The sequence below is a fragment of the Miscanthus floridulus genome, chromosome 9, assembly GCF_019320115.1.
Source record: "Miscanthus floridulus cultivar M001 chromosome 9, ASM1932011v1, whole genome shotgun sequence".
Classification (NCBI taxonomy): Eukaryota; Viridiplantae; Streptophyta; class Magnoliopsida; order Poales; family Poaceae; genus Miscanthus; species Miscanthus floridulus.
This window is the reverse complement of record NC_089588.1, coordinates 138552921-138625009: the sequence shown is the minus strand read 5'-3', so window position 1 is coordinate 138625009 and position 72089 is coordinate 138552921. Positions and strand designations below refer to the sequence as shown.

The following is a 72089-nucleotide window of genomic DNA, read 5'->3' as shown; positions in this document are numbered from 1 at the left end:
CCTCTAAAAATGTTTTTTGAAGTAATGTTAACTTTTACAACATCAAAGAGTTAAATTACAAAAATATTTTTCTTACTTTACCGAATGAAGGTCCTTTGACATCGTAAATATTTTATTTTTTCCTAAAACTTGAATAAATTTAGAATGGTTTGATTTTGGACAGCTAAAACTTCTTAAATTTGAGAACAGAGAGACTACTTCCCTACCCTCTATAGGATCAAGGAGGCCGACTGGAGGTGGCTCAATAGTCATTTCTAAAAGTAATTGTGAAACCTTGCTGATAAGGATGCATAATTTAAACAAATGGCCAAGCAATGACTTGACCCCCTAAGATCTTTGTTCACAAGCAAGTTAATCCTAGGTCAAGATTTGCATCCTAAGGTAACAAGCAAGCAAGATATATTTACGGAAGTAAATGCTTGAATCTAAAGAGCTTACATAGACAAACAACAAGGGAGACAGATGATATATCCCGTGGTTCGGTGACTTGTTGGTGACCTACTCCATGTTGAGGAGAATCTAAGAATCACCTCTCCTCCACAAGCTCAACCACCCTGGCCCCTCAAGGTCGGCCCCGATGTGAGTGCTTGTCTATGAGCCGGATTGATTACAAGGTACTCCACAAGCCTCCGATTTCACTAAAGTTGCTCTTTGCCCATTACAAATCAATCTCTAGAGTAGACCTGAGCATTGAGATCCACTACTAATTTTTGACCCTATCGCATCGCTTCTTCTTGCATCAAACACAAATCTAATGTAATAGGTGTCTGCTATTGCATCAATTTTGCAAATCTGATTCAATAGGTGGTTGTTATTGCATCGGGAAGAAACTTGTTGTGATAGTAATTCATGTCAATGCAATAGGTATGATCTATCACACAGATTTCATACAAGAGATGCAATAGGTTGAAATTATTGCATTGAAAATTTTTTGTTGTATTAGTATTGATTATAATATGTAGGTGGTATTGCACCGGTTTATAATATGGGTGCAATTAGAAAGTACTATTGCAACGTATTGATAGTGCTAAACTCTGATGTAATATGTGACTGTTGTTCCATTGATTTAGTAGTGATTCCATGCGATACATGGTCACTTTTGCATCGAAAGTTTTACGTTACAAGAGGCTAAAACATATAGTTGGACCACAAGTGCCTCGAGGACCCAAGAAAAGGAAGCACAAGGCAGGTATCAAAATGGAATATTTTTTTGTGACAAATAACTCATAGCATCGATCAATGTTCGTGGCAAATAGTTAAATCACAACATAATAGCATAGTTGCAATAGCCTATCACAACAAAGTTGCATTCAGGTTTGCCGCACAGAAAGATCTACGGGTAAAACAACACATATAACAATTGTTATTTGACTAATAAATCATTGATGAAAAAAGTTTGTAGCAAAATATAAATTATTGCACCATATAGTACCGTACACATATTAAATCCATTATCAATAACTGTGACAAGACTTTAAAATAGTATGTATAATCATAATTGTAGAAGTATGTTACTAATAGTACAAGAATTACGTATAAAACTGTGTACCTAGTAGTGTAACAAAAAGTCCAGCAGCGACGGCTCCTCCCGCCGCTGTTGCTTCTCCTGCTCTTCCTCCGGGCTCATCTGCTTCTCCGTGAAAGATACATCACCGTTGCAAAAAAATCATGATTCAAACAACAGTTATAGATGGGCTACATTCATCTGCCACTATCTAGTAGCAACAAAGAAAACCAAACCAAACCAAACCAAATTTATCATAGGCCTTGTTTAGATTGCAAGTTTTTGTAACCCAAATTTTTCTAACCACCGGGGGTTAGAAAGTTTTCATCCCAAATCTTTGCCACTCAGAATTCCAACTCTTTGCATTGCAATAAATAAGCTTGGTCAAAGACAGAACTGCCCCTATTTATTCAAAGATTTGTATGTCCCATGCATGCTACTGCATCCTATACATTTGCTACTGCATCCTATACATTGCATGCATATGACACAAAACAGTTCGCAAGCACTAACAGACCCATAGATTATTACAGTCCGCAAGCAACATTATTACAACTTCTCAGCAAATAAAGCTAAAATACAAGTCCTCCACAAGCAACATTATTACAAGTTCTCAGCAATTACAAATGAAATACAAGTCCTCACAACCTATTGTACAGGTGCACCGCAATATAATCACAAAACTCATTCATCTGTGCACGATCTTCGCTGTCAGGGGCATCAACAGTTTCAGGCTGATCAAACGAGGCCTCTGGCGGCACATAGGAAACATTTTCATCTACCAGCCCAAAGTCAACATCGTTGAGGCCACTCAATCTTATGAAGTTATGCAAAGCCACACAAGCAACTATAATCTTTGTTTGCGTTCTAGCAGGATAGCAAGGGATTTGCAACAATATGCGCCACTTCATTTTCAAAACTCCAAATGCCCTTTCAATGACATTTCTAAGCGATGAATGGGCATAATTGAATATCTCTTTTTTTACCTCGTGGTTCTGCTGTGTGGAGTGTCGTTGTCGCCATCTTCGTCTTCGTCACTGCTAATGTACTGTGGCCCATTGCGGCCACCAGGAACATATGTGCTCTCCCCTGTGACTGCTACGCCTTGGAACATCTTGTCCATTTCTGGGAGGTACTCAGGAAGCCCATCCTTCATCTTCTGGCACTCCTTGTCCTGGAATGTAGCAAAGAGGTTATCAGAAAGCGTACGAAGATAACTTAGGAGTTGTGGACACCTAAGAATAAGGTGTACCTCGCTGTTCTCCTCCCACCATTCATCGGTAGCATCGACAGAACCATCAGCAGAATGGCCCAATCCTGTGCTCTTGTGCTGAAGCTTCTGTATGGCTGACCATTCCGTCTTCAGTTCTCGGACCTTACTGCCAAAGGTTACGTTGTCATGAACCAACTTTGTCGCTTTAAAGTACTCCTCTGTGATATTTTTCCAACCCCACTTGCTCATCTGACCCCTATTGCAGTAGCCGAGGTCAATCTGCTCACAGCACAGCTTACAGAAGACCTTAGTGTGGAAAGGACTCCACTTTGCCCTGTCAAGCCGGCTCTGAAATAATGCATAACCTAATTGCCTTAATAACCAGAGGCAACCATATGGAAACTGATACTGAAATTATCATGATAAGCATAACATACATATGCATTCAAAGTTGTATTACTAAGTATGTTGTAACATTTTGTAATATGCATTGCATGTGACAAGTAAAAAAACTAGCCATGACAATTTGACAACCGCAGGAACAGGCCATGAGGAACAGGGCATGCATGGCACCAGAACATTGATAATTTGAGAAAAACTAGACATTTGAGGAAAACTACACATGCATGCCAGCAGCACCATGACAATCGTGTTCTGGGAATCGATCTGTACCGGGACTTGAGGAGGAGGCAAGTCGTCGTCGGCAGGCGGTTCCTGGCGGCGGCGTGCACCGTGGCCCCTGGAACCGCTAGCGCCGCCAGATGCGGAGCCACGTTGACGAGGAGGGACGGCACCGGCACCACCGCTACCAGAGGCCCCGCGAGGCGGGCGAAGGCCCAGTGAACCCCTGCCACTGCGTGAAGGCACGCGCACAGCAGGGGGGGGGGCAAAACCGCCGCTGCCGCCGTCTTGAGCCTCGGACTGCAGGATTCCCTGGTAGGCGTGCATGTCCGCCCAGGACTGCATGGCGTTGAGGTCGAGCGAATCCAGCCTCAGCTGGCTAGGGGTGGGGTTGCTCGAAGACGGGAAGCCAGGAGGCAGCGCGCCGGCGGAGGTGTGCGCACCGGAGGCGGAGAACGACGGCGGCTGGGACACGAAGTCCCTGGTGTGGCCGTCGTCGCCGAAGCCGGAGTTCAAGGCGCCGTCGCCGTAGCCGGAGTTCAAGCCGCCAACGCCGTAGCCGGAGTTGAAGCCGCCGCCTAAGCCGGAGGCGTAGCCGTCATCGTTGAACTGGTGGCCGTTGTTGTCGTCCCCGTTGAACCCCTCCATAGCGCACGACGGGTAGAAGGACGCCGGATCTCGACGAGGATGGGGTGGATCTCGCTCAGGACGGCATGGATCTGGCATAGGAGAGAGCGGCGGCGGCGGTGCTATATGGCGTCTGCTGCGGCTAGGGTTTCGAAGGCGAGAGGAGCTGGTGCTGGTGAAAGGATAAGGGAGAGGGAGATGGTGTGTATTGTGGTGAAGGACGGCAGATCTGGACGAACGGCGGGGGAGGAGAGAACGGCGGCGGCGGAGGGAGACAGCAGCGGCGCGGGGAGAGCGAGCTGGGGGAGAGCTGGGGGAGACAGCGGCCGAATGGATAGGGTTGGGGGGTGAGCGGCGCGGGGTTCAGGGGTATAGGGCGTCCAGTGTGCGCCCCGAGACAATTTTGGCTGGGCCCAAAATTTTTCCACCCCACAACTTTTGTAGCCCAAAATTTTTTCAGCCAGCCCGTTTAGATTCCGAATTCAAGATGTTAGAAAAACTTCAATTTGGGCCTCATCTAAACAAGGCCATAGTGGTCATTTAGATTTCTCATTTCAAAAAAGTGCTAATTTTTTCAAGGATGGCATTAGAAAACATAGTAAATAATTTCAACATTAAGAAACCTCAGTATTTAATAGGCCAAACAGACTGTTCACACCAATCATTTATAATAATCATTAGAAAATTTACACTATCACAAATTTACGAATGGCAGACAGACAGAGAATGCTTGAGCTTAGGTTTTATGGTGTGCAATGACTAGCCTATTGGAAAATAGATACATAACTGAAACCAATGACTAGTGCAGTGCATACTAACTAGCTGATATTTTGCTGAGCATGTTGAAAATACACAATTCTACTAGAACATTAGTGTAATGACCCAGAGTCCAAACAGCTTAGATCCACTATTGACGTTGAGCGAACCATACATACCACCAACCCACTTTTGTCCTCGCTTAGAGTAAAAGGATTAACCCAGGGATGGTGGGATGGACTCTAGATAACTTATATGTTGGTCTAACCGGTCCTAAACAACCAAGGTGGGACTAAACCACCCACAATCTCATTAACATGCACATGAGCCACTACAGACCAAATTTCAAACTGGGCCGGATGTCACAATTAGGCGTTGACTATTTGGATAAATTTATATGTACTAAAATATTTAGCCAAATTTGTAACAATAATTTTCTTGTTTCGGAAAGGACTCCTGCACAATCAAAAATAAATTATAGCACGAAATATCAAATCTATGAGATAAAGACCAATCTTAACATGTACGAGTTTGATTAAGCACTGCATCAGGCAACACCTACCTAGCAGAGGTAAACATGCAGAGGCAAAATTAACAACCACTTCACTCGAATCTGTATGGGAAAAAAGGTGGAGGCATGGTCACAATTCACAAGTACATCACCTATGCATTATGTGCTGGTCCTAGCTTAGCTCGAATAGTAGATCCCTGTAGTGATAACAGCATTCCTTTTTGTTCAGCAAATTTCCTGAAATGAAAGGACAAAACGTTGGTCAATTGACTAGTGATAACAACATGTTTTCTTCAATGTGTTATTAAAGTTACACCATTTCTTTCAAGCAGATTTCATGACCCAGTCTTCACAATCATCTCAGCTAACAGATCAGAACAAAGAGCCCATGTACTAGGAAGTAAAATAAAATTTCATCCAGATCCCCGATGTTGTCAGCTCATATATTAGAGCCATCTTTTTTTCCTAAGACGACGTTCTATAGCAAATAGAATAAAATTCACATCTGAAATTGAAAGAAAGACATATATGCAACAGATGAGCTCCACTAGAGCAGTGAGCTCCGCGCCACGGACCAGCTTTACACCAGTGACCTCCACACGCTAACGAGTCTCTATTCTTCCAAACAACAAGGAGATGTTGCACTGAAAGTGCATGTTGCAAACGTATGTTTTAAATGTTTCCATGTTGCAAGTGTTCCATTTGGATGTTACAAAAATAGATCCGGATGTTGCATATGTTTCAATGTCTATACACGTATGTTGTAAGTGTCTGTTCCAAATGTTTCATATGTTTTCTGACGTATGTTGTGTCTTATCTGGATGTTGCATATGTTTTCACACGTATGTTGCAAGTGTTTCATCTGTATGTTGCATATGTTTGCAATGACTTTCAAGTGTTTTCAGGTGTTTTGCAAGTGTTTCGGCTGTATGTTATAAGTGTTTCAGTTGTTTTGGCCATATGTTGCAAGTGTTTCATCTGTATATTGCAAAAGTAGATTTGTGTTGCACATGTTGCAATGGGATCCACCTGCTGTAGCCGCCTGTTGCAGCCGCTGGGGCGACGCCGAGCCGACGCAGATGGTCCCCGCGTGCATGCGCGTGGGAGGCGGAGGGGGCGCGAGCAGTCCCCGTGCACGGGTGTGAGGCGTGGGTAGGGCGAGTCATCTTGTCGGGCACAGGCCCCTACGTGAGCACACGAATCAGGGTGCAGCGCGGGAAACAGAGCATGGGAATCCAAGCGGTCGGGGCGCAACACGGTGAGTAACACACAGCTTTTTATGGCGTTACGTTGCCTAGAGCACCCGTCCTAGATGCATTTAGAAACAATGGCATGGTGCTGGGAAAAATTAAGAGCCAGGAGGAATATTAGAAAGAAAGAAAAGAAGTGGTCACATGAAGATGTGCACGTCTGCTTTCCCTTCTCTAAATAAAGAGCCTTTATCTACGGATTTACTACTGAAAGAAATAAAGCACCTTTGCAGCATCAGCTTGGGGATCAGACGAAAGCACAACCTCTGGTGTCAACAACTTCTGGGGTATCGCCTTCCTTGCAACAGCGTTATCTCACCATTCGTCATACCAGCTCCCCTCTTCCAACCAGCTGCATCCACCATGCAACCTGTGGTGCTCACACGATCTCGGCACCCCAAAGCCCACCTCATCGACAGTCTATCCGTGTGACTCTACACCTATATATATATATATATATATATATATATATATATATATATATATATATATATATATATATATATATATATATATATATATATATAGTGCCATCTGGTCGGGCGCCTCATCAGCCACCACCGTCGAGCACGCTGAGCCTCCGCTGTCCAGTTTGAGACCACACTATGGCAAGTGAGCACCACCAGTTCGAGATTGCGGCCACCGGGCTCGACAGCAGCTCTCCTGGTCCTCACTTCAAGATCTGTTCTGACTTGGACGACTCCTCATGGTCTCCCTGCATACAAGGCTACAACTGGCGATGCGTCTACTGCACTGATCCCGCTGCTGGTACAGTGTCCTTCACCCCTTGTCTTCCTTACAGCAGCACGCGCGAACCCACCATGAACGCATCGCTCAAGCTCAGCCTGCTCGACCGAGGAGGCCGGCAGGTGCCGTCCAGGACCCGAGCGATCTCGTTCCAGAACTGCCAGATCCAGCAGATGTGGCAGTGGGAGTGTCCCGGCTTCATCACCCAGGAACGATCTGCAGCGGCAGGAGTACCTTAACAAGGACGGCCGGTTCACCGTCCGGTGCGACATCGCCGTCAAGCCCTTCGCGGCCAAGGGCGGCGTCTTCGTCACCGTGCCCCCGTCCGACCTTCACCGGCATCTCGGCGACCTGCTGGCGCGTAAGGACGGCGCGGACGTCACGCTCCAGCTGGTCGCGGGAGGCGAGACGTTCTCCGCGCACCGGTGCGTGCTCGCGGCGCGGTCACCGGTGTTCAGAGCGCAGCTGTTTGGCGAGATGATGGAGACCAAGAGCACGGGCGTCGTCATACCGATTGAGGACATGGAAGCTCAGGTGTTCAGCTCCCTGCTGGCCTTCATTTACACCGACTCGCTGCCGGAGACCGACGACGACAACGCCGAGCAAGACGGTGATGATGACGAAGCGGTGGTGCTGTATCAGCATCTGCTTGCCGCCGCTGACAGGTACGGTCTCGAGAGGATGAAGCTGGTTTGCCAGGAGAAGCTGTGCAAGCACATACGTGCAGACTCCGTGGCGGCGATGTTGGTTTTAGCTGACCGACACCATTGCCCTGGGTTGAAGGAGGCGTGCTTTCATTTCCTCACATCTAGTCTCAATCTTGAGTCCTTCACTGAGACGGATGGCTTTGAGGTGCTCAACGCTAGCTGTCCTGCTGTTCTCAAGGAGCTACTAGCCAAGCTTGCTACCGTTTTGATCTTTTGAGTTTTGATGAGTAGAGTAACCGTGGACAATGGTTTCCAGTTCATACAAGGGAGCTCATTTCACATGCCTAATTAGATTATTTTTAATTGGGTCACCTATTTCAGTAGGCAAGCCTCTCCTAAAAAGATGATTGTCGGGGATCTAATACCGGGGTACTCAATGAGGTGGGACTAATGACCATCGAACGTTGACGCTTCCAGTCAAACAAGAACACTACTACGCTTCTTGCCCGAACGACGGAAGATTGGTTCCGTCTCGCCCGATGGCTAAGGGTTGGCTCTGCCTCGTCCGACGTCCGAGGGCGGGCTCCGCCTCGCCCGACCCCCGAGGGCTGGCCTCCGCCTCGCCCGACGGCTAAGGGCTGGCTCCGCCTCGCCCGACAGCCGAGGGCTAGCCTCCGCCTCGCCCGACGGCTAAGGGCTGGCTCTGCCTCGCCCGACGGCTAGGAGCTGACTCCGCCTCACCCGACGTCCGAGGGTGGGCTCCGCCTCGCCCGACGTCCGAGGGGGACCTCCGCCTCTCTCGACGGCTAGGGGTTGGCTCAGCCTCGACCGACGTCTGAGGGTGGGCTCCGCCTCGCCCGACGTCCGAGGGCGGGCTCCGCCTTGCCCGACGATCGCACCATGCTCCTTCATGATGACAAGCACAATGTACGACAGGACATTCGAGTCAAACGCAGTGCCGAGGACCATGCCCTGCATGCCTGTAGGAAGGTACCATCAGGATACGATGGGACGGACGCTTTAAGCCCTTTGCGATGTAACAGTGCCCCAATAGTATTGTAGGCGCCGACTTTTGTCCCACAGTGTAGTAGGCGCCGTCTTTAGTCCTCCGGCCTGGATACTAACACAGGCATACGACAGCCACTACGGTCCAAGACAGAAATCACATCATCTACAGTGACTGACGTATGGTCACTTCCCCTATTACTCCCCGAGGTGTCACAGCTCGGCTCTCCGGCACGCCGCACCGTCCGCCGGCGTAGGATGGGATGCACCCACTTGCTAAATGAGGCCAGGGCATGGCCTACGAGGATCAGCGAACACGCCACCTCTGACACGGCCTACCATGTTAAGCAGGGCAGGCACAAGGAAAAAGGAAGACCCGACTCCCTCAAAGGACCTTCTATACCTTCAGCATTTTCCTCTTTCTCCCATCTGTAACCCCTGCTCCCCCCTTGGTCTATAAAAGAGAGGGAAGGGCTCCCCACTAAAGGGACGGACGCTTGACGGATCACTTCAACACACACAACACATCACTCATACAGCCAAGCAGCGACCGAGCTCTTGGCGTCCTTTCGACCATTCCATTAGAGACTTGGGACCTCTCCCTCTCTTGACCATTTGTACCCCCTACTATGAACCTTTTTCGGTACTAATAACACGAGCAGCAGCAGACTGGACGTAGGAACATTCGGCCCGAACCAGTAAAAACCTTGTGTCCTTTAGTGCACCATCCGGGCCTAACATGCAACAATTATAAATTTACTAGCCGGTGTTTGTTCGAAACACCGACAGTTGGCGCACCAGGTAGGAGCCTTTGCGCGTTGCAAATCTGGCCTCGGATGGCTAACCACGCAATCAGCTGGATCCCGGGCGCGCACGTGCGTTTCGGTGACCAAGACTTCATCGTCACGAAGGGAGGAGAGTTGGCGCTGGCCCACGCCACCGTCCAGTCTCTCCCCTCCGTCAACTTCAACTACTGGAGGCTTGAGCGCCAGCCTAGCATCTCCCTTGGACCATAGTCGTCTAGGGAGGACCCGTGCCACCTCACCCTCTCCAGAACACTCCGCACGGAGTGCCCCGATGGTGCTTCCGTTCGGTCTCCGCAACGCCGCGGCGACCGTTAGCCACCTTGTGGCACAGCGCACGATCCTGTCCCCCGCAAACAATGAGTTCGTAGGGATGATCGAAAGTGTTATGGAATCCCTCCACGGCCTCCTCGCGGAGGGGCCAGGGTCGGACTTTGGCTTTGACTCCGGTAGGGGGAGCCATCATCCCTCCCGGGAATGTTTGATGGCAGAAACCTCCGAGGGACACGTCGAAAGCGTCTCCACAGAGGAGACTACCCCGGCAGGCAACCTCGGCGGCACAACCGAGAGGGGGACAGCGGCCCCACCTCACGTAGGCATGGAGCAGCTGAGAGCCCGAAAGCGGGAAATAGATGAAGCCGGACAACAGCTTGTTCGGGAGTACGTGGAGGTCGATGAGGAGATCAGTCGCCACGGAGATGGTGGGCACGCACGTGCCGTGGCCCGCGACGTAAACCGAAGGATCATCGCCGATGGTGAAACCCTTCCTTACTTCGTTCGGGCAAGCCAGAACATTGCTGCCGCAACGGCCCTACTTCATGGCCTTCCAGAGGTCGCGACGCCCGAGGATCATTGGGTCCACCACGAAATTCGCACGCTACTTGAGCGTGCGGCAGCGCAGTAGCCGAAGAGCTCGTTGTCTCGGTGACACGAGCCCGACGCTAGCCAGCGTACGCCCTCGGTGCGCCCCGCCAGGGACGCATTGGTCCACCAAGCGCCACAAGGCGGCGGGCAGCGCATTGCAATCCCGGTACATCAACATCTCGACCACAACCGCGACGCTCGCAGCACCCTCGACGCCTGCAGATGTACCTATAGCGACCCGAGGGAAGGAGCACGCCACGACTATCATCCTCGACGCGGTGGATGCTACAACAGCGGCGAGGACCGGAGCCCGAGCCTCGGCCTCCCAGGGCCTCAGGCCTTCAGCCGGCACATCCTCAACGCTGCGTTCCCGCCAAGGCATCGACCACCTACTAATATCCCTAAGTACTCCGAGGAGACAAACCCCGGGCTTTGGCTTGAAGACTATTGGCTTGCCAGTCAAGCTGGTGGTGTGGATAATGACGACTTCATTATCCGCAACCTTTCACTGTTCTTGGCCGATTCGGCTCGGGCATGGTTGGAACACCTGCCGTCCAACGCAATCCAGAGTTGGGCGGATCTAAAGGGGATCTTTGTGGGAAACTTCTAGGGCATGTACAAATGCCCTAGGAACCCATGGGACCTCAAGAAATGCCGCCAGAAGGCTGGTGAGACCATCCATGGGTACATCCGACACTTCTCCTGGCAGTGCAACGAGCTCCCTAACGTCGCCGACGCCGACATGATAGGAGCCTTCCTGTCCGAGACGACCTGCGAGTCCTTGGTTCATAAGCTGGGACGCAAGGGCCCGCGGACCACCAAGGAGCTCCTAGACATCACCACCAGCCACGCCTCAAGAGAAGTGGTGGTTGGAGCGATCTTCGATCGCCTCGAGGACAAGGCAAGGCAGGACGAGGGTGCCAGCGAAGGCACCTCCAATCGTTCCGCTAAAAGAAAAAATAAGAAGCAACGGCGCGAGGACCCGCTCGTGGCTGCTACTAACCGCAAGGGTGGTCGGAACCCCGCGGAGGGCACTCTGAACCACTTTGAAAAAATGTTTGAGGGGCCATGCCCAAATCACACCTTTCCCATAAAAGCATCCGCTCAAGGACTGTAGCCTCATGCGGAAGTTCTTGTCCAGAGGCTCCAACAAAGGGGAGTAGGGGAAGGAACCTGCCCCCGCTACAGACGATGCCGAGGAGAAGGATGACGGCTTTCCAATGCTAGACAGTTGCCTCATGATCTTCAGGGGATCAACGGCCTATGACTCCAAACATCGTCAGAAGGTCGCACGCCGCCAAGTCTACACGGCCCAACTGGCCACACCTCCCTTTCTCCGGTGGTCGGAGTCCGCCATAACCTTTGATCGGACCGACCATCCGGATGCCATCCCGCACCCAGGAAGGTATCCGCTTGTGGTTGACCCGATCGTCGGCCCAAAGCACCTCACCAAAGTCCTGATGGACGGAGGCAGCGGACTCAACATCATGTACGTCAAGACGTTTGATGTGATGGGCGTTGACCGAATGCACCTCAGCCCAATCCGAGCGCATTTCCACGGCGTCGTGCCCAGGAAGCAGGCCATGCCACTCGGACAGATCGATCTGCTCGTTACCTTTGGGGATCAGTTCAATTATAGGACTGAGACCCTCACCTTCGAGGTGGTTGGGTTCCTCGGAACCTTCCACGCCATCCTAGGATGTCCATACTACGTGAAGTTCATGGCCATCCCCAACTACACGTACCTCAAGCTGAAGATGTCGGGCCCCCACAGGGTCATCACCGTCAGCACCTCCTTCCAGCGTGCCTATGAGTGCGAGGTTGAGTGTTGTGGCCACGCCATGGCAATTGTCGCCTCCGGGGAACTCGCCGCCCTCAAGGAGGAGGTCCCCGAAGCAGCGCCCGATGCAAAAAAGTCGACCGGGTCGTTCGAATCGGCAGAGGGCTCTAGGGAGGTCCTCATAGATCCCAGCAGCTCCAAGGGTAAAACGGTACGCATTGTTACCACGCTCTCCTTCGAATAGGAAAGCACGCTCGTCGACTTCCTCCGCGACAACAAAGACATCTTTGCATGGAAACCCTCGGATATGCCAAATATTCTGAGGGAGGTCACTGAGCATACCTTGAAAATGCATCTAGGCTCCAAGCCGGTGAAGCAACGCCTACACTACTTTGACAAGGAAAAGTGCAGAGCCATCGGTGAGGAGATAGCAAAACTGTCGGACATCGGATTCATCAGGGAAGTACACCACCTAGAGTGGTTAGCCAATCCCATCCTTGTACGAAAGAAGAGCGGGAAATGGAGGATGTGTGTTGACTATACGGGTCTCAACAAGGCTTGCCCAAAGGATCCGTTTCCTTTGTCATGCATAGACCAAATAGTTGACTCTACCTCAGGGTGCGAAACCCTCTGCTTCCTTGATGTGTACTCCGGCTACCATCAAATCATGATGAAAAAGTCCAACCAACTCACGACGTCTTTCATCACCCCCTTTCGGATCGTTCTGCTACGTTTCGATGCCGTTCGGTCTGAAGAACGCTGGGGCAACATACCAGTGATGTATGCCCAGATGCTTCGAGGACCTCATCGGGTAGACCGTTGAGGCCAACGTCGACGACATCGTAGTTAAGTCCAAACGGGCTGACCACCTCATTGCCGATCTTGAGCAAACCTTTGCAAAACTCTAGGCGAATGGCATCAAACTCAATCCCGAGAAATATGTTTTCGGGGTCCCGAGGGGTATGCTGCTCGGCTTCATCATCTCCGAGCATGGCATCGAAGCCAACCCAGAGAAAATCTCAGCCATCACAAGGATGGGCCCGATTTAGAACATAAAGGGGGTTCAGCGAATCACAGGGTGCCTTGCCACCCTCAGCCAATTCATCTCGCACCTCGGCGAACGAGGACTCCCCCTTTATCGACTCCTGAAGAAAGCCGACCGCTTCGAGTGGACATCCGAGGCCCAGGAGGCGCTTGACATGGTCAAACTACTTCTAGCAAGGCCCGCCATCCTAGTTCCTCCAAGCTACGGAGAATCCCTCCTGCTATACATAGCAGCCACCACGCTAGTGGTCAACGCCGCCCTGGTGGTAGAGTGGGAGGAAGAGGGGCATGCCCTCAAGGTCTAGCGCCCTATGTACTTCATCAGCAAGGTACTATCCGACTCCAAAACCCGCTACTCCCAAATCCAGAAGCTCCTTTACACTGTCCTCATCACCAAGAGGAAGCTGGGCCACTACTTTGAGTCACATCCCGTGACGGTTGTGACGTCGTTCCCCCTCGGCGAGGTCGTCTAGAGCTAGGACGCCACGGGAAGAACTGCAAAGTGGGCACTCGAGCTGATGGATCAAGGCATCACATATGCCTCTCGAACGGTGATCAAATCCTAGGTATTGGCTGACTTCATTGCCGAATGGACCGAGGTCTAGACACCACCAACGGTCATCGATCAAGAGTACTGGACGATGTACTTCGACGGATCCTTGATGAAAAAGGGCGTCGGCACGGGGCTGGTCTTCGTATCACCCCTCGGGGTCCGCATGAGGTACATGGCTCGGCTCCATTTCCCCTCATCAAATAATGTGGCCGAATATGAAGCACTCGTCAACGACCAACGCATCGCCATCGAGTTGGGCATCCGACGCCTCAACATTTGGGGTGACTCTCAGCTGGTCGTTAACCAAGTCATGAAGGAGTCAAGCTACCATGACGCCAAGATGGCTGCGTACTGCCAAGAAGTCCGACAACTGGAAGACAAGTTCGATAGCCTTGAACTCAATCACATCCCAAGGCGCCCCAATGAGGCGGCCGACACACTTGTGAAGGCGGTGTTTGGACGAGAACCGGTGCCAATGGGTGTCTTCGCCAGCGACTAACACAAACCCTCAGTGCGCTATGAAGGATCAGAGCGGGCCAATGATGGCCCATCTGATCTAGCCCCGGGGGCTGACCAACCGATGGCTCCACCTGGCCCTAGTGTCATGGAGCTTGAAGAGGATCCAGCGATAGAGCCCGACCCTCTGGACGACTGGAGAACACTCTACCTCGACTACCTCCTCCACGACACACTGCTAATGGACAAGATGGATGCTCGACGGCTCGCACATCATGCCAAATCATTCGTTCTTGTGGAGGGTGAACTCTACAAGCGGAGCCACACCGGGATCCTGCAGCTCTGTATCCCCATCGAACAGGGAAAACTTCTGCTGAGCAACATCCATGGTGGGGTCTGTGGCCTCCATGCTACGCCAAGAACCTTGGTTGGGAACACATTCCGATAGGGCTTCTACTAGCCCACTGTAGTAGCCGACGCCGAGCAAATCGAACGCACCTACGAAGGGTGTCAGTACTACGCTCAACAGACTCACCTCCTAGCCCAGGCACTCTAGATGATCCCCATCACATGGCCCTTCGCGGTCTGGGGGCTTGACCTGGTTGGCCTCTCAAAAAGGCACCCGGGGCTACACCCACTTGCTTGTCACCGTGGACAAGTTCACAAAATGGATTGAAGCTCGGCCGATCTCCACGATCAAGTCTAAGCAAGCTATGATGTTCTTCCTCGACATCATCCATCGCTTTGGAGTACCGAACTCCATCATCACAGATAACGACACGCAGTTCACCAGCAAGAAATTCATTTGATTCTATGATGAACAACACATCCGAGTTGATTGTGCTACCGTCACGCACCCCCGAACGAATGGACAGGTCAAGTGCACAAATGGCATGCTCCTACAGGGCCTCAAGCCTAGGATCTTCAACCGGTTGAACAAGTTCGACGCACGCTGGGTCACCGAGCTCCCTGCGGTGCTCTGGAGCCTGAGGACAACTCCCAGACGGGCCACCGGCTACAACACCTTTCTTCATGGTCTATGGTTCCGAGGCCATCCTCCCAACAAACCTCGACTATGGAGCGCCAAGAATCAGAGCATACGATGAACAGGGAGCCAAGGCATCCCACGATGATGCCATGGACCAACTAGACGAAGCTAGCGACATCGCCCTCCTCCGTTCGACCAAATACCAGCAGGCACTGCGTTGGTACCATAGCCGATGGGTGCAGGACCGAGCCTTCAACGTCAGGGACCTGGTTCTCCACCTCATGCAGAGCAACAAGGACCACCACAAGCTCTCCCCACCCTGGGAGGGGCCATATGTCATCGTAGAAGTACTCCGGCCAGGCGCCTACAAGTTCAAAACCATCGACGGTGAGGTCTTCACCAACGCCTGGAACATTGAGCAGCTACGTCGTTTTTTCCCTTAATAAACGCATACTTTCCCTTATTAGTTTTTGTCTTTAGAAATCCCTGATCTTTAGTGACATCTGACCCCTGCAACTTGTGAGGGGTCGGACCTCACTCGGGGGCTGATATAAGTGATATAAGTACGTTTATCTTATAAACACTTCTTGTGCTACCTTTGCAAACATTCTCTAAGTTTTCCATTCTTCTCATAACAAGTCCAAAGGGCTAAGATTTTGAGAACAAATTCTGAGTACAACAGGTAGGACTGCGAGAAACCCACGCCCAAGCGGCTATGACCTCCTTGCTCACCAGCGTGACTAGAATTGATTCACCCGCACTCCTAGTTTTTGCGACCTGAACCATGGGAAGGGTCGGAAGGCACCGAAACCTCTTCTACAAAAAAAAGAGGAAGCCGAAAAACAATTTGCTGAAACAAAAGATGAAAATTTGTTTATTTTTGCACAAATTCACCACTTACAAAGTGATCCCGTCATGAAAAGGACTAATGTATTTAATAAATACAAAAGACTGTTTACTCGGGGGCTCCCCCACAAACTTATTCGATTACAGTTTCTGACCAGCCCTACAACGAGCACTGCTACGGTCGCCGTGCCACGCTCTCCATCGGCAACGCCCTACCGCTCCGTGGGATCCTCGAGGGCACCGTCATCTGCAATGTTGAGCACCACGTCGGCGACTGCGGTGCCCTCCCCGGGGCATCCAGGGACTACGCCATCGTCATCAGCCGCAACCTTGACAATGGCATCTGGGCGAGGGGCGTCTCCCGCTGAGGAAAGGCCGCAACGAATGATGTCAAAGCCAACGATGCCCGGCACCCTCCAGTGGCCCTCCTCCTTCGGCAGCAGTGGCCCCTTCTCAGCAAAGGTGGCCTGCACCATCTCATCTATGTTGGATGACCTCCAACTCAACATCACGCTCTAGATTCACGAGCGGATCTGTGAGTTTTTCTCTCCCTCGCATTACCCTCTCTCACTTAGGACCCACTGCGATGCATGAATGCATTAGGTGGACAGGAAGGAGAAGAGGTAGCGGCCCAAGAACAGGCGAGAGAATGGGATGAGAACTCCCCCCCCCTCTCCATATTTAAGGAAGAGGCTAAGGAAAGGCGAAAGGTTGGGGCGGAAAACTCTCTTCCTTCCTTTATTCAATGCAGATGGGAAATCAATGCCGATGGGAACCTGAGGGGATGTGCCGGAATCAACGGGACATGTTCTGGTCGATGAGATGTCGCCTGGTCAAATAGGATATTGCCTGGGAGTGGCCCGCCACTAACACGCGCCGGGCGTGAGAACCAGGGCACACCCGCATGCAGGTGACTCTCTGCTTCCCTAGGCAGGACCATAGAATGACCCGACGATGGAACCCCCGTCTATGGAGGGCCCAACAGGCCTCCTAGGTTGATCGGACGGCCCAGGCGAAACGATGAACGAACGGCCATAGAAAGATAAGCACCTCTGTTTTCTTACTTTGCGCGTTAATTTCATTACCGAGTTTCTAACCCCAGCAACGGCAGGGGCATGGACACCACTCAGGGGCTGCCGAGGGTGTCTACCTATTTAGACATCCTCTTCGCCTGACCCCTCCTTATGTCTAAAACCGAAAGCACGGCGTGTGGGTATAAAACTTTGAAATCAACTAGATGAACCGCCAGACCCTACGTCCCGACAGCTATGGTGTTTTTGTTCACCAGCATAATCAAATTCACAGTTCCCCACACCACAAGCTTTAGCTCCCGCCTTCTTGAGAAGAGTTTGGGGGGTCCTCCTATAGAATCTCCTTCGAGGAGAAGCTGTCAGGTCGCCTAAATCAATCGGACGGCTCGGATCGCCGTCGAGAGACAAAAACGAAAAATGGCAATGCTTATGCAGGTTACACCAACCTCATCGCAAACGTCGGACCCAAACCCCGCACTGACATATTTGGTAAGAGCTTCCCGTCGCTCACACCACCAGGGTAACATTACCGACCCCCCGCTTTCGTTTCAATTAAGTTATACATTGAATACATACATCCAAACGTTGCATATGCAAATTGCTGCATTCCAACGCTTCGTGTCACGTCACGAAGCGGCAGTCGCCTCATTCAATATTAGCGGCGACTGATCGAGGTTCAAAGGCTGGCCCACAAAGGGCTCAAGGCCGCATCGTGTCAAACAGAGCTAGGGGAGAAAAACCGAGATGAGCCCCAGCGGCCTTGCCCGACCCCGCTCAGAAGCGAACAGGGACATCTCAACCTTTCTCGTTCGATTCTAGCCCTGAGCCAAACCCACAGAATCTCCATCAAGGAGAGGCCACCTGAGCCTATCGAACAGCTCAGGCATCTGCCGAGAGGCGGGTTAAGAAGTAGTGAAATGCCACATGAGGGCTCTGCCGACCCCGTCAGCAAATGATGGACCCGGATTTCACACGAACATACCTGTTAGCGAGCTCATTGAGCACGACACTCGGGCCATCGAGGCAAGTGTCGTCAACTCAGCCCCTCTGGTTGCGGAAACCGAGGATGGGGTAACGCGCGAAACACGGCCGACCCCTAACAGACCCTAACGGGCTCGGGGGCTCAAGCCGCTCGATCCATGATCGAGAGACCAAGGTTCGAAGGATGACCCATCAAGGGTCTAAGGCCGCCTCGCGTTCAACAAGAGCTAGGGGAGAAAAACATAGATGGGCCTCAGCGGCCTTTGCCCAACCCACATTAAGGCGGGAAGGGTTATCTCAACCTTCTAGTTCAATCCAGCCTCTAGTCGAACCCATAGAATCCCTATTGAGGGGGAATCTATTGGAAGGCGGGTCAAGGAGCAACGGAACGCCACCCGAGGGCTTTGCCGACCGTGTCGCAAAGCAAATAGGATCGGATTCCGTCCGAACATCCCCGTTAGCGAGCTCATAAAGTGCATCACTCAAGCCATCGAGGCAAGTGACGTCGCCTTAACCCCTCCAGTTACGAAAACCGCGGACGGGGCGACAGTCACAAAATGAGCCGGCCCTTGACCGAATCCCCACCACGCGTGGGGGCTCAGGGAAGGTCGGGCTAGCGATAAGACCAAACACATGGTCTCGCAGCGATCGCCAAAATCCTAAGTAAGGGGTATGTGCAAATGTAAGACTAAGTTCGCGACCCTCGCTCTGGTCTCCAGTAACATCCAGCCCTAGCGACCGTAAGGGGTCGGATGTCACTCGGGGGCTGACAAAGGTATGAGTACCTCCTTTCTTTTTTCGAAATAGTCATTACATCAGACCTTTTCCTCGCGTCGAGACTAGCGGCAAGGTTTGGGGGAACAAATAGGTAAGACCGCAAAAAGGCCATGCTCAGATGGCTACGGTAATTTTGCTCACCAGCACAATCAAAATTTCCCCTGAACACCTCGGGCCCTACAGTCTTAACGAGCGGAAGGGTCGGATCACATAAATCTTTTTTCATCGCAAAAAGGGAAAAGGTAAGATCAAACAAATGAAACGAAATTGTGAAACAAAGTCATGAATCTATTTTCGGACACAAAAGTACCAACGCTTGTCCACATATTATAGATAAATGTTTATCAAACATATTCGACTAACTACTTCCTCGAAGGGAGAACCATGTCTTTTAGCCTGTTCGCCAGGTTCCGCGTAAGGGGAGTCACCGCCTTCTCGATCTCATCCAGCTTGGGGTCTTCATAGCTAGGCGCGAAGCCCTGGCTCATTACCTCCAAGTTGATCTCCCGATCTTAATGAGAACGGGCAACAGTGAAGGCTTGGGTGATCCCGACGTGAAAGGCGTCCTCCTCAAGCTGGCCCACCCGTGCCGTGATACCAGCGGCACGAGTCATAAGGGAGCTGGTCCCCTCCTCTTGCGCCACCTGCAGGTCGTCATAGACCACCATGATGATAGAGCATAGAAGATCGTGCTGATCGCTTTCAACCTGAAGGGTCCCCCGCACCTCAGCGAGTTCTATGCCCAGCCCGGCAGAAATTTCCTCAGCCTCTAGCATTCGAGCCACTGCGTCTCCAAGATTCGCCTGGAGGGCCTTGACCTCCCGACGTGCCTCATCGCACTCTCGGCCAGCCCGGTCGCACTCCTCGCGGACCGTGCTGCGCTCTGAGCAAAGTCTTTCTTCGGTCTAGAGAAGCTCGTCCCGCTACCTGTGCAGCCGGGCGATCACCTCGGCATCCTAGTTCGCTCTCTGCTGTAGCGCCGCGGACCTGTCCTCGGCTTTCAGCTTGAGATCCCGCTCTATCTCCAACTCCTCTAGGAGCTCGATGGCCCACTGGCGGGCATCGGCGTCCTTCTAGAGCAGCTCGTCCTGCTCCTTTTGGACCCTGGCGGTCGTCTCCTCGTCCAGCTTCACCCTCGTCGATAGATTCTCGAACATCCCATGGATCTCCTCTGCGTCCCGACGTGCTTTGGTCTCCCGCTGATGGGTGGCGGTGAGCTGGGTGCTCAAATCTCCGCGCAGCCGGGCCTCCTCAGTGAGGTGGTCCCATTCCACCTTCTACTCACGGAGGAACTAGGATTTCTCCCAACTGCGAGCAATGAGGGACTGAAAAGAAGACAATGTCAAAAATACGAAAAACATGAAGACAAGAAGAAAACGAGACGAAAGATCAAACAGATACCCGGCCATTGGGAACGATGACGTCGCACAGGATGACTCGGGCCTGATCTAGGACGCCCATCATCGCCGAGATCCCTTCGTCAAGACTCTGTCGCCGCCCCCTCAGACACCAGGGCCGAGGGTGACCCCCCGCTGGGCCTCTCCACCACCGCCTCGATGCCTAGAGATCCTTCAGCCGTGTCCTCCCCTGTCCGACCCGCCTCGGGCGCCACAGCCTAGGCCACCGGTGGAGCGGATTGCGCCGCCCCCTCGAATGCCACCGTGGCTACATCCATCGGCGCTAGGCTTGTCGCGGTCACCTCCGCCTGGGCCTCCGGTAGCATGGATTCCACCACCCCCTCGGACACCACCGTGGCTGCGTCCGGCTGCTCCTGCCATGGCGCAGTCGCGGCCACCTCCACCGATAACACCAGACCCTCGGCTTGCGGTGCCACACCCACCACGGAGGACGCCACTGGCATGGACGACAGCTCTGTTCGCTCCAACGTAGATGGCGGAGTCACCTCCGCCGCCGCTTGCTCGACAATGACCAAGGGCGCAGGCGCCACCGCAGGCGGTGCCAGACCGGCCAACGAGGCCGCAGCATCAGCGCCACTCCTGCCTAAAATAGGAGCGACGTCAGGCAACAATGTCCGTCCCACCTGAAGGGTAAGGCTCTTCTTGGGCGCCAGCCCCAGAGAGCGGCCCCGTCGCAAGAACCTACAAGAGGTAAAAGGCATAGGGTCAAAACAGAAAAATAAAAAAGGGGGGAAAATAGGGGAATCAGTGACCTACTCTGACGCCTTTGGGCGGCGGGAACATTTTGGGGATGAACACCCGAACCCCTACCCCAACTCGTCTGGGCGGGACCGTTTCGAGCCTGCCCCTGCTCCCGGGCAGGGGGGCTCGTCTCCCTTGTCTCTAAGGGCGCAGCGACGGAGCAGCCCCCCTCCATCAGCACCTTGGGGGCGGCAGTAGATCCGCCCCCTCCCGTCCACCGATCCCTTGCCGGCACCCTGGGTGTGGCGGCGGATCCATCGGCTCCCACCGGACCCAAGGCGGGCCCGGCTCCGCCGACCTCACGGACTCGCTTCCCTCCGCGTGGAATGGGAAGGGTCCCTGCATGGACCGGTGGGCATATGTTAGCGTATCCTCATCCTCTAGGACATCCCAATCCACGTCGACAGCTACCTCATCGTCGTCGTCATCACTATCTGTCTCCTCTCCTCGATCACGCGCTTGCTGCTTCCGTAGCAGCTACTTCTTCCTGAGCTCCCTCGTCCTTTTGTCCCACTCGGCCGAAATATGGTTCTCTTTTGCTAGGGTTCAATCCTTCAGCAATGGAGCCAGGCTTTCCTTGAAGAACAGTGCCCTCGACTGGTCCCGCCATCCCAAGGTCAGCTTCAAGGGGTCAGAAATTCAAGTAAAAAAGCAGTATGGAGAAAGAAAACTTACAAAGTCAATAAACCCCGGTTCCAGACACATTGGGGGATGCCCTGGCACTAGAAACACAAAATCAAGGACAACGCCAGCGGTGTCCTTCGAAGGCTCCATCGCCTCCTTGATGCACTACGCCACTTCGGAGGGAGGGAGCGCATCGCCGACAAGCGTCGTCCCTTCGAACGACACCCGGGGCGCCATCTGGTGCAGGGGAAGCACGCGCGCCATCAGCGGCGCCACCCTCCTCGCATGGTAAGCGCCAATGATCCCCGATCCCTTCACGCCCCTGTCCTTCAAAGTTTGGAGGGCAGCGAGAAGGTCGTTCAGGTTCTTCTTTTCCTTGACTGGGACGCCCCACTTCCATGACCCCGGGGTCTCCTCGATGACGCGCCTGGAGAAAACTAGCAGGGCGGCGGCGGCGTCATCCTTGACATAGAACCATTACGAATGCCACCCCTTGTTGGAGGTCGACAGACGCATTAACGGGTACGCTTCTGCCCGGTTGTTGCGGAGGTGAATGCCGGCGCATCCCACCGGCGCGTGCAGCTCTTGCTTGCCGACCCGCTTCTTCAGAAGATTGATGGTGAAGAGATGCCGCTGTAGGTCAAAGTGAGGATCAATCCCCAAGAGCCCCTCGCACAGGGCGACAAACGCCGCCATGTGCTAGATCTCGTTGGTGGTAAGGTGCTGCAGCTCCACCTGGTAGTAATCCAACAGCCCCCAAAGGAACTTGTGAGCAGGTATGGTGAATCCCCGCTCATGGAAGTGAGCAAAGGACACGACATACCCTTCGGGCGGCGATGGCACATCCTCATTACAGGGCAGCCGCCACTCCTCGATGGCGGTCAACGAGCGGAGGAGGCCACGACGAACGAGGCCCTCCAGGTGATGAGGGGTGATGCTGGATCCGCTCCACGGCTCCATTGAAACGACTGGGAGGGGGTGGATGCGAGTTCGACGGTGGCTGCGATGCGGATACAAGCCTGACGGCAGCCGCGATGCGAGTGCAGAAGGCTCTGGCGATTGGCAGCGGAGGTTGACAATGCGAAGGCAAAAAGGCGAAGTATGGAACCCTGGGGGTGAACCCCGTGGTTTTATAGGGGCGACGGAAGCGAGAAGGGCAACCATCCGCCTCGATCTCCGAGCCTACCACAACACACCGCTGCGTCATGTCGCGGGATACGCGCCAGTGATCCCTATCCTTTCCCACCAAAATCGCTACAGATGGTTCGCCTTCCCCAGGCAGACCGGGACTCTTTTTCCCACCGAGGGAATATGGGTCCAAGGGCCCACCCAACAGTCTCGACGGCCGTCCCAACGAGGGACGGGCCCATAAGAGACCAAGACTTAGGTACACGAGTAGCAGGGGGGGTCTCAATCCACAATCGAGTCACAGCCAGGTTCACCCTAGACGAAATCCCCATGAACGGGATACCAGGGTTCCCTTAAAACTATCAAGCTGACAAAAACCGAATCCCACAGCCTTACCCGCGAAGGATCCGAAATTACCCCTCAGGCGATTCTATTCGAATCACCCGGGGGCTCGGGGGCTACACGCGTCGGGTGCGCTCGCGCGTACCCTCTGGCGAATCGAAATACCCCCTGGGCAATTCTATCCGAATCACCTAAGGGCTCAGGGGCTACACCCGACGGGTGCGCTCGCGCGCACCCTCTGGCAAATCGAAATACCCTCCAGGCGATTCTATCTGAATCACCCAGGGGCTCGGGGGCTACTGTCGGGGACCTAATACCGGGGTACCCAATGAGGTGGGACTAATGACCATCGAACGTTGACGCTTCCAGTTAGACAAGAACACTACTGCGCTTCTTGCCCGAACGACAGAAGGTTGGTTCCGCCTTGCCCGACGGCTAAGGGCTGGCTCCGCCTCGCCCGACGTCTGAGGGTGGGCGCCACCTCGCCCGACCCTCGAGGACTGGCCTCCACCTCACCCGACGGCTAAGGGCTGGCTCCGCCTCGCCCAACGTCCGAGGGTGGGCTCCGCCTCGCCCGACCCCCGAGGGCTGGCCTCCGCCTCGCCCGACGGCTAAGGGCTGGCTCCGCCTCGCCCGACCCTCGAGGGCTGGCCTCCACCTCACCCGACGGCTAAGGGTTGGCTCCTCATCGCTCGATGTCCAAGGGCGGGCTCCGCCTCGCCCGACGGCTAGGGGCTAGCTCCGCTTCGCCCGACGTCCGAGGGTAGGCTCCGCCTCGCCCAACGATTGCACCCTGCTCCTTCATGATGACAAGCACAGGGTACGACAGGACATTCGAGTCAAACGCAGTGCCAAGGACCATGCCCTGCATGCCTGCAGGAAGGTACCGTCAGGATACGATGGGACGGGCGCTTTAAGCCCTTTCTGACGTAACAGTGCCCGAATAGTGTTGTAGGCGCCTACTTTTGTCCCACAGTGTAGTAGGCTTCGCCTTCAGTCCTCGGGCACGGATACTAACACAGGCATACGACAGCCACTATGGTCCAAGACATAAATCACATCATCTACAGTGACGGACGTATGGTCACTTCCCCTATTACTCCCCAAGGGGTCACAGCTCGGCCCTTAGGCACGCCGCACCGTCCGTCGGCGTAGGATGGGACGCACCCACTTGCTAAATGAGGCCAGGGCATGGCCTACGAGGATCAGCGAACATGCCACCTCTGACATGGCCTACCGTGTTAAGCAGGGCAGGCATAGGAAAAAAGAAAGACCCGGCTCCCTCAAAGGACCTTCTATACCGTCGGCATTTTCCACTTTCTCCCATCTGTAACCCCTGCTCCCCCCATGGTCATAAAAGGGAGGGCAGGGCTCCCCACTAAAGGGACGGACGCTTGACGGATCAGTTCAACACACACAACACATCACTCATACAGCCAAGCAGCGACCGAGCTCTTGGCGTCCTTTCGACCATTCCATCAGAGACTTGGGACCTCTCCCTCTCTCGACCGTTTGTACCCCCTACTACGAACCTTTTTCGGTACTAATAACACGAGCAGCAGCAGACTGGATGTAGGGACATTCGGCCCGAACCAGTATAAACCTTGTGCCCTTTAGTGCACTATCTGGGCCTAACGTGCAACAATTATAAATTTACTAGCCGGTGTTTGTTCGAAACACCGACAATGATATTCTTGTAGCTCTATGTCCTTCATGTGTCGTTATTATCTTTTGTAAACTCATGTGTGTGGGAAAATAGAAAGAGTAAAATTTACTGATAGTCTTTAAGTTGTCTTGAGGTGTCATCTATATCCCCGAAATTTCAAAATGCAATTTTTGTTCCTAAAGATGTAATAGGTCTCATCTAAGTCTAAATGGACTTTACCCAACCCAGTATCCTACATGGCAAAGATCTATTGATGGGACCCACATGTCAGCAGCAAAGCTCCATCTTAGAAAATCATATCTTTTCATATATATGACCTTAGAGGAAGATGATTTTTATATGAAAATTATAGCTTTTGATGATATCTACAACTTTCTAGTTATGAGTTTTTTTATTTGAGATCATTAAGATGCTAAAAGTAATATAAAGTTTTAGTAACATATTAATCACGTACCAGGGCTTGTCACCTTAAACGTTTGTATGGGTTTGGACAAAGATACTTGGTAGCCCTCGATGAGGTCCACAAAATTCTAGTTTTGAGTTTTGTCATTTGAGTTTGTCAATATGCTTAAAAAAATAATATAATGTTTCATAATCATATTAATCATGTACTAGGCCTTATCGCCTTAGAAACATTATTGCAAATAGTTTGAATACCAACTAAATTAGTGTTGATAAAAAGATTTATTAAATTTTAGTATCACGGCAGTTTAGACGCAGTGACACCAGAAGAAAGGGAGGAAACCAACTAACTTGAGCATCGGAGGAAATGAGAGAGAATTGGAACTCCAATTGATTTGAGGATAAAATGGTCATTTCATCCACCTGTTTGACACCATCGTAGACAAGTGCGGCCAGAGTGACGTGGATGACAAAAAAATAAAGTTCGGACTAGTGAAACTAGTGTTCACACAACTTTTTTAATAGTTCACAAACACAAAAAAACTCTTTTCTTTCTCTTGGCCAGTCTTTGCACGTGTCGGCATGCTGTCTTCGCCCGGGTGCACGGGGGAGCCCGGAGGCATGCCGTCGGACCACGTCAATGAAAACGCATTGACGCGTGTGTGGCATCTGCGGCGGACTCGGTCAGAGTTGATTTTTATTTTTCTAAATTTAAATGCTTACAAAATGTATAATTAAATCATTTTCTCCTATTTTAAAATTATACAAATTTTAGGGTGTTACATTCTATAATCTAAAATGGTCTAAATGTAATTTCTTAGACACCACAGCTAAGTTAGATCTCTAACTTAACTTGAGCAAGATATTGACATGTTCAATCTCAACTAACTACAAAGAGGCTCTCACAATGTATTTCAAACATCAGAACTCAAATGAACATTCAGGAAGCACAATTTGTTTGATTTATGGCCGGTTGTGTTGTTGGGTTGTATATCCAACCGGTTTGTGTCACGAACATGATGTGATGCTTCCCGGAGGCATGTCAACCGGTTAGTGGCACAGATCTGTAGTGATTTCTAGCATCGCTACTATACCAGTTCCTGGATCTTAAGTACGGTGTTAAGGCTAATGAATCGAGTGTGAAGCTACTATCACTAATGGTTTGTAAAGCTACGGTTTTAAATGTATTTATTTATTACTCCCTCGCTTCCAAACTATTACTTTAACTATGTATGTAGACATAGTGTATATATATCTAAGTGTACAGCAAAAGCTATGTATCTAAAAAAAGTCAAAATGTTTTATAATTTTAAATAGAGAGAGCAGTATTATAAATATAGATAAGTATTTCCTAAAAATATAATTGGACAATAAAGTCGGAGCATGGTCGGAGTGAGTGAGAGAGAGTATAGCCTGTGAGAGAACATGTGATATTTCATTTTGTACAGGAGTATTAGGACTCTAAAACGACAAAACATATAGTGTGACAATACAGTCTCTACAGGAGTATAGGACTAGTAGATAGATGATAAATCTAAAACAAAGGACAGACTGATTGGTATGTCATTTCATTTTCTACAAAATAGTAAGATAAGATAACGACAAATCTGAAACAGTAATGGACATAAAATTTATTTGTCGACTTTTGCAGCACAATTACACATCAGTAGGACTATACATAACGACAAATCTTAGACAAAGGACAACAATGATTGTTAGCCTTGTGTAGAATTCGAGACGTCGATCGACGAGTGAGGAATTGCCAAATAAAATGGATGTGTTTGGGTAGCATAGAATGGATCCAAATGTCTAAACATCCAAAACATCCGATATCCGTATCTGCGTCAGTGTAATATCCATATTCATATTTGATTTTAAGATGGGTGCTAACTGGATGTATTCGAATCTGTTTTTATGATTCTTCTCTGTCTGATTCCAAATCGCGGTATTCGAAAAATTATAAATTTTTTTGACATTATATGTATCCGTAAAGAACAAAGTACCATTAAAAATTTATACTTTATGAATAATTAACAATGCAAACGATGATTATTTTAATATAATTCATTTAAACTATTTAAAAGTTATCTACATGCCTAATCATAAAAGTTTGATTTAATTTACGATAATTTTAAAACTTATATTTATTATAATTTAAACTATTAAAACCGTATATGTATGACAATTTTAATATTATAGTTAATGATATATATAAACCATAATAATTAACTTTCATATGACTAATCATATAAATTTTATGTGCTTTAGTTTAGTTTATTTATATTCATGAAATTTTTATATATTTACATTTACTAATGGATAAATATTTTTGTGCTCAAATATTTATCTGAACTTTTATTAATTTTATATATTTGATTATTAAAATATTAATTAATATATATATGTTATTTGCACTAGTATTAATTTTTTAAGCATACCTAAATGTTATCTTCATATTCAAATAGATATCAGAATGTGAATCTGAATTTGAGGTATCTGTTTTGTATTCGTATCTGATAGTATCAATATCTGCATTCAAACTCAACTTAAAGTGTGGTCAATAGTGTTTCCGTATCTGAATCCAATCTGAATCAATCCCTAGGGTCTTTTTTATATGAACTAGTGGTAGCTATCAATATCTGCATTCAAATTGAACTAGCGGTAGCTAACGGACAGCAGTCCTATTTCATCGTCGTAGTAGTAGCAGAGTACTCCATAAGGAACTTTTTTATATGAAAAATATGTATTACTTTTCAACGAAAACGTATGGAGACCAAGTACAAACACAAGAACACACTAGAAGGGTACATAGGGAACAACTGTCCAGACCTGCTTACATAGCAGAACCTAGACAAAAAGAAATTGTAAGAAAGCCTGGGAATCTTCTGTGCTACCCGAGGCTGCAACCTTCAGCTCTTCTCCGTCATTGTCGATGCTACCACTAGAGAAAGGAGAAGTATGTCGCCAAGAACCCCAAGGCCAGAGGAAGAACCATCGCATGATGGGGTTGATGCTAGCCGAAATAGTCCCACCTCGGAGGATTGGAATGAGCTAACCAACGAAAAACATCGCGTAGGGACAAACCCCATGCTTCCTTGACCATGAACCAATGTGCATCGCCAACAAGCAGCAATGACAGAGCACAGGTCCATCCCCGCAAATTCTTGAACCCATCGGCCATCCCTCTGCTCCACAACACCAGCATCAACTCCATACTTGGTTGAAACGGCAGGCACGAACCTCCTAAACAGGAACCACCAAAATCTAGAAGAGAACCGTCGCTGGTGTAGATTCTAGATCTAGTGGATACCACCCTCACACGCACCTCGTCGGCATTGGAGATCGTGACAACGACGCGAAGGTGGTGCCGGAGGAACTCATTCCGAAGGTGCGCTTCTACCACGGTATTAGTCACGGGCCTGGACACCAAACCTAGAAAAACAAAGACCTAGTCTATTAGCAGGCCTAGGATCCACGCTCTGAGAATTTTTTTTTATTTTAACACTTTTTGAAAACTAATTTTAAATCATGGCGCGCCATGCCTGTGCCGTGCCATGCATAGTGGCACGGCAGAGGGCTGACGTGGCGGCGACCGGAATCGCTGACCGCTGACGCGGCAGGGTCTGCCGCGCCACCAATCTTGGCGCGGTATTGCCGCGCCACGGCGCATGGCGCCGTCTCCACCGTGCCTCGTGCTTGGAACTCTGCCACTCGCCGCGGCCACGCGCCCATCCACCTATTGCGGCCACTACCGAGGCATGTGCCGCCAATGAACTTCGCACCGGCGACCACCCCGTCACTCCATGGCATCGAACTCTGCGCCGGCGTCGAGCTCCGTGTTTACGAGCCTTTTGCAACTGGATGTTTCACGCGTTTCAGATATATGTTTCATGTGTTTTCCCTTTCAACAGCCGCCCATATTAACCACCGTAATGACTGGTCTTCAGTTCCCCCTTACACGCCTCTCACATTAATTATAGGTGAATCAATCGATCACAAGCACTCGTGGACTCGTGGTGTTGCTCCTTAACAACTCATAGGATATATACGTACGCACTCATCGTGCAAGTTCATCAGATGCTTTCGACTTCTGGCCTCCTCTCCCTGTCTATCTTTTCAGCTCCATAGAATAGATAGAAATGCAACTATAAAGCTGCGATCCTCAATTGTTAATCAGTGCTCATCTGTTGTGTAGTATCTTGGGACGCCAGGAAAGCTAATCATGACGGCAGTGTTGCCGCGACGCATAGAAACGAATATGAAGCAAATAAATGAGGTCCGTGCGCAAGTTGACCACATAACATTTTCATTGTTTGACATAAGTTTAACATAACATAACCAAATAACCCCGCAAGTTTCGGACGCCAATATTCGTTTGACCTAACAAACTAAGACCCAGGAGTGTAAGGATCCCTCGGACGCCTCTGTCTCTTCGGATTTGTTGGCGACACATTGGGAGTGTAGCCAACGTTGGTATGGTCGCGTCGACGGTGCGTACGGCTCATACCCTGCAAGTATATAATACGCATGATTACTTATAATTCTTTATGATCGTTAGTTCATGGAGCATACGTATTTAAAGAAACTACCTTTGTTAGTACCTGTGAGGCTCCTTGGGTACCAAGCGGGGCACCACCTAGCTGAGATATGCCGATCTCATCCTACGCCCAATCGTCCCACTGGTCGTGCTATCTGCGGAAGCCCGGGGGGTTGTCCTCGTCGTCATCGTCGTCCTCGTCGTCCTCGGTTGCAGGGTCCTTCCCAGCGCTATGATGTGGTGGTGTACGCACCGCGGAAGTGGCACCTGTCATCTGCTGAGAAGAGTCGGCTGGTGTCCTCAAAGAGGCTGAAGACGTGCCACCCGACCGCGCCGGGAGTGGCGGTTCCTCATAAGGAGTGTCCATGCAGCTAAGCTTCTGAGCTAGCTTCCTGCAGCTCTTCTTCACCTTTTGCATAAGTAGACGTTAAAGTTAGTGTATTTCCCAAACGCATATACACTGAACAAACATTTTTGGAACGGACAAGTTTATGTTTACCTCCACAAAAGCCGCGAGAATGCCTGGCCCCAGCCCTCTAGACTCGTGAAGCCGAAACGCTGCTTCATTGGACAGCCTTGACAATTATGTCGCCTGTGTACAGAAACGCGGTTGAACAGTTTTAGTACACATACTTAATACCAAAAGGATAACAAATTATACCATTCAAGTATCTTACCACGTATCTTTGAAGCGGGGCTCTCTGTAGCTGTGTGTCCTCCCTAGTGGTAACGTCGTACACATCTTCGATGACATCTTCCTCCGAGTCCTCGTCAATCGCCTCCTCAATGTACGGGCGCTTGATATGTGTCCTCGTAGACCGGTGAAGCCACCGTAGGTACTCATTGAAGGTGTGCTGGTCGTGTGGAGGACCCGCATGGACCGGATGTCGTACCCTGTTCTGCCACAAATGGATGCAAGATGGGGTTCCATAGATGTGCTCACCATCAATCCATCAGCCGACGAAGAACAACGCTGACGTGCTCAATTTGGACAAGAAGATGGTGCTTCACGTAGAAGGACTCCTCTGCTCTCCTGGCCGTGGATCGGTAGCCGGTTGCAGAGGATGGAAAGGCGGCAGACGGCGTCAACAACAGCGGCGGGTGTGCCTCTGAGCTCGGCGACATCCAAAACCAGGGGCAGCGCGGGGCTAGGACAAGCCGGCGGTGTCGACAACTGCGACAACGTGAGAAGGAGGAGAAAAATCTAATTTACTACACGAGGGAACTAGGGGCTCCCCTTAAGGTAGCTTTGGTGTGCTTTGCCCAAGGGGTTGGTTGATATATATAGGAAGAAAAACTCCCCACATCCACGTCAACTAGCGATATGGTACTAATTGACGTTGCACCATCCACCTGCACTAATGGGCCTAAATAAACATTAAAGCCCATTAGTAAATAAATGCATGGGCCTTTATGATTTATTAGGATTATTGTACATGGGCTTTGAGCGTTGGAAAAAATGAGAGATTTATTATTTTTGGAATTAATTAATTTCATGGATAAAATAATTTCAGAAAAGTCTAGAATTATTATTTAAGCTGCGAAAAATACTCCGAGACCTCTGAAAATTTGGGAAAATTTCTCAGAGACACTTTGGAACATGATGAACCTAAATAAAGTATTTGGAGCTCATAAAAAAATTTGGGAACTTCGAACATAAAGATTAAGGTGAAGGAGGTAGGAATGATATTCCAGAAAGAAGCTGAAAAATTCCTGGAGATAGATATTCGTCTACTAAACGTATAAAAAAGAACACACATTTTGCACATGGAAACACGAGGTGTGACCGACATGAATGCAACAAACACATTTCTACCTTATAATAAATTTTAAATTAATGAAAAATTTTATTCTTATGTTTTCATGTGCACAATAATTCACAAATAAATCATTTTAACTCTATTTTCAAAAGTGGCAAATTTTGGGGTGTTACAATTATACCCCCTTAAGATGAATCTCATCCCCGAGATTCAGAAGACGTCGACTAAGAGATAGGGATTACTCCGTATTTAGACTCTTATTTACTTCCTCGTGTAGTTCCATCGTCTTAATAAGAATTCCATCTTACTTCGCATACCTGTGAATCTTACTCCAAGTCACCTGCCCAACTAATTCCAAGATTTTTGACAAATGCTCCAAACAATACTCTCAGGTATCTCCAATCACTGGGCCACCTTTCCTATAATACCAATTCTCTTTCTTAAATATCCACCTTCCAACGAAGCCTGACAAATCTCTTGATCAGAAGGAAATTCTACTACCAATCTTCAAAACATTAATGATTCCAATCAAGTTGCTCGAACTTGGAATACAATTCTTAGTCCTTAGTGTCACCCGAACCTTCTTAGCATGACTCTCCGTTGCTAAGGGCATCGGCCATGACTTTGCTCCTTGAAGCAATAGCACTTTTCTAAGTCATAACCTATTTCATTCCAACGAGGATATCACAAGCTCAAGACCAACTTAGTGAAGATGTCCGGTAGATTCTTGTGACCCTCCTATATATCACTTTTACTTCCAAGAAGATATTACTTCCATGCTGCATAATGGATAACTCCAGATGCATGTTAGGTAGTTCAACTCATGCTTCCTTAGTCGACTTAATGAACAAGACACTACTTTTCTTCTTGTATAAGGACACATCCCACACCTTGACAATGTGCATCATTGTAGCTATAAAACTCTTGTCTTGATCTGACAAAGTTAATACTTAGGTTTTACTCCAACCTCTTCTTGGATTCCTTCAACCACTTACCTGAGGTTTCTTGATCCAAACTAACTTGAAAGCTTCTCCGATAGCTTTATCCACATCTTGGTGGTCTTGGATAACTTCCCTCTAACCAAACCTCATTATTTAATACTCTGAGTTCTCTCTTACATCCTTGAGTGCCACCACGCTTCCACTGCACAAACTAAAACGTAGGACACTTCATCTTGCAAATTCTTCAAGTTGGCTACCCCCCTTAAGAAAAGATAAAGTAGGGGACACCAAAGTATAGCTTGCACCTCCTTCTAGATGAGTTAACTAATATCAAGACGTTCTGTCATCCCAATGATACACCTGTGTATGGGTAAGAACAAGAAATCTGGAATTCCTCCCGAGCAGAAAAACAGCAGCGTCGTAAAATGGCTGTAACTCTCATTATGTTAATCCAATGAAGTTGTAGCTTATACCGTTGGAAATCTTATCCAATTCTCCACAACTTCCTTATAGAACACTTTTCCAAATTATGCATTTAACTTATTCGAAAATAGTGCACAATAGAAACTACTTCAGATTCCAAACAGCACAGATGCATCGCCTTGTGATTTTCGTATCTCCACAACCAAAATAGCTATCAGTCTACTTCTTACGCTCAGAGAAAGATATTGAAGTCTACTATTGTCCAGAATTTTCTCATGATTGTTTGTTGTCCAAGAATAGAGATATAATCCGAAGAGTGCAGGCTGCTTCAAAAAGACAGGACAAGGAGAACAGAAGAAAACCACTATTTGTTGCACTAATCCTTATACCTTAGGCCGATAAACTAAATGAAATTGTGGGAACACCCAACAAGATCATTGCAATCATTACAAAGATCCAAAACAATCATAACCATAATGACAATTCAACAAGCAATAAAGATGCATAACTCAATCATTGACTCAACTTGCGATACTATCGTTTTTATTACACTAGGGGTAACAATCCTAAGACTTATCTTCAGATTACGCAAGAAGGTGATGAGGAACAGTTCTAAAAGCAAATCAAATCAAGGAGTGAAGATGAGAACAAAGGCTTTAAAATAACGAGATGAATAGCAAGGGTAGAGATATAGTAGAGAAGAAAATATTAAGGTTCATAGATCAAGGGTTTTTACAGCAACTTCTAAACCTTAGAACGACCAGTTTCTACTAGGCTTGCGTCATATAGTCAGCATTGATACCACTTTGTAGCACCCGGTTTTAAGAATAAAACCAGATACACACCATATGTGAGCCCAGAAAGTCAAATCTCATATATAACTACAAATAAGGGTAATATCAAAAGACAATGCTAAATACATAGCGTATTAGTATAAAGAATATAACCTCAAGTATAGACCGCAAAAAGACAACTCCGATCTTCAAGCGAAGACTCCAATCCCCAGGGACAACTGACTGGTTGATCATAAGCCTAATTCCTCCAAACTCTAGCAATCTGGTACCCATCCGGGATTTTTCCAAATATTTCAAAAGTAAAGCAAGCGTAAGTACATGTCGTACTCAACAAATATAACATGAGGTTCATGAGGCTTAAAAGACTGACACTGGTTTAACTGCAATTAGCTTTTAATGAGTCATGATTTTAGCAATTGAGTAGCAACAAGTTTATCACAAGCCCATAAACACATGATTAGGTAAACATGAATAATGACTAGCATAAACAATTAACCATTAATTAGCATCTTTATCATCAGTATCATCAGTATTCATCATCTATTCCGTAAATGTTCCAAGGCTGCTCGTGACCGTGACCACAGCTGATATACCAGTTTTACACTCTACAGAGGTTGTACACTTTCACTATGAGTAATGATTTACCCTTTCGCCTGAGGTGATCAGCCTCTTGACCCACTACCAAGGAAGGTCGACAGGGTTCACTACGAAGCCTTTCAAAGGTTGGTTTAACAAGTTAGGGCCGCTAGGTTTCTGTGGCCTGCGAATGTAGAGGTCCCCTTCCGATAGGCACAATAACTTGCAGCCTATACACTGACGGACAGAGGCCGTACTATATCCAACCCGGAACACACCCCTCTTGTGCCATAAAGGTAACCTCTAACAAGCTAGAAAAGGTCCTCATACTGAGCTAAAGCCAGAGCCATGTAGCCACCACAGCTGTACTGTAAGTACCGGATGATCACTTACAGATAAGTCCTTAGAGAGAAGAATCTAGAGCACCATAAAAACAGCCCAATGCTCTAGCCCCCTTGTTCCATATTGCTAAAAAGCATATTTTAGTGTTTATTGCATATCCATTAGTCAAGTTACAAGATCATGGCTTTAGTTGAGCACTAGCATCATACTACCCAATGCAATACCCCAAAGATATCAAGGTACAGGGTAACAAAATACTAAGAAATCCTTAGTGGCAGTCAAGGTAGACACATGCAGTATGAATTAAATGATTAATGGTGTATAGGACAACAAGGAAGATCCCATGCTATACTTGCCTTACAACATCGATCCTTCAGTAAGCTTTAATCTTCAATGTTCTTCTTCTTCTTTTTAATCGCCATGTATATCTCACCGACCGGACGTAATCATAAAGCACCACACAAACATCCGTACAATCATACATGAAGCAAACAATAGATCTAAATTAGAACAGTACACCAAACGTAAAATCAAGATGAAAAGTAATGAAATGAATCTGCGTCTCGCTACGAACACACAGACTTGAGAGGCATGCTAACTGTAGTTACGATGCGAAAGAAACGATTACCAAAAGATTATTCTTAAAGGAGAAAAAGAAAACTGCAAGCTTCATTTATTTTAATTATATAAAAGTATGTATAGAATATTCCAGACAAAAATATCACATTAAGTCAATTTGTATTTTGAATTAGAAAACCAAGATAACTAATTATATTTTATTTATAAATCTCATTGCATAAACATTAATTATATTAATATTTAACTTATAGAATTCATAATATTTGCCATGTTAACCGTCGCTAAGATCATAGGAACGCAAGAATCATGCAGAAAAGCATTGTACTATTTGAACAGAGATTTATTTGTAAAGAAAACTGAACTGCAGCCTAATTACTTATATTCTATTAAAGCAATGTGAACACCCGACATGATATTTGAAGAGCTTCAGAATTAGACCCAGAAACTACTTGATGAAATTTTATTTATACAAGATTAAATGTTGAATTACTATGCAAGGATGATGTAGGCGTCACATCAGCAAAGTATTTAGCCGATTAAATAATGTGGCATACCATTTATTATTACAAGATGCAGCTGACTTGATCACGTACGTGCTTTCTCGGTCTTGCATGAACTGTAGACACATGCTTAGCATGCCTGGCTCCAGGGAACGACGTAGTTGTTTGCTTGCGAGTGCTGGCAACGGCAGAAAGTTACACGTTTTCATGGCCAGTTCCACGGAGGCGACAAGGCATGGAACTACAAACAAAGTAGAGAGCAAGATGGGGTTCCGTAGATGTGCTCACCATCAATCCATCAGCCGGCGAAGAACAGCGCTGACGTGCTCAATTTGGACAAGAAGATGGTGCTTCACGTAGAAGGACTCCTCTGCTCTCCTGGCCGTGGATCGGTAGTCGGATGCAGAGGATGGAAAGGCGGCAGACGGCGTCAACAACAGCGGCGGGTGTGCTTCTGAGCTCGGCGAGATCCAAAACTAGGGGCAACGCGGGGCTAGGACAAGCCGGCGGTGTTGACAACTACGATAGCGAGAGAAGGAGGAGAAAAATCTAATTTACTACACAAGAGATTTTCCAAACTAGGGGCTCCCCTTAAGGTAACTTTGGTATGCTTTGCCCAAGGGGTTGGTTGATATATATAGGAAGAAAAACTCCCCACGTCCACGTCAACTAACGATTTGGTACTAATTGGCGTTGCTTAATCCACTTGCACTAGTGGACCTAAATAAACATTAAAGCCTATTAGTAAATAAATGCATGTGCCTTTATGATTTATTAGGATTATTGTACATGGGCTTTGAGTGTTGGAAAAAATGAGAGATTTATTATTTTTGGAATTAATTAATTTCGTGCATAAAATAATTCCAGAAAAGTCTAGAATTATTATTTAAGCTGCGAAAAATACTCCGAGACCTCTTAAAATTTGGGAAAAATTCTCAGGGACACTTTGGAACATGATGAACCAAAATAAAGTATTTGAAGCTCATAGAAATATTTTTGGGAACTTGGAACATAAATATTAAGGTGAAGGAGGTAGGAATTACATTCCAGAAAGAAGCTGAAAAATTCTTAGAGATAGATATTCGTCTACTAAACGTATAAAAAAGAACACACATTTTGCACATAGAAACACGAGGTGCGACCGGCATAAATACAACAAACACGTTTCTACCTTATGATAAATTTTAAATTAATGAAAATTTTTATTTTCCTATGTTTTCATGTGCACAATAATTCACAAATAAATCATTTTAACTCTATTTTCAAAAGTGACAAATTTTGGGGTGTTACAATTCTACCCCCCAAAGATGAATCTCTTCGGAAGACGTCGCCTAAGAGATAGGGAATACTCCGTATTTAGACTCTTCTTTACTTTCTCGTGTAGTTCCATCGTCTTGATAAGAATTCCATCTTACTTCGCATACCTGTGAATCTTACTCCAAGTCACCTGCCCAACTAATTCCAAGATTTTTGACAAATGCTCCAATCAATACTCTCAGGTATCTCCAATCACTAGGCCACCTTTCCTATAATACCAATTCTCTTTCTTAAATATCCACCTTCCAACGAAGCCTAACAAATCTCTTAATCAGAAGGAAATTCTACTACCAATCTTCAAAGCATTAATGATTCCAATCAAGTTGCTCAAACTTGGAATACAATTCTTAGTCCTTGGTGTCACCTGAACCTTCTTAGCATGACTCTCCGTTGCTAAGGGCATCGGCCATGACTTTGCTCCTTGAAGCAATAGCACTTTTCTAAGTCATAACCTATTTCATTCCAATGTGGATATCACAAGCTCAAGACCAACTTAGTGAAGATGTCCGGTAGATTCTTGTGACCCTCCTATATGTCACTTTTACTTCCAAGAAGATATTACTTCCATGCTGCATAATGGATAACTCCAGATGCATGTTAGGTAGTTCAACTCATGCTTCCTTAGTGGACTTAATGAACAAGACACTACTTTTCTTCTTGTATAAGGACACATCCCACACCTTGACAAGGTGCATCATTGTAGCTATAAAACTCTTGTCTTGATCTGACAACGTTAATACTTAGGTTTTACTCTAACCTCTTCTTGGATTCCTTCAAACACTTACCTGAGGTTTCTTGATCCAAACTAACTTGAAAGCTTCTCCGATAGCTTTATCCACATCTTGGTGGTCTTGGATAACTTTCCTCTAACCAAACCTCATTATTTAATACACTGAGTTCTCTCTTACATCCTTGAGTACAACCACGCTTCCACTGCGCAAACTAAAACGTTGGACACTTCATCTTGCAAATTCTTCAAGTTGGCTACCCCCCTTAAGAAAAGATAAAGTAGGGGACACCAAAGTATAGCTTGCACCTCCTTCTAGATGAGTTAACTAATATCAAGACGTTCTGTCATCCCAATGATACACCTGTGTATGGGTAAGAACAAGAAATATGGAATTCCTCCTGAGCAGAAAAACAGCAGCGTCGTAAAATGGTTGTAACTCTCATTATGTTAATCCAATGAAGTTGTAGCTTATACCGTTGGAAAGCTTATCAAATTCTCCACAACTTCCTTATAGAACACTTTTCCAAATTATTCATTTAACTTGGTCGAAAATAGTGCACAATAGAAACTACTTCAGATTCCAAACAGCACAGATGCATCGCCTTGTGATTTTCGTATCTCCACAACCAAAATAGCTATCAATCTACTTCTTGCGCTCAGAGAAAGATATTGAAGTCTACTATTTTCCAGAATTTTCTCATGATTTTTTGTTGTCCAAGAATAGAGATATAAGCCGAAAAGTGCAGGCTGCTTCGAAAAGACAGGACAAGGAGAACAGAAGAAAACCACTATTTATTGCACTGATCCTTATACGTTAGGTCGATAAACTAAATGAAATTGTGGGAACACCCAATAAGATCATTGCAATCATTACAAAGATCTAAAACAATCATAAGCATAATGATAATTCAACAAGCAATAAAGATGCATAGCTCAATCATTGACTCAACTTGTGATACTATCGTTTTTATTATACTAGGGATAACAATCCTAAGACTTATCTTCATATTACGCAAGAAGATGATGAGGAACAGTTCTAAAAGCAAATCAAATCAAGGAGTGAAGATTAGAACAAAGGCTTTAAAATAAGCACCAATATAGAGATGAATAGCAAGGGTAGAGATATTGTAGAGAAGAAAATATCAAGGTTTATAGATTAAGGGTTTTTACAGCAACTTCTAAACCTTAGAACGACCAGTTTCTACTAGACTTACGTCATATAGTCAGCATTGCTCTGATACCACTTTGTAGCACCCGATTTTAAGAATAAAACCAGATACACACCATATGTGAGCCCAGAAAGTCAAATCTCATATATAGCTACAAATAAGGGTAATATCAAAAGACAATGCTAAATACATAGCGTATTAGTATAAAGAATATAACCTTAGAGTATAGACTGCGAAAAGACAACTCCGATCTTCAGGCGAAGACTCCAATCCACAGGGACAACTGACTGGTTAATCACAAGCCTAATTCCCCCAAACTCTAGCAATATGGTACCCATCCTTGATTTTTCCAAAGATTTAAAAAGTAAAGCAAGCGTAAGTACATGTCGTACTCAACAAATATAACATGGGGTTCATGAGGCTCAAAAGACTGACACCGGTTTAACTGCGATTAGCTTTTAATGAGTCATGATTTTAGCAATTGAGTAGCAACAAGTTTATCACAAGCCCATAAACACATGATTAGGTAAACATGAATAATGACTAGCATAAATAATTAACCATTAATGAGCATCTTTATCATCAGTATCATCAGTGTTTATCATCTATTTTGTAAATGTTCCAAGGCCGCTCGTGACCGTGAGCACGGCTGATATACTAGTTTTACACTCTGTAGAGATTGTACACTTTCACTGTGAGTCGTGATTTACCCTTTCACCCGAGGTGATCAGCCTCTTGACCCACTACCAAGGAAGGTTGACAGGGTTCACTACGAAGCCTTTCAAAGGTTCATCTAACATGTTAGGACCGCTAGGTTTCTGTGGCCTACGAATGTAGAGCTCCCCTTCCGACAGGCACAATAACGCGTAGCCTATACACTGATGGACAGAGGCCGCACTATATTCAACCCGGAACACACCCCTCTTGTGCCATAAAGGTAACCTCTAACAAGCTAGAAAAGGTCCTCATACTGAGCTAAAGCCAGAGCCATGTAGCCCTCACAGTTATACTATAAGTCCCGGATGATCACTTACAGATAAGTCCTTAGAGAAAGGAATCTAGAGCACCATAAAAATAGTCCAATGCTCTAGCCCTTGTTCCATGTTGCTAAAAAGTATATTTTAGTGTTTATTACATATTCCATTAGTCAAGTTACAAGATCATGGCTTTAGTTGAGCACTAGCATCATACTACCCAATGCAATCCCCCAAAGATATCAAGGTACAGGGTAACAAAGTACTAAGAAATCCTTAGTGGCAGTCAAGGTAGACACATGCAGTATGAATTAAATGATTAATGTTGTATAGGACAACAAGGAAGATCACATGCTATACTTGTCTTACAACACCGATCCTTCGGTAAGCTTTAATCTTCAATGTTCTTCTTCTTCTTCTTCTTTTTGATCGCCACGTATATCTCACCGACTGGACGTAATCATAAAGCACCACACAAAACATCCGTACAATCATACACACTACTAGAAAATAGACCTTTCATCCTGCCTCTATTTTTGCCTTTAGTCCCGGTATTTTTGTGTTCGGTACTAAAGGGACTATTAGTCACGGTTGTATCCTCAAACAAGGATACAAAGTTCCTGCCCCAATTGTGTAGCGACGGCAGGCAACAATTAGTCCCAGTTATAGCCCAGAGCCGGGACTAAAGGTTATCCTTTAGTCCTGGCTGAACCCTCCAACCGGGAATAAATCTTTACTCCCGGCTTGAGGCTCCAGCCAGGACTAAAGGATGACCTTTAGTCCCAGCTCTGGGCTATAACCGAGATAAAATCTTTCTTGATAAAATAATATAGTCGCGCTGGACAAAAAAAATAGGGCAGCCAGGCATTGAACCCACGACCTCATAGCCAAGGTCCAAACCACAGCGCACTAGCTAGCCATCTGAACTAAGTCACTTTCTCGACAAGAAAGCACCCAAACATTTATTTAATAAGAGAAAAGACCCTTTAATTGATTATATTCTTTTGTTAACTATACTTTGAATTTTCTGGTCCATGTGCTTTCTAGTGCCTGATTGATCTCATAATTTTTATCAAGGTTTCAAATGCACAGTGTGAAGCCACCACCAAGTTCGAGATTTTTCTGAATTGGTTTGGTAATTTTTTCACTTTAATTGAATTTCCACGCGACTTCACCGATTAATTAGACATTGAACTGAGTCCACCCCCGAAAAGATCCGGAATGGTGCCAAACTTTGCCAAATCATCTCTTGTGCCCTAGGAGACAAATATTTGTGGAGGTTGATGCAAAATTATATTGTTTTGAATATGTAATTCACCGTATTTCGTCTCACGCGGCACAGAAAAATGTAATAATAAAAATAATTATCAGAAAAACCTAAGATCTTATGTAGGGCCATATTTTGGGTGTAAATGACTGCCAAAAAAATTTAAAGCCATTTCGACATAGGTGGAGTCGACGTGCTTCACAGAGGTATATAGAACCTTTCGTCGAACCCTATCTATACACCTAGGTTCTCTGGGATTCTGAGGTCCATATGCTTTCTAGTGCCGGATTGGGCTAAAACTTTTTCTCAAGACTTCAAATGCCTTATGTGTAGCCACCATCAAGTTTGAGATTTTTCTAAGGTGGTTTGGTACTTTTCTCACTTTAATTGAATTTTCGCGTGAATTCACCGATTAATTATACATTGAACTGGGTCCACCCCCTAAATGATCCAGAATGGTGCCAAACTTTGCCAAATGGTCTATTGTGCCCTAGGAGACAAATATTTGTGGAGGTTGATGCAAAATTATATTGTTTTCAATATGTAATTCACCGTATTTCGTCTCACGCGGCACAAAGAAAAATGTAATAATAAAAATAATTATCAGAAAAATCTAAGATCTTGTGTGGGGCCATATTTTAGGTGTAAATGACTGCCAAAAAAATTTCAAGCCATTTCGACATAGCTAGAGTCGACGTGCTTCACAGAGGTATATAGAACCTTTCGTCGAACTCTGAAGTCCATTTGCTTTCCAGTGCCGGATTGGTCTCAAACTTTTTCTCAAGACTACAAATGCCCTGTGTGTAGCCACCACCAAGTTTGAGATTTTTCTGAGGTGGTTTGGTACTTTTTTAACTTTAATTGAATTTCCGCCCGAACTCGCCGATTAATTATACAATGATTAATGAAGAACCTAAAGATTTACGTTACAATTACATGAAAACTAATTTCCTATCGAAAACCAATAAATTTAATAATTTCAATTAAAGTCTACATTTTTGCATTAACAAAAATAGTGAGTATTAGTTGCATTATGTTCAACATTTATAATAAAAAACACAATAGTTTTGGTCACATATTTTTTGTGTGCAGTAAATAAAAATAAAGTTTATTACTTTTTCTAAAAAAATTTATGCCTAGTATTGAATTTACTGCGCAAATAATAAGACTTAAACATTTAAATACAAAACATATATAAAATAAACTAATATGCTTAAATGTTGGCGAAAAATGAAAATGTAGTCCACCTTTAGTCCCGGCTCCTGCCACCAGCTGGGACTAAAGGTGGGCTGCATTTGGCGGCCTGCTAAAAAATCCTTTAGTCCCCACTCCTTCCAACAGCCAGGACTAAAGGTCCCCCCTTTAGTCCCGGCTGGTGGCAGGAGCCGGGACTAAAGGTGCTTTAGTCCTGGGCGGTGGATAGAGCCGGGACTAAAGGTCCCTCTCCTATATACCATCGCCTCCCTTCTCTCTTCCTCCTCATCGATCGTCTTCGTCTTCAGCGCGTCCCCAGAGCTCCGCCACTGCTGATTCGCCTCCCCGGCCACCCCCGACGCAGCCTTCCTCACCGGAGGGCACCTCGAGGCTCGCCCACCTCGCCGGAGCAGCCCCGATGCCGCGCCCCTCACCGAGGAGCCCCCGGCAGCCCCTGATGCCACGCGCGCACCACGCCACCGCTGATTTCGCCTTCCCGGCCACCCCCGACGCCGCCTTCCTCACAGGAGGGCACCCCGACGCCCACCCACCTCGCCGGAGTAGCCCCGACGCCGCGCCCCTCAAGGAGGAGCCCCTGGCTGCCCCCGACGCCGCGCGCGCGCCACGTCGCCGCCGATTTCGCTTGGGCCACCCCGGCCCGACACCGCGCCTTCTTCCTCACCGGAGGGCATCCCGACTCCCACCCACACCTCGCCGGAGTAGCCCCGACGACGCCGCGCCCGGCCAGGAGCCCCCGTGCCTCGATCCAGCGCCGCTGTCCACCACCGCCCGTCGCCAACACTCCATTAATTCTAAACCGCCGGTATATATATATTATATTTATTATATTTATGAATTATATTGATGAAATGTGTATTAATGTATATATGTATGAAATTATATATGTATGAAATGTGTATATATATATATATCAATTAATGTATATATGTATGAAATTATGTATGTATGAAATGTGTATATATATATCAATTAATGTATATATGTATGAAATTAATGTTTGTATATATATATCAATTAATGTATACATGTATAATTTTTCCTTAGGAAAAAAAATCAATTATGTTATATTCTGATACCATGTGGCCTATACCCTAAACCCTAAACCCTAAACCACCCTAAACCCTCCCCGGCCACCGACCCTGGCCGACCGCCCCGCACAGGCACCACCGCCCCGAAATGTGTATGAAATGTCTATGAAACCCTAATTGCATAATTATTGTTTTATAATTGTTTAGGCTCTCTATGGCCGACCCGAGAGACGATGACCTGGAGGCGGAAATGATGGATATTATCAACACTGGCACTGAACATTGTGCCGATGTTGATAATGACCAGCAGGAAGACGACGGGAGTCAATACTTGAATCTCGATCATATTGTTGAGGAAGTTGTTCATGAAGATAATTCCGGCGAGGTATATATTTCTCAATATCTAGCTCATTTATTTATTATGCATACATGTAGCCCACTGGATTGACCTTCGTTTTCTAATACTTTTTGTGTTTCTATGCGTACATAGCCGTCTAGATCGACGACGACGACGGGGAACACAAAGAATGTTCGAGGGGCCAAAAGGCCGTTGGAAGGCCGCTACATCATCTCAGAATTCAACGTGGCTACAGGCGAACCACTAGAACAATATGCACATAAATTCATGTACCACTGTGGGTACCTTGTAAGGGACAAGCTCCCGATCAATGCCCGTGAATGCAAAAAAAATAACAATGCTCCTCATATTAGTTATGTCTCTGATAAGGACAAGGAGCTGATTTGGCAAGATGTTCTTGCACATTTCACGCTCCAAACAGATGATTATCATGAAGACATCACCCACGAAAGGTTGACGGAGCGAGTTAGGCACTGGACAATGAAGAAGATGGCCACCCAATTCCAATCTTGGAAGAAGCAGCTGTACAAATCATACGTCAAAAAGAACAAGACTCCAAATTGGAACGATAAGGGCCCAATCGCGAAGGCAAGGCCCTACTGGGAGGAATTTGTACAGTACAAGACATCAGAAGAGGGTGCGGAATGGGCGAGAAGGAACCAAGAGAATTCCAAACAAAAGCAATACCACCATAACATGGGATCAGGTGGCTACGCGACTTCCGTTCCCAAGTGGCAAAAAATGGAAGCAGACCTTATTGCCAAGGGGGTCGTACCTGAATCAGCACTATGGCCTGAACGCACAAAGCGTTGGTTTTTAGGTCATGGGGGAGGATTGGACCCAGTCATCGGGAAGCTCATCCATGGCACAAAACTCGAAAGAGCAACAGAAAGGTTGATTCAAATTGTAAAAGCTAGAGATAGTGGACTATTCCGGCCCAGCAGAGAGAAAGATGAACTGACACATTCCATCGGGACTGCTGAGCATTGTGGATGAACTAGAGGCAAAGGGGCCGTTCTGTGGGTGCAAGGTTTCCCTGAATGGATCGATTCGTACAGAAGCCGCCAGAGATGGAAGGATGAGGAGGCAGAGAGGATCCGCATCTTGTAGCAATATGTTATTGAGTCATGGGAAGCGGTGCTTGAATCACAAAAGGCGAGAAAAAGAAATGCAAGCGAAAATACAAGAGGAAGTCGCAAGGCAAGTGCAAATACAATTGAGTGCCCACGAGATTACAACAGCTCCGAGAATCAACATTGCCCCCCCCCCCCCCGATCAGTTGAGAAGCAGTTGTGCTTCTACGGAGCTGCCTGATGCCATAAAAGATGCAGAGCTGCGCTTCCCCATGGATGACGTCACTGAACCTTTTACATCATGTGAGCTGCACATTCCAAAAGATAATGGCACAGTGAAGGTGGCTATTGGTGTTGTAAACCCTATCGACCGTACCAAGACACCAAGAATCCATGGGGCAGTAGTACCAGCTGGATATGCTACCGTCTCGGTGGATAAAGCTATTGAAGGTTTTAGCGATGTGCCTCTTGACATTCAAGGAGGTGATGGGGAGAAGACCGTGGGAGAAGCAGAGAAGTCATTCATTGCATGGCGCAAGCGCTACATCAATATTCCCGGGAAGCCGTTGCCGCACAATAGGTACGGATGAAAGTGAACGAAATAATTTTTTTATTAATTTTATATTGCCTCTTAAATAACAATTGACTCATTGTCTTCTATACGCACACAGCAGGGCCTCCCCCAACCTAAGTCCAATAGTACAATCACCAGACCAGCATAGTGCTCCGGGCGGCGGTTATGATGGGGTAGAAGACATGGCTGCATCCCCACCATCTCCAAGACGGTCTCCATCGCCGCCGCCACCGCCTCCAAGGCGTTCCCCAATGCCGCCTCGAAGGTCTCCAACGCCTGTTCCCCCACCTCCTCCTATGAACCAGGGAAGACGGCTACAAACAAATAAGCCATCTGCCCCGCCGGCGAAGACGACCAAGAAGGCCCCCGTGAAACCAAGGCCAATTCCACAGAAATTGCCTGGTGAAATGAGTAAAGAGGAGTTAGATGATGCGGTTAAAAAACCGTCGAAGCATTCTTCTTAGGCATAGGGAAGAGGAAGCAGCAGGAGCAGAAGCACTTCCACCTACCTCCAGCTAAACTAAGGCGGATGGTGGAAGCTGAGCAGAAAAAGAGGCGGCAAGCTCGTAAGCCCTCGCCATCATCAGACTTTGACCGCACTCTTAGCAAGATAATCAAGAAAGCTGCTAAAGCAGGGAAAACTATTGCACAACTCGAAGAACAAGAATTGCAATCAGTCCCTCCTCTAGTTATTGCTAATGAATATGGCTCAAACATAGATATGCGTGTCACCGGAAAGAGTTCTATATTTCTGTCAGAATCAAAGACGACCATTGGTTCTGTGGTGATGACGTTATGTACATTGAGGTTGCTGAATTACACCAACTAGTCCACCGGAACTCTCTCGACAAGACTCTCATCAGCTGCTATTGTTTGTAAGTGATTCTTTCTACTAATTAATAATAAGTCGCTACGTACGTACATGTCTGTGTTTATTATCCTCACTCTATATATATGATGCAGGTTTGAGATGGGAGAGTGCAAAAAGAGAGGGTGTACTGATATTGGTTTCATTGATCCACATATCGTATTCAAAAACCCTAAACCCCAACCAACATAGAAAGCAAAAACGGAGGCCAATATCAAGATGTTCTTAGAGAAGCAACGTGACAAGAAATGTATACTCTTCCCCTACAACTTCAGGTAAGTTTTCATAATGTCGACGATCGTGTATCCATATATATATGTTCACTATACCTGTTAGCTAATTAATGAGTGTTAATGGACATGGCAGTGAACACTGGATATTGATGGAACTCGATCTGGAGAAAGGTCTTCTAGGCATCTGGGACTCGATGAGAAAAGAGCAAAAAGAGTTCCAAGAGATGATAGATATTATTCAGAGGTAATTGCAGTCTCACTAGCAAAACTATTCCAGTCTCTCTGCATGCAAATTAATGGTCCAAATATTTTTTATGTTATTTGGTAGTTGTTGGGAAAAGGTCTGTCAGGAACATCATATGAAACGCAAAGTGCCATTGAAAGTAGTGATATACAAAGTAAGTACTATATACCTACCTTAGTTCAATTTCCCTATGCTCAGATGATGACGAATCTTTTTCTCGTAAAGTGGGTTCTGCTGCAGCCCCAGGGGACCAATCTCCGTGGATACTATGTTTGTGAGTTCATGAGAGTGTGCTCAAAAAGAACTAGTCTAGAGCAAAAAAGGGTAAGTGTACATATATATATATATATATATATTCTTCATACATATATTTATATATATATATTCGTGATAGATATAATTTATTTATCATTATTCTTGATACATGTATATATATATACTAATATACTTTTTCTGTATCTCATATCTCAAATTGAAGACTCGTTGGTTGAAGGAAAAAACCCTGGACACACACCATCTCAAAGCAATCCAAGAGACAATAGGTGGATTTCTGAATGATCAGGTCTTAACTCCCGGCGGCGAGTTTTACTATGACCCAAATATGTGATGATGAAAGCCAAATTTCATATTGATCCAAAGAACATGTGATGATGAAATGTACAATTAATGCAAACTTTACATGTGACGATGAAATGTAATATTATGTTTTAGTTTACTTTTACTTGTGTTGCTTGCGTGCATTGATCGAGCGAAAACTTTACAGTATTCGTGCGTATACGTATATTACTTTGCAGCGAATAATGCGTATTCGAAAACCAAATTAAAACAAAAAAGAATCATCAATTGAAATAAGTAGGAAATGAAAAAAAAGACCCTTTAGTCCCGGTTGGTAATACCAACCGGGAATAAAGGGGCTAGCCCAGGCGCTGGCGTGGCTACCTTTTTAGTCCGGGTTGGTATCACCAACCGGGACTAAAGGTCCACTTCTATTTCTAGCTACTAACCCTTTATTCCCGAACTCCTATTCCCGGCTGCGTAACCGGGAATAAAGGGGGTTGGTAGCCGGGAATAGAAGCCCTTTTTTTACTAGTGACACGAAGCAAACAATAGATCTAAATTAGAATAGTACACCAAATATAAAATCAAGATGAAAAGTAATGAAATGAATCTACGTCTCGCTACGAACATACAGACGCGAGAGGCACGCTAACTGTAGTTACGATGCCAAAGAAATGATTACCAAAAGATTATTCTTAAAGGAGAAAAAGAAAACTGCAAGCTTCATTTATTTTAATTATATAAAAGTATGTATAGAATATTCCAGAGAAATATCATATTAAGTCAATTTGTATTCTGAATTAGAAAACCAAGATAACTAATTATATTTTATTTATAAATCTCATTGCATAAACATTAATTATATTAATATTTAACTTATAGAATTCATATTATTTGCCATGTTAACCGTCGCTAAGATCATTGGAACGCAAGAATCATGCAGAAAAGCATTGTACTATTTGAACAGAGATTTATTTGTAAAGAAAACTGAACTGCAGCCTAATTACTTAAATTCTATTAAAGCAATGTGAACACCCGACATGATATTTGAAGAGCTTCAGAATTAGACCCAGAAACGACTTGATGAAATTTTATTTATACAAGATTAAATGTTGAATTACTATGCAAGGATAATGTAGGCGTCACATCAGCAAAGTATTTAGCCGATTAAATAATGTGGCATACCATTTATTATTACAAGATGCAGCTGACTTGATCACGTACGTGCTTTCTCGGTCTTGCATGAACTGCAGACACATGCTTAGCATGCCTGGCTCCAGGGAACGACGTAGTTGTTTGCTTGCGAGTGCTGGCAACGACAGAAAGTTACACGTTTTCATGGCCAGTTCCACGGAGGCGACAACGCATGGAACTACGAACAAGGCAGAGAGCAAGATGGGGTTCCATAGATGTGCTCACCATCAATCCATCAGTCGGCGAAGAATAGCGCTGACGTGCTCAATTTGGACAAGAAGATGGTGCTTCACGTAGAAGGACTCCTCTGCTCTCCTGGCCGTGGATCGGTAGCCGGTTGCAGAGGACGGAAAGGCGGCAGATGGCGTCAACAATAGCGGCGGGTGTGCTTCTGAGCTCGGCGAGATCCAAAACCAGGGGCAGCGCGGGGCTAGGACAAGCCGGCGGTGTCGACAACTGCGATAGCGAGAGGAGGACAAAAATCTAATTTACTACACGAGAGATTTCCCAAACTAGGGGCTCCTCTTAAGATAGCTTTGGTGTGCTTTGCCTAAGGGGTTGGTTGATATATATAGGAAGAAAAACTCCCCACATCTATGTCAACTAGCGATATGGTATTAATTGACGTTGCACCATCCACCTGCACTAATGACCTAAATAAACATTAAAGCCCATTAGTAAATAAATGCATGGGCCTTCATGATTTATTAGGATTATTGTACATAGGCTTTGAGCGTTGGAAAAAATTAGAGATTTATTATTTTTGGAATTAATTAATTTCATGGATAAAATAATTCTAGAAAAGTCTAGAATTATTATTTAAGCTGTGAAAAATACTCCGAGGCCTCTGAAAATTTGGGAAAAATTCTCAGACACTTTGGAACATGATGAACCCAAATAAAGTATTCGGAGCTCATAAAAAAATTTTTGGGAACTTGGAACATAAAGATTAAGGTGAAGGAGGTATGAATTACATTCTAGAAAGAAGCTGGAAAATTCCTAGAGATAGATATTCGTCTACTAAACGTATAAAAAAGAACACACATTTTGGACATAGAAACACGAGGTGCGACCGGCATGAATGCAACAAACACGCTTCTACCTTATGATAAATTTTAAATTAATGAAAATTTTTATTTTCCTATGTTTCCATGTGCACGATAATTCATAAATAAATCATTTTAACTCTATTTTCGAAAGTGGCAAATTTTGGGGTGTTATAGTCAAGGAGCGAAAGACCGTGGTTGACAACACGGACAAGCTCGAGAAAACCGGCACGCCATATGTATGGCACGTAACGCTCGTCCCACTGGTGCGCCCTGGTGTGCGTGCGGGGCCTCAAAGGAGGCAAGGCCACCTCTGCGTCGTTGTCACTCAAGATGTATTATCGGTGCTGGTCGTCGTACACCACCTCAAAAATGGGGTACAACGGGTGCTGCGTGGGGAGGGCCATCCTGTTACAAATTGATAAACAAAGGATAGAGTTTTCAAATTAACAAAATTCAAATTAACATTATGTAGCATTACAAAATTTGAACTACTTGTTATGTAATATGAAAGCACATGTATATATTCAAAGTAAAATTAACAGACATATCACGCACTAGTAACATAAACAACTTCACTAGGAATATACGCATTTGACGAAACTTCATGAAGTCATCAAAATCGACGTATCACGCACTAGTAAGTACCGACATTTGTAAACTAGTATCTATACCCAAAATCCCAAACTAAATAACTAACTATAAACTAAATAATAAATACCTAATCAATCCCTAAACCCAAAATCCTAACCTCAAACCTAAAAACTACCTAAGTAAATCATAAACAAATTCACTAACCTAACTATCCTAAATCACTAACTATCGTAAATCACTAACTATCATAAATCAATAACAATCCTATATTACTAATTATCCTATATTCACTAACCTAACTATCCTAAAACCCTAACTATCCTATATTACTAATTATCCTAAATCACTAATTATCCTAAAACAATAATAATCAAAATAACATGAAATCGTACCTTAGGAGCAGGCGGCCTAGACGCGCCGGCGTTCGTGGCGCGGTCGGCGCGTGCACGGGCAGGCGCGGCGTGGGCGGGCGCGGCCGCGTGCGGGCGCTGGCGGTCGGCGGGCGGCTGGTGGCGGGCAGGCGGGCAGGTGCGGACGGGGGGCTAGCTCGCGATATTTATTCGGCTCTGCCACGCCATGGATCAGGGCGCGGCAGTGCTGCGCCAAGATCGGTGGCGCGACAGGCCCTGCCCCATCAGCGATCAGCGATTCCGGTCGCCGCCACATCAGCCCCTGCCGTGCCACCATGCATGGCGCGGCACAGGCATTTGGCCGCGCCAGGGCAATAGGCGCGGCCAAAAGTGTTAGTTTTTTTTAAAAAAAAACCGACCGTGTTAGATTTAAAATTAGTTTTTAAAAAGTGCTAAAATTAAAAAAAAAATCCGCTCTGACCCCTTGGAATGTTTTATCGGCTAAGGAAGAGTTGGAGAGGAAGAGGAGTCGGGAGAGGAAGCATACATTCCTGGCAAAGCTACTCCATACACTACGGGAGAGGCAAAATTCCCCGAGTGTCTCTGGCTTCCCCGAGTGCCAAAAATCGGGCACTCGGGAAAGATAATCTTCCCCGAGTGTTGCACTCGGGGAAGAATTGCACTCGGGGAAGAGAGGCTTTCCCGAGTGCCGAAGAGATCCTGGCACTCGGTAAAGAGCAGCACTCGGCAAAGGCCCTCTTCCCCGAGTGCAACACTCGGGGAAGATCGGCACTCGGCAAAGAAACCTGTTACTTGACGGTTCACCCCCCCATGCCGTTAAAACTTAAAAGAAAAAAAATCTTTCCCGAGTGCCTTTCCTGGCACTCGGGGAAGAGTCCCTTTCCCGAGTGCCAGAGCAGGGCACTCGGGGAAGAGGCTGTCTTCCCCGAGTGCCCTGTCCTGGCACTCGGGAAAGGGCCTCTTCCCCAAGTGTCTTCCCTGGCACTCGGGGAAGAATTTTTGTTTTTTTTTGTTTTTTTTGCCTTATTTTTTTGTGAGGCCTTCCCACATTATTTAAAACTCCCTGTTCAAATTTGGGACAATTTTAACTTTTTTTGTTATATTTCGTTAGTTTTTTTCGTTTCGTTGAATTTTTTTGCATACTTCGAATTTGAACTGCAGGTGCATGAAATAATAGAATTTGGTGATTCAAAAAATTATATTAATGATATTTGGTGTATGTTGAGGCCTTATCCAGGAACTCGCATGAAATGTCGAGCATCTTGTTGACGTAACATGACGAATAACTTGCGGGAAAAGTGTTTTTAAATTATATAAAATCCGAACGAAGTCCAAAAATCACGAAACTTGTCTGGGCGTCGTGTTATCGCATGTAGAGGCTATGATAAAAAATCGAGAAGATTTCGAACAAGTTGCGATGTCAGATGCCTAAAACCCAGACATCCCCGCATGCCTCTACAAGTGATCACATGCAGAGATGTCTGGGTTTTAGGCATCCAACATCGCAACTTGCTCAAAACCTTCTTAATTTTTTATCATAGTCTCTACATACGATAACACGACGCCCAGACAAGTTTCGTGATTTTCGGACTTTGTTCGGATTTTATATAATTTAAATACACTTTTCCCGCAAGTTGTTCGTCATGTTACGTCAACAAGATGCTCGACATTTCATGCGAGTTCCTGGATAAGGCCTCAACATACACCAAATATCATTAATATAATTTTTTGAATCACCAAATTCCATTATTTCATGCACCTGCCGTTCAAATTCAAAGTATGCAAAAAAATTTAACGAAACGAAAAAAACTAATGAAATATATCAAAAAAAGTCAAAATTGTTCCAAATTTGAACAGAAAGTTTTAAATAATGTGGGAAGGCCTCACAAAAAAAATGAGGCAAAAAAAACAAAAAAAAACAAAAATTCTTCCCCGAGTGCCTTCTCTAGCACTAGAGGAAGATGCCCTTTCCCGAGTGCCAGGACGAGGCACTCGAGGAAGACTTCAAAAAAAAAAAAAAAGCCCAGCAGGCCTTATCTAAACCTAACCGGCCACCCCACACCCGCACGTCGCCCGCCCGTACGCGCTACCACGCCGCCGCCAGCCCCCTCCGCCGCTGCCGCTCGCCGCGCCCGCGCCACCGCCACGCCGCTCGCCGGCCCAGCGCCACCGCAGCGCCGCGCGCCCCCGCAGCCCCCGCAGGCCCCGCCGGCGCGCCCCCGCAGCCCGAGACGGCGGCGCAACCCCGCCGGCGCGCCCCCGCAGCCCCCGCGCCGCGCGCCCCCGCAGCCCTCGCCGGCGCGCCCCCGCAGCCCGAGACGGCGGCGCGGCCCCGCCGGCGCGCCCCCGCAGCCCCCGCGCCGCGCGCCCCCACAGCCCCCGCAGGCCCCGCCGGCTCGCCCCCGCAGCCCGAGACGGCGGCGCGGCCCCGCCGGCGCGCCCCTGTCCCTGCGCGTCGAGGTCCATGCGGCCGTCGCGCCCCCTCCCCGGCCCCTGCGGCCGGCCCCGAGTGACGGCTTCATCCCCTGCGGGGAGGGAGCTCTGGGAGTGGGCATCCCTGGTGTCGCCCTTCTTCTTCTGGGGCACGGCTATGGTGGCCATGAAGGGGGTCATCCCCCGCACGGGTCCATTCTTCGTCGCCGCGCTGCGCCTGCTCCCCGCCGCCGCGCTGCTCGTCGCTTTCGCCGCCGCGCGCGGCAGGAAGCAGCCCTCCGGCTGGGAGGCCTGGCTCGACATCGCCGCGTTCGGACTCATCGACGCCGCTTGCTTCCAGGCGCGTAATCGTGGCCATGTTGACAGCTCAAGGCGTTGGTAGTTTTTAGCGTCTGTGCATGGAGTGTGTCTGTGATTCTTGGAATCTAACGCGCGGTGTTTATTCTTGCTTGCTTTCGCAGGGCTTTCTCGCGGAGGGATTGCAGAAGACGTCGGCTGGGCTCGCGAGCGTAAGGCGAAATCCAAACTCCCGCTGTCGTGGGGCTCTTGCTTCTCGAGGTTTGCCTTCTGCTGATGCTAGTTCAAACTTTTCATATGCAGTAGACAGTTTAGCAATCTTGAGACCTGAATATTGATTATAGTGACAAAAGTTTGATTGTTCATATTCTATTTTCTCCATGTTGAAGTGCAAGGCAAACATTCATGCATACATATGTATGCTCTTTATTATGCAATATTTTGGACCACACCTTAACTGATTTGGTGTTTAAAACAATTGTCTTCTGCAAACGTTCTATATTCTTCTCCACTGTTTCTATGTCAAGTGTATGTTTACAGCACATATCATCTGTAAAATGTTCAAAAATGGTTTATGGTTTATGGTCATCTGCACGCCCCCGCAGCCCCCGCCCTGCCACTGGTTTGGTTACTTGTGTTGCAACTTCCATACAAGGTGTATTTCTAACAGTCATTGTTTCTTTATGTGTGTAACTTTTAGCTTGATATATGTGTTGGGCTTTACATTCAGGAAAAGAAAATATGCCGATATGATAATCAATGGGTGAAATTAGCCAAAAGCAGTGTGACATGGCTGCAACCTTTGAATTGACGATAGGAATCGTAAGATGTTGTTTTGGTGTTCCTGTTGCAGGTTCTTCAGCCCACTTGGGATGGTTCCAGTTATTGCATTGGCGGGGCTTGGTCTTTTCGAGAGAGGATTCCCAGTGGTAAAGGCTCAGCTAATAATTTGCTCTTATCATTATCAATAATACGTGGCTTGTACTGTCAGAATATATGTTTCTTACGTGGGAGCTTCAGAGAAGTTCGTTTAAATCATATTAATTCAGTTACTATGAAGGACTGTAGCCTAAATGTGCATTATAGTAGTGTATATCAGTATTCTTCCCAGAAGCTCATTAGTCGATTTGATGTTCTTAGATTGGAACGTGTGTGGAGATTGGTCTTCCGATGCTTGTCCTGTTTGTGGCACTTTCCCAATATCTGAAGCACGTACAAGTGTGCCATTTTCCGATATTGGAGAGGTTCTCAGTGCTCATCTCCATCGCACTTGTCTGGTTATATGCCCACATCCTCACTGTGAGTGGGGCATACAAACATAGTTCGCAGGTCACCCAACTCAACTGCCGAACTGACCGTGCAAACCTCATCACAACCATGCCATGGTCTGTAGATTGATGCTTCAACCATTGCTTTATTTTCATCTCATTCTTTCACACTTATGGAATGAACTTGTTTGATCTCCTCAGGTTTGATGTTCCCTACCCACTGCAATGGGGTCCCCCGACTTTCAGCGCAGATCATTCATTCGGCATGATGGCTGCTGTGGTGGTGTCCTTGGTAGAGGTAAGGGCATCTCCAAGGAAACCCCTTAAAACACTTCCCCGTCTGTTTTCTCTCCTCATTGTACAAAACAGCAATCTAATAGCACTCATCTGTGCACCCATCTCTCTCTCAAATTTGGGGGAGGTTTGAGGGGTTTCCCATCTGTGCAATCCTACATGACAGTATGCTTTTGGGTAGACAAAGTGGCTTTCACTTTTAAATAAAGGATCAAATATTTAAACAAAGTGTACGGTCGTATTTCTTGCAACTAACCCAATAACTCGAGATCCATATCATATCAACTATGTTTTAGTGTTTTAAAAAGTATGACTTGCGAAAATTCAAATTATTTGAACTATGACATCTAAAAATTTAAATTTGAAATGTTGTCGAATGCTATGTGACTGAATATTTACATTCAAGTTATTGTGATGCCAAAGGAGACCTGAACTATAGTATAGTGTTGTTGTAGAATGTAAGAGAGAAGAAAAGATGGGGCATGAGAAAAACTAGTGGATACCATTCCCCCAGCCCTCAAATGCACAGATAGAAATAGCAGATGGGGGCAAATGGTTCCAGGCGCCACAACATCCCATTACTCCATGTGATCTCTAGCAGCATAGACAATGCAGTTACTTGACATCGTGCTGAACTTATTTGTCTGACTATTTTGAGCATTGCAGTCTACCGGAGCATTTAAGGCTGCTGCCCGGTTGGCAAGTGCGACGCCCCCACCACCATTTGTCCTGAGCAGGGGAATTGGATGGCAGGTCAGTTCTTGTCATACACTAAGAAACATTGAGATACTATCTTGTTGGTGACTCCTCTATGAGAAGATTAATATTTATTTTCTGTCTTCTGACATGTGAAAAATCAGGGAATCGGGCTGCTATTAGATGGGCTATTTGGTACTGCCAGCGGCGCTACTGTCTCTGTGTAAGTGTGTCTGCTTATTTGTCACAACAAGTTTGCATCCAGATCTCCAGTGTCATGCCATGCCTGGCATCATGTATATTACTTTGCCTAACAGGGAGAACGTCGGTCTCCTAGGATCAACCAGGATTGGTAGCAGAAGAGTCATTCAGATCTCCGCTGGTTTCATGATCTTCTTCTCCATCCTAGGTGAAATATTATTGTCAGTACAGTCAATAAAATGACACTGAACCAATTTTTCTCTGGTTCTCAACTCATTTTGTGGTTTCAGGGAAATTCGGAGCGCTGTTCGCCTCAATTCCATTCACACTGTTTGCTGCTATATACTGTGTATTGTTTGGCTATGTCGGTATGTAATATTTGAAATGTCAAAAGAAAATATCTCTGTTATAAATGTGGTGTTATAAATGAGGACTATGTAATATTTTTAGGGTACTTTTGAACGTGTGGTTTGTAATATATTGTGGATTTCGGACAAATTTGGTCGTTTGTGATATATAAATGTGGTTTGTGACATATTGGTGTTGATTTGTGGTTTGTGATATATATATATATATATATATATATATATATATATATATATATATATATATATATATATATATATATATATATGTGTGTGTGCGCTTTGTTGTTTACATGGAAAAGCAAAAAACAAAAAAAAAAGAATTTTAGAGGTGGCTTCCCCGAGTGCCTGTGCTGTGGCACTCGGGAAAGAGGGATTTTTTTTTAAAAAAAAACAAATTTCTTTGCCGAGTGCCTGAGCTGCGGCACTCGGCAAAGAGTATTTAAAAAAAAATTGAAAAATCTTTCCCGAGTGTTGCACTCGGGGAAGAAAATCAAAAAAGAAAAAAAAAGAAAACGGCGTCGGCCGTCGGCCAACGGCGTCAAGTCTTCCCCGAGTGCCAGCACGGCACTCGGCAAAGCCTTCCCCGAGTGCACGATTTTCGACACTCGAGGAAGGCGCCTTTCCCGTGGGAGGATTAGCCGGAGGCTCTTCCCCGAGTGTTGCACTCGGGGAAGGCTTCCCCGAGTGCAACTGGGCCTTCCCCGAGTGCAATTGGCACTCGGGGAAGCCAACAGTTCCTGTAGTGATAAGGTATTGGAAACGGGACACGTAGTGTTTGGCCCGCCTATAAATAAAAATATGTGCAACACAATAAAATTTATATTTTTTCAAATCAAGTTTGACAAAGACAAACTTTATATTAAAATTATAGTATTTGAAAAGATCAGCAACTTCATAGTTGATGATATTTTCCTTCGAAACCATTTGAGTCCCAAAAATTTGATTCACTTAAGCCTACTGTCATTGTTAAAAAATCATCTGATTAATAGTGTACATATAGTGACATCTTGTTGAAATAGAGGACCCGTGCAATGCGCGAGCATATTTTCATGCTTGTCAATAAAAAATAGGTTTGCTTGCTTCTAACCTGAAATAAGACAATAATGTGTCATTGCTACAGTAAGCATTTGTAGGGGCGGCTGGCGATGGTTTATAGAGGCGGCTCGGCCAGCCGCATCTACCATACCGTCTCTACAAATCACGCATTTGTAGGGGCGGTTCCCAGACTGCCCCTACAAATCGATTTGTAGAGGCGGCTGGTGTTATCAGCCGCCCCTACAAATCGATTTATAGGGCTTGCTGATAACACCAACCGCCTCTACAAAATCGATCGATTTGTAGGGGCGGCCGTAGTACTAGCTGTCCCTATAATATCTGTTTGTAGGGGCGGTTCAATCTAGAACCGCCCCTATAGAATATTTTTCCATTAAAAAAAATTCAAATTCGATCAGAACATATATTTTTCATGCACAACTCCATCATGACTTACCTTCTTCTGCGATTGTACTGAAACTCAATGACAATACACATTTATTTATACCAGATTATAACAAAATATTCTATGACTTTTAGGTGGACAGTTTAGTCTAGATAAATGAAACAACAAATTTCATCAATTAAACTTGCTAACAACATTTCATGGTGACTATGATTTTTATGTGAAAGACCACAGAATAACAAAATCAATGGTGCTCAGATCTAGCAATCGAACATCACAAAATCAGAAGCTTCTAATAATCCTTCCACTTGCAGAGTTGCAGTCATACATCAGGTCAATGTAGTACTAAAGCAGACTGAAAACAAAATTCGTAATCTGCAGGAACTGAAGCGAACGAGTGGTACTCACTGTCTGCTGACTGCTGCTGGCAGTGGCCATGACGGTGGCCTGCACCTGCTTGCTTGTGGCAGCAAAGATGACGCGCCGTCAGCAGATCCTCCGTCTTCTCCGTTTGCGATTTAGGTCCTCCGACCGACCGAGAACGCAGCCCCATCACCACCGTCGGCCAGAAAAATATGAAGGAGGGTGAAAGCACGAGCTGCGGACCTAAACAACAGCAGAAGCATAAAATCCAGGCTGTTAACAGAACTATTATGAAACCTAGCACGCTGATTCATGCTTTGACACCAAGTAGACTTAACAGAGCTGCAGCAGACTCCAACCTGTAAAAAAAGATATAGCTGCAACCGACCACCACAAAATCTATTTTAAAACGAAAGTAGCTATAGATTTTAGGGCTGCATGAAACGACAAATCATTAGGCTTTAATAATTTTGACAGGAAAGGCGATGTAGGAAACTTTAATGGTGAAGCTCCCTCTAATATTTCAGAAGAATTGTGATGTTCAAAACATAAACGATGCAGGTTCACATATTTTCTAATACTTATTTACCATTAAGGAGGCTGGGAGCAGGGGTTATAACTAGAATTCTTGAGGGAACACAAATGATGCAACTTGAAACCATGACTGCACCTACAAAAAAATTAATATCATGTGGCAGAGAGGCCATGTATGTGGCATGTATCAAACAGGATCCATGGATAAACATTTATAATAGAATATGTTACCGTGTAGCAGTTTATATTTTTTGGATAAGTTAGGATCATTTGTACATATTTTAAAATGGGGCCACCAAGTTCCTTTTACATGTGTATGCATGCGCGCAGGATCTAGCTAAGTAATTTGAAGGCTAACTAACTAACTTTTTCCATTTTGGTACACAGCCTAGACTGCAGCAGGCAATTTTCAATATCCTTATCATCATCCTGACTTCTATGACTCAAGAGGCAAAGGCAGAAAAAGTGACACCAAGCTCCTGGCATGAGTGAGCGAGAAAAGGTTAATTGCATCACCCTGCATAATCTATGTCGTAAATCTAAAGCCCTGGATAACATAATAATAGGAAGTGTACCATAGCAGTATGAAAACACACCTTTCCTTTGAAGAAGCTAAAATATGTATAAAATACAGAATCCACTCAGGAGGTACCTGAATATGTTTGAAGGACATAAATAAACCTTAAATTAGCAAAACTTAGATGATATTAGGTTGTGGCCATCTGTACGTTTGTGAAATAAAATTACTGCACAACCTTGTAGCCTGGTGGGATGGGGCATATTTGGCATCCGAAGCAATATTACACTACTAGAAACTCGAATACTTCTGTGGGTGTTGTATTTTTCTGTGTGTGTTTCTCTATACACACAGAAAAATTCGTAATTTTTCTGTGCGTTTCAAAAATCCCGATAGAAATATTCGAAAACCCACAAAAAAATTGCGTGATTTTTCTGTGCGTGTCAATACACACTGAAAATTTGACATTATTCTGTCGGTCTTTTCAAAACTCACAGAAAAATTATATACACGCACAGAAAAACTATATACATGCAAAAAAAACCTAAACCTATCTCCAGACGCGGCCACCCATCCTTATCCCAAACGCGCCGCCCGCACCCGCCCGCACTCCCGTCGCTCTCGCAGCGTCCACCCCCTCCTCTCTTCACCGTTGCGGCGGCCACCCCCTCCTCTCTTCCACCGCCGCGGCGGCCACCCCCTCCTCCACTACAACTCCTCCCCTCCCTTCCCTCAGAAGACGGCGGTGGCTGCCCGTGCAAGGCCGGATGGCGGCGCCTCCTCCCCTAGATCTGCCTCCTGCCGCACCAAGGAGCTTCGCCGCCCGCCGCCCCTAGATCTGCCTCCCCCTCCTCTCTTCCACCGTCGCGGTGGCCACCGCTGCCCCCAGATCTTGCGTAGGAGATCTTGTCCTCCTAGGGACTGGGCTAGGGTTAGTGTCCCCATTTCGCGCCTCTCCTTCCTCCTCTGGTTTGGTGCGCTCTCTCCTCTTCCTCCCCATCGAGCTCGCTTGACCTATACGGTCAACCTCCACCGGCGGATTCGTGTTGGCCCTCCAGTGCTCCGATAGTATATCTCACCTGCCCTCATCTCCTGCCCCTCTCTGTGCGGTGATTTATGTTGAATCATTTGTGGATTTTGTTTGTCGTCCACTGATATTAGGGTTCATGTTCTTAGATACTTAGATCTGGGCGACATTTTTGTTGATCTACATGTTTACATTTGCTTTCGTCTTGTTCCGCCCTCAGATCTGTGTGATGTGCACCTCTTATTTGTTGTACACATGTGTTGTCGCCTAGATTTTGCACATGATGATGCCTAGTCCGATTTACAAACTGAGCAAAGTGCCTTGGTCGATGATGTTTACTTAACCCTAGGCACTGGAGGAGCACCCTATGGTGTGGCAGCCGCGTCTTGCTTAAGTCCATAGCTCTGATTCTAGTGAGGGTTCTTTGTGCTGAAGCATCTAGAATTTATGACACTGATGTTCAATCTCTTGATATGACTGTGATGTTCAAACTCTTGATATCTATTTGGCCAATGATGCAACATGAAAAATAAACTCTGAGGTGGCTGCAATTTAGTTTTTGTGCATTCTGTATGATTCTCATGACTGTCATCAAACCATGGGACATGATCTTAGTTTTCTTCTATCTATTTTTTTTTTGCCTTGGCAGCCACCTATGATTGAGTATATGGAAATTGTAATAACATATCGTTAAGCTGAGGCCTCACTTACTTTGCCAATGATGATATCATATTAAGCATGCCAAGAACTGATGACCTTGAGCTTGTGTTGAGGTACTGGAACTTTGTTTCTTACTCTTTGTTTCTTATGCTCCAAGCTCAAGGTCAACCGAGGAGCAACTGATATCTGAGGCCAATGTGTTGAATACTACATCATTTGATCACCATCTTATTATTGGTATTTTGTGTACCTGGGCTACATGCCATGCACAGGTCACTGGTTTTGCGTGCTAATCTACGCTGACTATTTAAGATTGAGACTTTGAGTACTATAAGTGAGTCCTAACTCTAGTAGAACTGTTAATACCTGCGCATGTCATCATGTTTTGTTCAGCGCTCGTGACCTATTTTTGTTCTTCTTATTATTATTTTGAGATATCATCACTACTCTGTGCTAGTATATAACTGATCTGTTCCTTTGCACTGCCTTACTTTCTCGAGCCTTCTCGTGCTGATTATTTGTTGAAGGCAATGCTTAATTCAATATATTTGTAAAAGCTGGGTCCTTTAGATGGTGCTTTTGTTGTAACATAGGAATATTATGGGTTCAACTTCTCACACGGAATATTATGGGTTCAACTTCTAGAAGAATGTTCTTCTCCTCTATTGTTAGTTCAAACCATTGTCTTGGTCGATGATGTTTACTTAACCCTAGGCGCTGGAGGAGCACCCTATGGTGTGGCAGCCGCATCTTTCTTAAGTCCATAGTTCTGATTCTAGTGAGGGTTCTTTGTGCTGAAGCATCTAGAATTTATGACACTAATGTTCAATCTCTTGATATGACTGTGATGTTCAAACTCTTGATATCTATTTGGCCAATGATGCAACATGAAAAATAAACTCTGAGGTGGCTGCAATTTGTTTTTTGTGCATTCTGTATGATTCTCATGACTGTCAGCAAACCATGGGACATGATCTTAGTTTTCTTCTATCTGTTTTTTTTTTGCCTTGGCAGCCACCTATGATTGAGTATATGGAAATTGTACCAACATATCGTTAAGCTGAGGCCTCACTTACTTTGCCAATGATGATATCATATTAAGCATGCCAAGAACTAATGACCTTGAGCTTGTGTTGAGGTCAGTGGTTTTGCGTTCTAATCTACGCTGACTGTTTAAGACTGAGACTTTGAGTAATGCATACCTTACTGATTTTGAATTGGCCTGACATTGTTCCAACCTTTTCAGAGTCTAAGATTGCCACTTGATTTCTCAACTTTTGATGACCCCAACTGTAAAATCAGTAGTAAGAACCGACTGCTTGCACTTGATAAATATGAGCTTATTTTATTGCCATATAACAATCTGATTTGAATATGTATGATTCACTTGCAAGGTGGTTAGCAATGTCAAATGGCCTGTTTAGAAACTTATTTTATTCACTTGCAAGAGTATGTTAGATTGACAATACTACTATGCTTATGTGTCTACATGCCTATCCTGCTGAAATCCCTTATTTCTTAGCAATAAATTGGATGTTTTTTTGTGAAATCGCTAATTGGCGTAGCACCTCAAAGTGTGATTCTCTCAACATTTGACTTCAATAGGATGCCCTCTGATTTGTATCATAGCTGTCTTTAGTGTTTTTCTTAGTGTATGGTAGATGTGTTGATACAAGCATTGCTGATATAAACCATGCAGTCTAGTGTTCATGCTGTTGTACTTAGGTTTGCAGTTTGACATCTGGAAGTTAGCTGCCAAGTTACTACCACTTTTGCTTTCTCTTGATTGTTTTCATCCAGCCTTTTAACATTCTTAAAACTAGACTGAAGCATGTGTATTGACTGCAGAGAGGTTATTTGTACCGAGTATTCTTTATAGGATTAAAATGCATTCTATTCTTTGAGTTATTGACAGTTCATCACATGTATGCTAAGGAAAATTGTCCTTTTTTATATATTTGGGATGAACTGTTGAATTGATCAATAAATCTACTAGATTATGACTCGTGTTTCTTTTATTATGTTTCGGCAGGAGGTATCAAATAAGATAGTGAATCATAACGTAATATGCTTTATAATTATCTTAACCTTCCATTTTTGTACTTTAATTTTCAAGCATTTCTTTTATTTTCACTTACTAAACAGAAAAGATGCATTAGCTATAGTATTGTGCAACTAGTTAATCCATTTGAAGTAATGCATAGTGTTGACACAAAATGTGACGCACTGTGCCTCACACACAGCAAGCCGGAAAGCGTGGCTTCAATCGGATTCCCGGGTGCCTCGTGATCCGGAAGCGTGCCAGTCAGTTTGACCTAAAAACTAACAAGGGATAAAACGATTAAATGCCAAACCGGAACATGTCGGGTGAGACCAGACAGTTCCATATATACGGCCCTGAAGCCACTTACAACGACACACGGCTATAGAAAGCCGTCTGCCAACAAGTTTATAAACCATTCGGTTAATCGTAGGATGAACACACGTAAAGATACAATTACCGGATGCATGTGCACGGGAGAACGTATTTGCACAGATAGAATTAATCAAGAATTAATACCTAACCAAGCTCGGCAATCTAGCCGAGTTGGGGTCCATGAAGCAGGAACGTGCAAATAAATACACTCAAACTAATCTAAAACCTGCATCTGCCGCATGACACCTAGTTTTGTCAAAGTTTAAACGTAATTAAAATGCATGAACCCACGACATGTGACAATCTAGATCAAAATAATTCAGCCATTACGAGCGTATTATCTATTTGTGAAGGTAATACGAAAATAATGATCATTGAAGCACGAATAAAACCATAAGAGAGGGCCGAACAATATTGATCTAGATTGGGCAGAAGTGTGTTACAAATATATAAAATATTTAAAACATGCAACACTGGATAACTTAATGAATCTATTTAGATTTGCCATATCTAATAGAGCCGATAACTATCTTGCTTTCACTAAGCATATTGAACAAACGCCTGCCGCACGGTATTTACTCATAAGCGAAGCATAAGCAAAGACTTCTTGATTGTCAAGCAAAGATCCGCCGCACGATCATTGAAAACAAACAAGACTACTTGCATCACGTCTAAATCCACCGCATGATACTAGACATGATAACAAGGTTGTCGGAACTTACGGAGGTCGACGGATCGATGACTCCTCTCGAAGAACTCGACGACACGACAAAAGGACTCGAAAGTTGGCACGGGGCCGGTTGTATTGATTTGGTTGTGAACCCTTATTACAATGGTCGAGGGTCAATATTTATACCCTGGACAAAATACGAGTCCTAGAGGACTACGATTCACAAAGGAACTTTTAAACAAACTTGGAAACTTACGATTCCTTACCCTAAACTTTTAGATTCCTTTATTATTACAACTTTCATCTTTCCGATCGGCCTCACCTGCCATCTTCTATTTTCCCGAATGGAGTCATCGCCTTCCGGAACAACCGACCGCACAAGCAGTTAGCCGACCGCCTGTTTTGTTTGCCGAATACCTTTCTTCCCGCATGCGGGTCCACCTGTCATCCTCCAGAATCGACCAAAATCCAGTGTTAATACATGCCCCCTCAATTTCGGGATAAAAGTTGTTTTATTCTGAAATTGACCACAAGCTCTTTCTTCCTCCTAGGTCAGCACCGTTCAATACCGCAGCCGCTGCCCAAGAAATTCAATCTTTCAGCGCAATCTCGGACCCACTTCGAATCTTCAATGGCAACCCAGGATGAAATTCCAGAGGTAAACTTTACTTATATTCGGCACTTTCATTTGATCCTCCCACTCCTCTTTTGATTTATTCCTCTTTGATTTCAATCACCTTTTAAAGGAATACAAGAACCAGATTTTGATCCCCTATGCTGCCAACCTCGACTCCTATTTCCTCGGCCCAATGGGAAATCCTGACCCTTCTGAAATTATCGAGAAGGAAACCCAAAGAATTCCTTTCAAATCTGGGATCACCTCGCCAAACCGATGGCCAAACACGTTCAAGAATTGGCCATTTCCCCCAATCACCGGATGGCGGAATTGGTACAGGAGAATGCTGGATAAAAGTAGCAGCCATTGGGAAAGTCAAGACATCAGTCATTGTCTGGAATTATCCTTAGCAGAAACACCCAGAAATGATTCCCTTTTAATAGCAGCTTCCCATTTTTGGTCTGACACTATTAATGCCTTCATCTTTGGTCATGGCATGATGACCATCACTCTAGCCGACGTGTTCATGATGACTGGCTTGAACGTGTCATTGCCAGTATATCCTTATAAGTACAAAAGCAAAAGTAATCAAAGAGCCATCAGCTCCGGATGTGGATGGGTCAAACATATCCAGAACTACATGAATGCATCTGGCACCGTCTCTGACAAAGAGCTAAAAGCCTTCATGAATATGTGGCTATGCAGATTCATCTTCTGTGGAAAATCCAATGAACCAACCCTGAATCACATGGTAATGGCTGAAGACTTAGCTGCAGGCACTCAGATCCCACTAGGCAAATATCTCTTAGGGTCTGTTTATCATATGATGCATCAGATTACTCTTCAGATGCGCCAAGGTGGAGAAATCTCTTGTGTGAATGGTCCCTGGTGGCTAGTTCAAATGTGGCTTCAGCTATATATGCATCAGATAACCTCTGTGAGCCTCTTCAATCTAAGTTTTCCTTCAGTTAACTATGCTGAAGGTAGTACAGCAAAGGTTAAGGCTTGTCAGACTTATGGGGAAGCAGCATCATCTATAAGCATTGACATAGACATCGGTCATTTCTTCAAGCTGTTTTTTAAAGGATTCAGCAATGTGCTCTGGTTTCCTTACAGAGAAAATGAAAATTTGACTTTGCCCTGCAAGTTTAGTTATGAAATTGGTTGTTCAGGTCAAGAATCCACAGAGATTTTCAACTCCTTTATCAAACCTTGCACTCTGCCAGCCGAATTTCATCATGGGAGGTTAGTGCAGTCCACCTATGAATTCTACTATCCAAATATGGTGGCCAGACAATTAGGATGCGGCCAACTGCCTCCAAGATTCCTCTTCTCAACAATCATAAAGTCAAGGGAAGTAATAACAGAAAGAATGGAAGCCAAGAAGATCTTTGAATTAGGATGGGAATTGCCAACATATGAACCATCTCCATTTGGGCTAATAGATGTTGCTCATCCCTTCTTCGTCTCTTGGTGGCAAGAATGGCATGCTCATATCTTCAATATGTTAGTTCATTCTTTATGCAAAAACTTGCAACCTGACTTTGCTTCTGATAGCGAGGTAATTTCATTATGCTCATCATTTCTTGCATCCTGAATCCACTTCTTATTTTAAAATCTGGTTATGCACAGGATCTTGAGTTTACTCCCCCAGCCAAAGCAATCCAGTACTATTCGGCTGGTCCCAAGCCTGCTCTGGGGTTTGATGCTCCAAACTTAAAGGAATTCATGAAAGCTCCTGTAACTTTGGATTCAGCACCTTTAAAGGCACTCATGAAAACTCCTGCTACTTCAGCTGCTGCATCTTCAAGAGGAAAAAGCAAAAGGAAAACATCTGACAATTTTCTCTTACCCAAGAAACCAAGGACCAAGAAAGCCAGATTATCTCCTAAGGCATGAATCTTTTATTTTTTTTTATCAGGTTAACAACCTCACTTAGCAGTAAACCTGACCACCTCTATATTTATTGCTTCCATTGCAGCCACAAGTCGAAATTCCCACACTGGGCAACACCTCAGCGCCTGCAGAACCAACCCCTGAAGTTTCTACTGAAGATGAAGAAATCCATGATAGCGAAACTTCAGAGACTCATGAAGCTGAAAGTTTAAAAGCTCACAAATCTGATGAAACCATAGGTAACATCGTTCAACCAATTCCCCTTTTTCTCTTTCTTCCTAAATAACACCTATCTCTTGTGCTTATTACCATTTACTTTATTGAGAATAGATGACATCTTAGATGAACTAGCAAGGGAAACTTCTCCTGATCAAGCCCCAGACCCACCTCTTCTGAACCTTCAATCAAGTTCTCCAGCAAGCCAGGGTATAATCCATCTTGATGATCAATCAGCCCAACAGGTAATGCCTTGTCTCACACTGTATTTTAGCAAAATTACCCAATCGGCTAACACCTTCTTTCTTCTCTTTTCCTTAGAAGAACATCACTAAACCGACCACCAGCTACTCCTTCTCAATTGAGGACTACATCATTGAGAAAGGTGAAGAGATCACTTCTCATCAAACCTTATCGCTGGAAAATCAGACTCGACTAAAAGAGGTGATCATTCTGCTGAATAAGGATACCATTAGTCTGGTTCAGGATGCAGACCAGATAAAAGACCTCCTTGAACTCATTGATCAAGATATCCCTTCTGCTCTCAAAGCTCCCCTAGAATCTGCAGCCCATCTTGATGACCACTTTGCTATGGTGAGAAGGGCAACCAAGAACATATCTTCGAGGGCTGCTCTGCAGAAGGATAGATCTTTGAAAAAACTAGAGATTAAAGATCTTCACTCTCATATCCAGACTACGAGAAATTCCTTGGCAACCTTGGAGCCTGAACTGAAAGCCATGGAGGATGAAAAAAGCAGACTAGAAGCTCAACTAGCCGAACTGAATGCCAAAATTCAGTCTCACAGGGCCCATATAGCTAATTTGCCAAAGAACATAGAAGCAGCTTCACTAAAGATAGCTTCAACCATCAAAGAAGATCAGCAGATCAAAAACAAGTTATCCAGCATCCAGAGTTCTGAGATGAAGATCAAAAAGTGCTGGATAATGTTAGCCGAATCAGAACTGAGGCTATAGAGGCAATCAATCATTTCTGAACAGTAGACATTGGGTTTGTAATAAACTTAAGTGTGATACCCTCTGTCTTTTAACCAATCAACTTGTGTTTACATATATTTCATTTGTTTGAAAAAAAGCATCGGCCTTTCTCCTTAAATTACTCAAATTAGAATGTAGCCGATTGGTCTCCATTCTTTTGATAGCCAAACGAATCCAATTCAAATATTGTAAGGGTACACAAGCCAAACAATGTTGGCTCCAACAAATCAGGGAGATAGTCGAGCGACGTTCGATTTAACCCATGCCTGCCCAGCCCAGTAGCGGCCCAGCTGAAAAGGGGAAAAAAACCCGACTCCAATCCACCGTCGGCATTCTCGCCCCCCACTACAACTCCGTGGAATTTCGCCACGATCCTTTGCTCTTCGGCTTATAAATAGACCTTCTCCGTTAGCTTTCCATTCATCGCTATCTTCGCTTTAGCGTTCTCACATCCGTCTCCTCCACTTCCTTCGTTCGATTCATTCCATAAGAAAAACCCTAACCTCCATCAGAGCAAATGACGAACAGTGGCAACCGTGGCAGCGTCCTGCCGACGGAGAGGCTGAAGGAAGCAGATCATCGCGCTGCCGCGTCGCGGGTACGATTCGGCTTTTTGCCCCCTTTGCAATTTCCTTGTTCATCTCTTAGTTTCGATCTTTCCTTCTTCATTCATCAGGATAAGGGTCATCAGCTCCAGCCATATCACCACTCCTTCCTCCAGCGACGGCAACTCAACCGGGAACTCCATCATCCGGCTCTTCCGGATCGTCCAGCTCTTCAAGCTCTTACCATTCCAATCCTTGGGGCCCGACAGAACCAGCAGATGCACACCATCCATACTCTCATGAGGAGGCGCTCAAGTTTTCGCCAGGAGAGGGACGAAGCCCGGGAGGAGCTAGGGGCGACGTCTCCAAGAAGTTCGCATCGATCAAGCCGAATGGGAGGACCATCGGAAGCAATTCTGCGACGCCATCACCGGTTTGATATCCCCACTTGGTTTATATCATTCTGGCTTCCCTTGCTTGCTGATCCATTTTTTTTTCTTTCCTTCCCAGCTCTTTCTGCGGAGAACGATCGCCTGAAGGCGGCGGCGAACAGAGTGCCGACAAGGTGATGCCCAGGGGGAGACATCCGAGGCACGCCTTGATGCTGTGGACGGCCGCGTTGATTAGGCCGTCATCCAAGGTGTGCACCTTGGTGTTTCTCGGGCTGGCGGCAATGACCTCTCCGAACCAAACGAAGACTACTCCTTCTAGCCAGTCGGCTTCGTTGGAGGACGCCCGGACGAGATCGACGACATCGATGAGCGTCTGGAGGTCTACGATGATCATTGCCGTCGCCCTTGCCGAATCCACACATCCCCAGTCCGTCCTCAACAAGTTATTTGAGGAGTAGTTTGTATTAGGATGGACTTCTGTAAATAAACTTGTTTTTTGGAAGAATACTTATTTCTTTGATCCTTTTTGGTAAAATTCTGGCCTGCGACTGTCAGAAAATGTTGAAAACAATCCGGTCTTGCATAAAGATCCTTGTGCTAGAGGCGATGCAAGCTGCATCGGCTATTTGTGCTAAAGGCGATATGAACGATATCGGCTATTCTCAGTCTTATATCTGATTTTTAGGCTAAAGGCGATTTTCTCTTATATCGGCTTTTCTGATCTACATTCATGAACCAACCTCAACACTGGGGTAATACTTCTTAAGAAATCTTCCATTGATAGCTCTGGTAAACTCCTCCCCAAATAAAGTCTTCAATATGTATGCATTGCCAGGTACACATTCTACTATTCGGAAAGGACCTTCCAATTTGGAGACCATTTGCCGAACGTTCTATCCTTGTTCCAACTGGCAATATAGTTTTCCAAACCAAATCTCCTTCTGCGAATTGCTTCACCTCAGCCTAACCCTTTTGTTATAATACTTGGCAATGCGTATTTTATTCTTCTCAATATTTTTCAATGCCTTGAGACGAATCAATGTAGATTCTTCCAATTCATCCATCATTAAATTCTTATAATCCTCTTCCACCAATTCTTTCTGTAACACAACTCGCCTTGATCCTGACCGTAATTCCCATGGTAATACAGCATGGATGGCCCGTAAACCAGTTCATAGGGAGACGTTTGAGTGGACCCATGACAAGCCATTCGGTAAGCCCACAATGCTTCATTAAGAACCAAGTGCCATCTCCTTGGCTTTTCATCAATCTTCTTCTGGATGATTTAATCATAATCTTATTTGATGCTTTCTGCCTGACCATTAGCTTGGGCATAATAAGAAGAAGAATTATACAACTTAATCCCCATATCTTTGGGCAAAATCACAGAATTCTGAAGAAGTAAACTGAGTTCCTTGATCAGTTGTTATAGTTTGAGGAATCCTGAATCTGTGAATTATATGTTCCTTAACAAAACTGATCATATTCTCTGACGTTACCTTCTTCAAAGGAATAGCTTCAACCCACTTGGTGAAATAATCCGTGGCCAAGAGTACAAACTTGTGTCCCTTATTAGAAGGAGGATTGATCTGACCAATTAAATCTATACCCCATCCTTTGAACGGCCAAGGCTTGATTATAGGATTCATAGCAGACGCTGGAACTTTTTGAATATTGCTGAATTTTTGACAATTGTGACACCCTTTGTAATATTCAAAAACAATCTTCCAACATAGTCGGGCCAAAAATAACCAGTTCTCCTAATTATCCACTTCATACCGATAAGCTGACTGATGTGCACCACACAATCCTTCGTGAACCTCATACATCACTTTCTTGGCTTCTTCTTGACTTAAACATTTGAGTAATACTCCATCGATGGACTTGTAATATAACTGATCATCAAGAAATACAAATTTGAGAGCTTTGTACCTGAGTTTTCGGGAAACCTTTTGGGATGGATCTTTCAGGTAATTGGTAATTTCGCATCTCCAATCACCATCTACTTGATCAGTATTTGAAACATTTTCTTTCATAGCAAAAACTTCCCGACTCTCTCGATATCCAGAAGCAGCTTGAGCTAACTTATTTGCTTCTTCATTGTATTCCCTAGGGATATGATGCAAGGTTACTACCATGAAATTCTTCAAAAGTTCTCTACACTCCTCATAATATTCTCTTAACACATTGTTCTTGCAATCATACTGACCATTCAGTTGGTTAATCACCAACTCAGAATCCCCAAAGATTTCAACAGCAACAGCCTTTACTTCTATAAGAAGCCGAAGCCCTCTAAGCAATGCTTCGTACTCTGCTTGATTATTAGTAACATGAAACTCAATAGGAACTGCATACTCAAAAACTTTTCCTCGTGGGGAAATCAAAAGAACACCAGCACCACCACCTTTGTTACAAGATGATCCATCGAAGAACAAGGCCCAAGGCACAATGCTTACCACCTCAACAGAAAGATCCCGATGTTGGGTAATAAAATCGGCAATAACTTGACCCTTTACCGCCTTTGCCGATTCATACCTTAAATTAAATTCTGACAATGCTAAAATCCATTTGCCAATTCTTCCATTCAAAATCGGCATTGATAGCATATGTTTGATTACATCAAAACTAGAAACCACCACGCATTCGGCATTCAACAAATAGTGCCAAAATTTAGTACATGAGTAATACACACACAAGCAAAGCTTTTCTATAGCCGAATACCTTGTTTCCGGGTCTAGTAGTTTTCGGCTAAGATAAGCTACGACTCTTTCTTTTCCTTCAAATTCTTGCATAAGGGCCGATCCTATCGTTAGGCTATCAGCCGCCACATACAACTTAAAAGGCTTGTCAAGTTGTGGAGGTACCAGCACAGGTGGTGCCTTCATATATTGTTTGATCTCATCAAAAGCCTTTTGTTGTATGTCACCCCATACAAATTTTTGATCCTTCTTGAGCTTTAATAAAGGAGAAAAGGGCAAAACTCTCTCTGATAGATTGGATATGAATCTTCTTACAAAATTGATTTTGCCTAACAATGATTGCAATTCTGTGAGATTGGTTGGCGGCACAACTTTGTCTATTGCTTCCATGCTCTTTTCCCAACTTCAATTCCTCCTTTATGAACTAAAAGTCCCAAAAACTCACCAGCCGAAACTCCAAAGGCACATTTGTTTGGATTCATCTTTAAGCCATGCTTTCTTGTGCACTCCAAAGTCTTTCTTAAATCGGCTAAATGTCCTTCACGATTTCTAGACTTGACCACTACATCATCGATGTAGATCTCTACAATCTTGCCGATCAGCCCGTGAAAAATATAATTCATAGCTCTTTGATAAGTTGCACCGGCATTCTTTAACCCAAATGTCATGACTATCCACTCAAACAAACCAATATGACCAGGACATCTGAAGGCTGTTTTTGAAATATCTTCCACTGCCATAAAAATTTGATTATAGCCAGCATTACCATCCATAAAACTAATGACTTCATAACCTACTGCTGCATCTACTAGTAAATCGGCAACCGGCATTGGGTAACCATCCATGGGAGTGGCCTTATTAAGATTTCTAAAATCTATGCAAACCCTCATTTTTCCATTTTTCTTGTATACCGGTACTATATTTGAAATCCACTCTGCATACTTGCAGGGCCGAATG

General features: G+C 45.6%; 3 protein-coding genes across 3 annotated transcripts; all 3 read left to right on the top strand.

Annotated features, from left to right (window-relative positions):
* Window positions 1-7087: 7087 nt before the first annotated feature.
* On the top strand, window positions 7088-8238 carry LOC136481076 (BTB/POZ and MATH domain-containing protein 1-like). Its single transcript, XM_066478455.1, has 2 exons — window positions 7088-7191; window positions 7322-8238. Exons 1-2 carry the CDS (start codon window positions 7088-7090, stop codon window positions 8151-8153), a joined length of 936 nt encoding a protein of 311 aa, XP_066334552.1. The 3' UTR covers window positions 8154-8238.
* Window positions 8239-42846: 34608 nt separating this feature from the next.
* Window positions 42847-45946, top strand: LOC136481075 (proline-rich receptor-like protein kinase PERK10). The gene is made up of 3 exons (XM_066478453.1): window positions 42847-43054; window positions 45389-45488; window positions 45580-45946. Exons 1-3 carry the CDS (start codon window positions 42847-42849, stop codon window positions 45944-45946), a joined length of 675 nt encoding a protein of 224 aa, XP_066334550.1.
* Window positions 45947-52653: 6707 nt separating this feature from the next.
* Window positions 52654-56314, top strand: LOC136483083 (nucleobase-ascorbate transporter 2-like). The gene is made up of 9 exons (XM_066480192.1): window positions 52654-53397; window positions 53485-53581; window positions 54174-54249; window positions 54461-54705; window positions 54790-54886; window positions 55549-55635; window positions 55743-55801; window positions 55896-55987; window positions 56070-56314. Exons 1-9 carry the CDS (start codon window positions 53055-53057, stop codon window positions 56153-56155), a joined length of 1182 nt encoding a protein of 393 aa, XP_066336289.1. The 5' UTR covers window positions 52654-53054; the 3' UTR covers window positions 56156-56314.
* Window positions 56315-72089: the final 15775 nt, after the last annotated feature.

Bases quoted from the DNA above. Each gene is read 5' to 3' on its own strand.
- LOC136481076 (XM_066478455.1), top strand. From the start codon at position 7,088: ATGGCAAGTGAGCACCACCAGTTCGAGATTGCGGCCACCGGGCTCGAC. The intron at 7,192-7,321 runs GTCTCCCTGCAT...GCATCGCTCAAG, and splicing joins GACTTGGACGACTCCTCATG to CTCAGCCTGCTCGACCGAGG.
- LOC136481075 (XM_066478453.1), top strand. From the start codon at position 42,847: ATGCCGCGCCCCTCACCGAGGAGCCCCCGGCAGCCCCTGATGCCACGC. The intron at 43,055-45,388 runs GTCGCCGCCGAT...TTGACATTCAAG, and splicing joins CGACGCCGCGCGCGCGCCAC to GAGGTGATGGGGAGAAGACC. The intron at 45,489-45,579 runs GTACGGATGAAA...ATACGCACACAG, and splicing joins AAGCCGTTGCCGCACAATAG to CAGGGCCTCCCCCAACCTAA.
- LOC136483083 (XM_066480192.1), top strand. From the start codon at position 53,055: ATGCGGCCGTCGCGCCCCCTCCCCGGCCCCTGCGGCCGGCCCCGAGTG. The intron at 54,706-54,789 runs GTCTGTAGATTG...TGATCTCCTCAG, and splicing joins CTCATCACAACCATGCCATG to GTTTGATGTTCCCTACCCAC. The intron at 55,636-55,742 runs GTCAGTTCTTGT...GTGAAAAATCAG, and splicing joins GCAGGGGAATTGGATGGCAG to GGAATCGGGCTGCTATTAGA.